Genomic DNA, 71577 nt, shown 5'->3' with positions numbered 1-71577 from the left:
GACCTCTTTTTGCCCTTCTAACTCCCCGTTTGAGTTCTTTCCTACTCTCTCTGTATTCCTCCAGAGCTCCATCTGTTTTCAGTTGCCTGGACCTAACGTACGCCTCTCGTTTCTTTTTGATCAGATCCTCAATTTCCCTGGTTATCCACGGCTCTCGAATCCCACCTTTCCTATCCTTCCTTTTTACAGGCACATGCCTGTCCTGCAGTCTTATCAACTGTTCCTTAAAAGACTCCCACATGTCAGACGTGGACTTACCCCCGAACAGCCTCTCCCAATCAACGGCCACCAATTCCTGCCTAATCTGGCTATAGTTAGCCTTCCCCCAATTTAGCACCCTACCCTTAGGACAACACTCGTCCTTGTCCATTACTATCCTAAAGTTAACAGAGTTGTGGTCACTATTTGCCACATGTTCCCCTACCAAAAATTTGATGACCTGACCGGGCTCATTTCCCAGAACTAGATCCAGTATAGCCCCCTTTCTAGTCAGGCTATCTACATACTGTTCCAAAGAACCTTCCAGTACGCATTTTACAAATTCCTCCCCGTCCGGACCCCCAGCTCTAAGCACTTTCCAGTCTATACCAGGGAAATTGAAGTCTCCCACTACAACAACCCTATTTTTTCTGCACATATCCAGAATCTCCTGACATATCCGTTCCTCCGCTTCCCGTGGGCTGTTGGGGGGCCTGTAGTATACTCCCAGCATAGTGATTGCAGCTTTCCTGTTTCTGAGCTCCACCCACAGCGACTCATTACATGACCCCTCTAAATTGTCCACCCTCTGCACCGCTGTAATATGCTCCCTAATACCGCTACTCCCCCACCTTTTTTAGCCCCTCCTCTGTCTTGCCTAAAACACTTATACCCCAGAATATTCAGCTGCTAGTCCTGTCCTTCTTTTAACCCTGTCTCCGTCACCGCAACCACATCTAAATTCCGCGTAAGCATTAAGGCCCTAAGTTCGTCTGTCTTACCCGTTATGCTTCTTGCATTGAAGCAGATGCACTCCAGACCTCCAGGCCTGCTCAGGTCATCCTGCTCCAGAATGCTCTTCTTCTTAGCTAGCCTTGCCCTGGCCCCCAGCTCGACCCCAGCCTCAGTACTTACTGACCTACTGTTTTGATCCCCACCCCCCTGCCACACTAGTTTAAACCCTGCTGAAACACTCTAGCAAAACTCCCAGCCAGGATATTTGTGCCCTTCCAGTTAAGGTGTAACCCATCCTTTCCGTACAGGTGCCATCCTCTCATGAAGACTTCCCAATGATCTATGAATTTGAAACCCTCCCTGTTGCACCAGTCCTTTGGCCACGTGTTCAATTGTAGAATCTCCCTGTTCCTGGCCTCACTAGCACTAGGCACTGGGAGCAGTCCAGAGATTGCGACCTTAGAGGCCTTATTTTTTAGCCTAGCACCCATCTCCCTGAATTGCTCTCGTATGACCCCCCTGCTCTTTCTACCTCCGTCATTTTCACCAATGTGTACAATTACATCTGTTTGATTACCTTCCCTTTTTAATATGCTTCCTACCCTCTCGGAGACATCCAGTACCCCGGCACCAGGGAGACAGACTACTATCCTGGAGTCTCAGTCGCGCCCACAGAACCCACAGGAAGGGAGTTACTGAGTGAGGAAGGAGTTACTGAGTGAGGGAGTGAGTTACTGAGTAAGGGAGGGAGTTACTGAGTGAGGAAGGGAGTTACTGAGTGAGGGAGTGAGCTACTGAGTGAGGTAGGGAGTTACTGAGTGAGGGAATGAGTTACTGAGTGAGGGAGGGAGTTACTGAGTGAGGGAGGGAGTTACTGAGTGATGGAGGGAGTCACCTAGGGAGGGAGGGAGTTACTGAGTGAGGGAGGGAGTTACTGAGTGAGGGAGTGATTTACTGAGTGAGAGAGTGATTTACTGAGTGAGGGATTGATTTACTGAGTGAGGGAGGGAGTTACTGAGTGAGGGTGGGAGTTACTGAGTGAGGAAGGGAGTTACTGAGTGAGGGAGTGAGCTACTGAGTGAGGTAGGGAGTTACTGAGTGAGGGAATGAGTTACTGAGTGAGGGAGGGAGTTACTGAGTGAGGGAGGGAGTTACTGAGTGATGGAGGGAGTTACCAAGGGAGGGAGGGAGTTACTGAGTGAGGGAGGGAGTTACTGAGTGAGGGAGTGATTTACTGAGTGAGGGAGTGATTTACTGAGTGAGGGATTGATTTACTGAGTGAGGGAGGAAGTTACTGAGTGAGGGAGGGAGGTACTGAGTGAGGGTGGGAGTTACTGAGTCAGGGAGGGAGCTACTGAATGAAGGAGGGAGTTACTGAGTGAAAGAGGGAGTTACTGAGTGAAGGAGGGAGCTACTGCGTGAGGGAGGGAGTTACTGAGTGATTGAATGACTCACTGAGTGATGGAGTGAGTTACTGAGTGAGGGTGCGAGTTACTGAGTGAGGGAGGGGGTTACTGAGTGAGGGAGGGAGTTACTGAGTGAGAGAGGGAGTTACTGTGTGAGTGAGGGAGTAACTGAGTGTGGGACGGAGTTATTGAGTGAGTGAGTGAGTTACTGGGTGAGGATGTGAGTTACTGAGTGAGGGTGTGAGTTACTGAGTGGGGGAGTGAGTTACTGAGTGAGGGAGGGAGTGACTGAATGAGAGAAGGAGTGAGTTACCGAGTGAGGGAGTGAGTGACTGAATAAAGGTGGGAGATACTGAGTGAGGGAGGGGGTTACTGAGTGAGCGAAGGAGTTACTGAGTGAGGGACGGAGGCACTGATTGGGGGAGGGTGTAACTGAGTGAGGGAATGAGTTACAGCGTGAGGGAGTGAGTTACTGAGTGAGGAAGGGAGTTGCTGAGTGAGGGAGGGGGTTGCTGAGTGAGGGGGAGGGACTTGCTGAGTTAGGAAGGGAGTTGCTGAGTGAGGGAGGGAGTTGCTGAGTGAGGGAGGGAGTTGCTGAGTGAGGGTGTGCATTACTGAGTAAGGGAGTGAGTTACTGAGTGACGAAGGGAGTTACTGAGTGAGGGAGTGAGCTAATGAGTGAGGGAGGGAGTTACTGAGTGAAGGAGGGAGCTATTGAGTGAGGGAGGGAGCTACTGAGTGAGGGAAGGAGCTACTGAGTGAGGGAGTGAGTTACTGAGTGAGGGAGTAATTTACTGAGTGAGGGAGTAAGTTACTGAGTGAGGGAGGGAGTTACTGAGTGAGGGAGTGACTTACTGAGTGAGGGAGTGAGTCACTGAGTGAGGGAGGGAGTTATTGGGTGAGGGACAGAGTTACTGGGTGTGGGAGTGAGTTACTGAGTGAGGGAGGGAGTTACTGAGGGAGGGAGTTATTGAGTGAGGGAGGGAGTTACTTAGGGAGGGAATGTGTTATTGAGTGGGGAGTTACTGAGTGAGGGAATGTGTTACTGAGTGAGGGAGTGAGTTACTGAATGAGGGAATGAGTTACTGAGTGAGGGAGGGAGTTACTGAGTGTGGGAGGGAGTTGCTGGGTGAGGGTGGGAGGCACTGAGTCATGGAGTGAGATACTGAGTAAGGGAGTGAGTTACTGAGTGAGGGAGTGAGTTCCTGGGTTCCTGAGTGAGTCCCTGAGTGAGGGAGTGAGTTACTGTCTGAGGGCGTGAGCTACTGAGTGAGCGAATGAGTTACTGAGTGAGTGAGTAGGTTACTGATTCGGGAGTGAGCTCCTGAATTTGGAGTGAGTTACTGAGTGAGGGAGGCAGTTACTGAGTGAGGGAGGGAGTTGCTGGGTGAGCGTGGGAGCTAGTGAGTCACAGAGTGAGATACTGAGTACGGGAGTGAGTTACTTAGTGAGGGAGGGAGTTACTGAGTAAGGGAGTGAGTTACTGAGTGTGGGAGTGCGTCTCTGAGTGATGGAGGGAGTTACTGAGTGAGGGAGGGAGTTACTCAGGGAGGGAGTTATTGAGTGAGGGAGGGAATTACTGAGTGAGGGAGTGAGTAATTGAGTGAGGGAGGGAGTTATTAAGTGAGGGAGGGTATGAGTTACTGAGTGAGGGAGTGACGTAGTGAGTGAGGATGTGAGTTGCTGAATGAGGGTGTGAGTTACTGATTGAGGGAGGGAGCTCCTGAGTGAGGGACGGAGTTACTGAGTGAGGGAGGGAGATACTGTGTGACGGAGGGAGTTACTGAGGTAGGGAGGGAGTTACTGAGTGATGGAGGGTGTTACTGTGTGAGGGAGTGAGTTACTGAGTGAGGGAGGTAGTTACTGAGTGAGGGAGGGAGTTACAGGGTGAGGGAGGGTGTTACTGTGTGAATGAGGGAGTTACTGAGTGCGGGAGGGAGGTACTGAGTGAGGGAAGGAGATACTTAGTGAAGGAATGAGTTAGAGTGAGGGACTGAATTACTGAGTGAGGGAGTGAGTTACTGAGTGAGGGAGGGAGATACTTAGTGAAGGAATGAGTTAGAGTGAGGGACTGAATTATTGAGTGAGGGAGTGAGTTACTGAGTGAGGGACAGAGTTACTGAGTGAGGGAGGGAGTTCCTGAGTGAGGGACAGAGTTACTGAGTGAGGGAGGGAGTTCCTGAGTGAGGGTGTGTGTTACTGAGTGAGGGACGGAGTTACTGAGTGTGGGAGGGAGTAGCTGGGTGAGGGAGTGAGTTCCTGAGTGAGGGACTGAGTTACTGTGTGAGGGCGTGAGCTACTGAGTGAGAGAATGAGTTACTGAGTGAGTGAGTAAGTTACTGATTCGGGAGAGAGCTCCTGAATGGGGGAGTGAGTTGCTGAGTGAGGGTGTGAGTAACTGAGTGAGGGAGTTATTGAGTGAGGAGGGAGTGAGTTACTGAGTGAGAGAATGAGTTACTGAGTGAGGGAGTAAGTTACTGAGTGAGGTGAGCGAGGGAGGTATTGAGTAGGGTGGGAGTTACTGAGTGAGGGTGGGAGTTACTGAGTGAGGGAGGGTGTTACTGAGTGAGCGTGTTAGTTACTGAGTGACGGAGAGAGTTACTGTGTGAGGGAGTGAGTTAATGAGTGAGGGAGTGAATTACTGAGGGAGGGTGTGAGCTACTGTGTGAGGGAGGGAATTACTGAGTGAGGGAGTGAGTAATTGAGTGAGGGAGGGAGTTATTAAGTGAGGGAGGGAATGAGTTACTGAGTGAGGGAGTGACGTAGTGAGTGAGGATGTGAGTTACTGAATGAGGGTGTGAGTTACTGATTGAGGGAGGGAGTTCCTGAGTGAGGGACGGAGTTACTGAGTGAGGGAGGGAGATACTGTGTGACGGAGGGAGTTTCTGAGTTAGGGAGGGAGTTACTGAGTGATGGACTGAGTTACTCTGTGAGAGAATGAGTTACTGAGTGAGGGAGCGAGTTGCTGAGTGAGGATGTGAGTTATGGAGCGAGGGGGTTCTTGAGTAAGGGAGGGAATTACTGAGTGAGGGAGGGAGCTAATGATTGAGGGTGTGAGATACTGAGTGAGGGAGTTATTGAGTGAGGAGGGAGTGAGTTACTGAGTAAGGGAGTGAGTTACTGAGTGAGGAGTGAGTTACTGAGTGAGGGAGTAAGTTACTGAGCGAGGGTGTGTGTTACTGAGTGAGGGACGGAGTTACTGAGTGTGGGAGGGAGTTGCTGGGTGAGGGAGTGAGGGAGGGAGCTAATGATTGAGGGTGTGAGATACTGAGTGAGGGAGCGAGTGAGTGAGGAGGAGTGAGTTACTGAGTGAGGGTGTGAGTTACTGAGTGAGGGAGTGAGTTACTGAGTGAGGGAGTAAGTTACTGAGTGAGGGTGTGTGTTACTGAGTGAGGGACGGAGTTACTGAGTGTGGGAGGAAGTTGCTGGGTGAGGGAGTGAGTTCCTGAGTGAGGGAGTGAGTTACTGTGTGAGGGCGTGAGCTACTGAGTGAGAGAATGAGTTACTGAGTGAGTGAGTAAGTTACTGATTCGGGAGAGAGCTCCTGAATGGGGGAGTGAGTTGCTGAGTGAGGGTGTGAGTTACTGAGTGAGGGGGTTATTGAGTGAGGAGGGAGTGAGTTACTGAGTGAGAGAATGAGTTACTGAGTGAGGGAGTGAGTTACTGAGTGAGGGAGTAAGTTACTGAGTGAGGTGAGCGAGGGAGTTATTGAGTAGGGTGGGAGTTACTGAGTGAGGGGAGGGAGTTACTGAGTGAGGGAGGGTGTTACTGAGTGAGCGTGTTAGTTACTGAGTGACGGAGAGAGTTATTGTGTGAGGGAGTGAGTTAATGAGTGAGGGAGTGAATTACTGAGGGAGGGTGTGAGCTACTGTGTGAGGGAGGGAATTACTGAGTGAGGGAGTGAGTAATTGAGTGAGGGAGGGAGTTATTAAGTGAGGGAGGGTATGAGTTACTGAGTGAAGGAGTGACGTAGTGAGTGAGGATGTGAGTTACTGAATGAGGGTGTGAGTTACTGATTGAGGGAGGGAGTTCCTGAGTGAGGGTCGGAGTTACTGAGTGAGGGAGGGAGATACTGTGTGACGGAGGGACTTACTGAGTTAGGGAGGGAGTTACTGAGTGATGGAGGGTGTTACTGTGTGAGGGAGTGAGTTACTGAGTGAGGGAGGTAGTTACTGAGTGAGGGAGGGAGTTACAGGGTGAGGGAGGGTGTTACATAGAACATAGAAAGCCACAGCACAAACAGGCCCTTCGGCCCACAAGTTGCGCCGATCACATCCCCACCTCTAGGCCTATCTATAGCCCTCAATCCCATTAAATCCCATGTACTCATCCAGAAGTCTCTTAAAAGACCCCAACGAGTTTGCCTCCACCACCACCGACGTCAGCCGATTCCACTCACCCACCACCCTCTGAGTGAAAAACTTACCCCTGACATCTCCTCTGTACCTACCCCCCAGCACCTTAAACCTGTGTCCTCTCGTAGCAACCATTTCAGCCCTTGGAAATAGCCTCTGAGAGTCTACCCTATCCAGACCTCTCAACATCTTGTAAACCTCTATCAGGTCACCTCTCATCCTTCGTCTCTCCAGGGAGAAGAGACCAAGCTCCCTCAACCTATCCTCATAAGGCATGCCCCCCAATCCAGGCAACATCCTTGTAAATCTCCTCTGCACCCTTTCAATGGCTTCAACATCTTTCCTGTAATGAGGTGACCAGAACTGCGCGCAGTACTCCAAGTGGGGTCTAACCAGGGTCCTATAAAGCTGCAGCATTATCTCCCGACTCCTAAACTCAATCCCTCGATTAATGAAGGCCAGTACGCCGTACGCCTTCTTGACCGCATCCTCCACCTGCGAGGCCGATTTAAGAGTCCTATGGACCCGGACCCCAAGGTCCTTCTGATCCTCTACACTGCTAAGAATGGTACCCTTCATATTATACTGCTGCTTCATCCCATTGGATCTGCCAAAATGGATCACCACACACTTATCCGGGTTGAAGTCCATCTGCCACTTCTCCGCCCAGTCTTGCATTCTATCTATGTCTCGCTGCAACTTCTGACATCCCTCCAAACTATCCACAACACCACCTACCTTGGTGTCGTCAGCAAACTTACCAACCCATCCCTCCACTTCCTCATCCAGGTCATTTATGAAAATGACAAACAGCAAGGGTCCCAGAACAGATCCCTGGGGCACTCCACTGGTCACTGACCTCCATGCAAAGAAAGACCCCTCCACAGCCACTCTCTGCCTTCTGCAGGCAAGCCAGTTCTGGATCCACAAGGCAACAGCCCCTTGGATCCCATGCCCTCTCACTTTCTCAAGAAGTCTTGCATGGGGGACCTTATCGAACGCCTTGCTGAAGTCCATATAGACCACATCCACCGCTCTTCCTTCGTCAATGTGTTTGGTCACATTTTCAAAGAACTCCACCAGGCTCGTAAGGCACGACCTGCCCTTGACAAAGCCGTGCTGACTACTTTTGATCATACTAAACTTCTCTAGATGATCATAAATCCTGTCTCTCAGGATCCTCTCCATCAACTTACCAACCACTGAGGTTAGACCCACCGGTCGGTAATTTCCCGGGCTGTCCCTGTTCCCTTTCTTGAATATAGGGACCACATCTGCAATCCTCCAATCCTCCGGAACCTCTCCCGTCTCCATCGACGATGCAAAGATCATCGCCAAAGGCTCCGCAATCTCCTCCCTCGCCTCCCACAGTAACCTGGGGTACATCCCATCCGGTCCCGGCGACTTACCAACCTTGATGCCATTCAATAGTTCCAACACATCCTCTTTCTTTATGTCCACATGCTCGATCCTTTCTGTCCACCGCAAACCAGCAGTACAACCACCCAGATCCCTTTCCACCGTGAACACCGTTACTGTGTGAATGAGGGAGTTACTGAGTGCGGGAGGGAGGTACTGAGTGAGGGAAGGAGATACTTAGTGAAGGAATGAGTTAGAGTGAGGGACTGAATTACTGAGTGAGGGAGTGAGTTACTGAGTGAGGGAGGGAGATACTTAGTGAAGGAATGAGTTAGAGTGAGGGACTGAATTACTGAGTGAGGGAGTGAGTTACTGAGTGAGGGACAGAGTTACTGAGTGAGGGAGGGAGTTCCTGAGTGAGGGACAGAGTTACTGAGTGAGGGAGGGAGTTCCTGAGTGCGGGAGGGAGTTACTGAGTGAGGGAGGGTGTTACAGATCCTCTGCACCTCGGCCTGGAGCAGCAACTGCTTTCTGTGTTTAGGCCTCAGTCAGCACATGGCACACTCCTCCCCCACTATCCGAAACACCAGCACTTGGTAGAGTCCCTGACCACACCCCGCAGCAAGGCAATGTCACTGCAAAGTGCTGTTGAGGGGGAGGGTGAGCAGGAGCCCTCGAAGCTGATGCCACAGTGCGCTTCAGCGCTGCCCAGGAGTGGAGGGAGCGGGACCCACTGCCGGAACCGTACCCCCCCTCAACCCCACTCCGAGACAACACTGGTCCATGGGCCAACACCTGAAGGCAGCAGGAGGAAGGTCACCTGGCATCTCCATGGCCTGCCTGCAACATTCCCCACGCTCCGCTGGCAGCACCTACTCCTCACGCCAGTTCAAGGCTGCCACCCCAGGTTGCGACTTTTAAATACCTATTCTGATTTGAGCCAAAGTTACATCATGCCAAAGAGGTGGGAGATGCAGACGTGAGCGGAGATTGCCGTGTGGATTTCGATAATGGCATGTAAAGGTATGTAAACTCATGCTAATCAGCGGCCCGCCGGTTTTCTGCAGGTTCCCGGCGGTGCCATTTTTCTCCGGCTGGGAGATGAGTGCGGGTCGTAAAAGCTGTCGGGGAACCCGTGAAATGGCCGACACATGCATCTCCCAGCCCAACCCGACAGAAATGTTACGGGTCGCAATGGGAGAATCGCGGCCAACATTTCCAATAATTAACAACAGTGCAAAAAGAGAGTCATATTTACAATACTTGAGAGTGCTCAGTTCCAAGACATTACATCTCCAGTTCTTCAACAAACTATATACATTCATTACATTTCACTGTGTGCTGTTTTTATAGATTAGCACACAGTTCTGCAGTCCGAGGGTCTTCGACAGTTACCGGCCCCTCGGTTGAAAGGCTTTAAACGGTGGCCTTTCCCCATTGTGCCTTTGCGGCGGTTGCCCCAAGCTTGAGAGAGCCCCTCAGCACGTAGTCCTGGACCTTGGAATGTGCCGGTTTGCAACACTCGGTCATATTCATAGAGTCATAGAGGTTTCCAGCATGGAAACAGGCCCTTCGGCCCAACTTGTCCATGCCATCCATTTTTTTCAACCCCGAAACTAGTCCCAATTGCCCGCATTTGGCCCATATCCCTCGATACCCATCTTGCCCATGCAACTGTCTAAATGCTTTTTAAAAGACAAAATTGTACCCACTTCTACGACTACCTCTGGCAGCTTGTTCCAGACACTCACCACACAGTGTGAAAAAATTGCCCCTCTGGGCACTTTTGTATCTCTCCCCAATCACCTTAAACCTATGCCCTCCAGTTTTAGACTCTCCTACCTTTGGGAAAAGATATTGACTATCTAGCTGATCTGTGCCACTCATTATTTTATAGACCTCTATAAGGTCACCCCTCTGCCTCCTACGCTCCAGAGAAAAAAGTCCCAGTCTATCCAGCCCCTCCTTATAACTCAAACGATCAAGTCCCGGTAGCATCCTAGTAAATCTTTTCTGCACTCTTTCTCGTTTAATAATATCCTTTCTATAATAGGGTGACCAGAACTGTACACAGTATTCCAAGTGTGACCTTGCCAATATCTTGTACAACTTCAACAAGACGTCCTAACTCCTGTATTCAATGTTCTGACCGATGAAACCAAGCATGCTGAATGCCTTCCTCACCACTCTGTCCAACTGTGACTCCACTTTCAAGGAGCTATGAACCTGTATCCCTAGATCGCTAACTCTCCCCAACACCCTACCATTAACTGAATAAATTCTGCCCTGGTTCAATCTACCCAAATGCATCACCTCGCATTTGTCTAAATTAAACTCCATCTGCCATTCGCAGCCCACTGGCCCAATTGATCAAGATCCCGTTGCAATCCAAGATACCCTTCTTCACTGTCCACTATGCCACTAATCTTGGTGTCATCTGCAAACTTACTAACCATGCCTGCCATATTTTCATCCAAATCATGAATATAATTGACAAATAACAGTGGACCCAGCACTGATCCCTGAGGCACACCGCTGGTCACAGGCTTCCAGTTTGAAAAACAACCCTTTACAACCACCCTCTGGCTTCTGTCTTCAATAAGGAGTCTAACAACACCAGGTTAAAGTCCAACAGGTTTATTTGGTAGCAAACGGCACTAGCTTTCGGAGCGCTGCTCCTTCGTCAGATGGAGTGGAAATCTGCTTTCAAACAGGGCACAGAGACACAAAATCAAGTTACAGAATACTGATTAGAATGCGAATCCCTACAGCCAACCAGGTCTTAAAGATAGACACTGTGAGTGGAGGGAGCATTAAGCACAGATTAAAGAGATGTGTATTGTCTCCAGACAGGACAGCCAGTGAGATTCTGCAAGTCCAGCAGGCAAGCTGTGGGGGTTACTGATAGTGTGACATAAACCCAACATCCCGGTTCAGGCCGTTTAGGCAGATACTGATAGCCAAGTTCCGCACACGTGAGGACGGCCTAAACCGGGATGTTGGCTTTATGTCACACTATCAGTAACCCCCACAGCTTGCCTGCTGGACTTGCAGAATCTCACTGGCTGTCCTGTCTGGAGACAATACACATCTCTTTAACCTGTGCTTAATGCTCCCTCCACTCACATTGTGTGTATCTTTAAGACCTGGTTGGCTGTAGGGATTCACATTCTAATCAGTATTCTGTAACTTGATTTTGTGTCTCTGTGCCCTGTTTGAGAGCAGATTTCCACTCCATCTGACGAAGGAGCAGCGCTCCGAAAGCGAGTGGCGTTTGCTACCAAATAAACCTGTTGGAGTTTAACCTGGTGTTGTTAGACTTCTTACTGTGTTTACCCCAGTCCAACGCCGGCATTTCCACATTCTGTCTTCAAGCCAATTTTGCATCCATTTGGCTAACTCACCCTGGATCCCATGAGATTTAACAGTCGAGGCCAAATCTTTGCACTGGAAGATCAGCAGGTTTCGGGTGGAGCAAAGTGCATCCTTCACCGAGTTGATGACCCTCCAGCAGCAGTTGATATTTGTCTCGGTGTGCGTCCCCGGAAACAGCCCGTAGAGCACAGAGTCCTGCGTCACCGAGCTGCTCGGGACGAACCGCGACAAATACCACTGCATCTCACTCCAGACCTTCTTTGCAAAGGCACATTCCACAAGGAGATGTACGACCGTCTCATCAGCCCTGCAGCCGCTTCAAGGGCAGCGTGCGGTGAGGTTGAGCCCTCGGGCGTGCATAAAGGATCTGACGGGGAGTGCCCTTCTCACCACCAGCCAAGCCAGGTCTTGGTGCTTGTTTGAAAGTTCTGGTGATGAGGCATTCTGCCAGATGACACTGACAGTCTGCTCAGGGAACGATCTCTCAGGGCCTCAAGGACATTACGTGCTGACCACTGCTTGATCGCCATGTGGTCAAAGGTGTGTTTCCGGAAGAATTTCTCCATGAAGGACAGGTGCTGCGGTACGGTCCAACAGCTTGGAGCGTTCCGCGCCAGAGTGGCCAGACCCATCCTCCGCAACACTTGGGACAGGTAGAACCTTAAAAGTAGTGGCACTTGTTGTTAGTGTACCGAGGATCTACACACAGCTTGATGCAGCCGCACACAAAGGTGGCCATCAGGATGAGGGCGGCGTTAGGAACGTTTTTCCCTCCGTTCTCTGGAGATTTGTGCATCGCCTCCCTCCGGATATGATTCATCTTTGATCTCCAGATAAATTTGAAGATGGCCCGGGTCACTGCTGTTGCGCAGGATTTGGGGATAGGCCAGACAGACTGTACCTCACACCGGATGACCAGGTTTTTTCCGGTGATAGAGAGGGAGCGTTGCTCCCACAAGCCCAATTTTTGTCTGGCTTTGGTGATGCGCTCCTCCCAGTTTTTGGCGCATGCCCCTGCCACTCCGAACCATATCCCCAGCACCTTGAGGTAGTCTACCCTAACGGTGAAGGGGACAAAGGATGTGTCAGGCCAGTTCCCAAAGAACATGGCCTCTCTCTTACCTTGGTTGACTTTGGCCCCCGAGGCCAGCTCGAACTGCTCACAGACTCGAAGAAGCCTGCGAACAGACGAGGGGTCCGAGCAGAAGACAGCCACGTCATCCATGTAGAGGGAGGCTTTGACTTGCGTCCCTCCGCTGCTGGGATTGTAACCCCTTTGATGCCTGGGTCGCTTCTATGGGCCTCGGCAAAGGGTTCAATGCAACACACAAAAAGGACGGAGGAGAGAGGGCAGCCCTGCCTGACTCCAAACCTGATCTGAAACATATCTGATTCCCACCCATTGATTGAAACAGCGCTGCTGATGTCTGTGTAGAGCAGTTGGATCCAATTGCAGATTCCCTCCCCAAACCCCATTTTGGAGAGCACATCCATCATGTAGCTGTGCGATATTCTGTCAAACGCCTTCTCCTGGTCTAGACTGATGAGAAGTTTAACAACACCAGGTTAAAGTCCAACAGGTTTATTTGGTAGCAAAAGCCACACAAGCTTTCGGAGCTCTAAGCCCCTTCTTCAGGTGAGTGGTAATTCTGTTCACAAACAGAGCTTATAAAGACACAGACTCAATTTACATGAATAATGGTTGGAATGCGAATACTTACAACTAATCAAGTCTTTAAGAAACAAAACAATGTGAGTGGAGAGAGCATCAAGACAGGCTAAAAAGATGTGTATTGTCTCCAGACAAGACAGCCAGTGAAACTCTGCAGGTCCACGCAACTGTGGGAGTTACAAATAGTGTGACATGAACCCAATATCCCGGTTGAGGCCGTCCTCGTGTGTGCGGAACTTGGCTATCAGTTTCTGCTCAGCGACTCTGCGCTGTCGTGTGTCGCGAAGGCCGCCTTGGAGAACGCTTACCCGAATATCAGAGGCCGAATGCCCGTGACCGCTGAAGTGCTCCCCAACAGGAAGAGAACAGTCTTGCCTGGTGATTGTCGAGCGGTGTTCATTCATCCGTTGTCGCAGCGTCTGCATAGTTTCCCCAGTGTACCATGGCGGGATGTACCGGGACATCCTTTCTTGCAGCGTATCAGGTAGACAACGTTGGCCGAATTGCAAGAGTATGTACCGTGTACCTGAGGCATGGTACATTGGGGAAACTATGCAGACGCTGCGACAACGGATGAATGAACACCGCTCGACAATCACCATGCAAGACTGTTCTCTTCCTGTTGGGGAGCACTTCAGCGGTCACGGGCATTCGGCCTCTGATATTCGGGTAAGCGTTCTCCAAGGCGGCCTTCGCGACACACGACAGCGCAGAGTCGCTGAGCAGAAACTGATAGCCAAGTTCCGCACACACGAGGACGGCCTCAACCGGGATATTGGGTTCATGTCACACTATTTGTAACTCCCACAGTTGCGTGGACCTGCAGAGTTTCACTGGCTGTCTTGTCTGGAGACAATACACATCCTTTTAGCCTGTCTTGATGCTCTCTCCACTCACATTGTTTTGTTTCTTAAAGACTTGATTAGTTGTAAGTATTCGCATTCCAACCATTATTCATGTAAATTGAGTCTGTGTCTTTATAAGCTCTGTTTGTGAACAGAATTACCACTCACCTGAAGAAGGGGCTTAGAGCTCCGAAAGCTTGTGTGGCTTTTGCTACCAAATAAACCTGTTGGACTTTAACCTGGTGTTGTTAAACTTCTTACTACATCCATGATAATCAGCATAGATGATGTTGAACTGGCTCTACAGATTAACGGATTAAAAAGCCAGCTCAGAAAGGTGTTGTGGAATGAAAACACTGGTGGGGTTGGGGTTACACGAAGAGGTAGTGATGACTCTACATCTAAAAGAAATCATAGCACAGTTGGAGACCCTTGCTAAATGATAAATGAACTGATTAGAGAGGATCGGAATGCGTTCAATTAAGTTGCCCAGAATGAGGTGTGTGGACTGTATGGGGCTTGGTTGCTGGGGAAGGGACAAAACAATCTGGAAGATTTGAGACTGGGGCAGATACCCTCATGGATCAGCAACCAGCATCTAACAGCATTACACCCTTACAACAGCACATTGAGTCCCTGCCAGTTTCGTGTGGCCTCAGAGACATAATGTGGAGATGCCGGCGTTGGACTGGGGTAAACACAGTAAGACGTTTAACAACACCAGGTTAAAGTCCAACAGGTTTATTTGGTAGCAAAAGCCACACAAGCTTTCGGAGCCCCAAGCCCCTTCTTCAGGTTCACTTTTATTGTTTGTATCTGAAAGACTTGATTAGAAACATAAAAACATAGAAACATAGAAAACTACAGCACAAAACAGGCCCTTCGTCCCCACAAGTTGTGCCGAACATATCCCTACCTTTTAGGCCTACCTATAACGCTCCATCCTATTAAGTCCCATGTACTCATCCAGGAATCTCTTAAAAGACCCTATTGAGTTTGCCTCCACCACCACTGACGGCAGCCAATTCCACTCGCCCACCACCCTCTGAGTGAAAAACTTCCCCCGAACATTTCCCCTGTACCTACCCCCCAGCACCTTAAACCTGTGTCCTCTCGTAGCAGCCATTTCCACCCTGGGAAAAAGCCTCTGAGAGTCCACCCGATCTATGCCCCTCAACATCTTATATACCTCTATTAGGTCTCCTCTCATCCTACGTCTCTCCAAGGAGAAAAGACCAAGCTCCCTCAGCCTATCTTCATAAGGCATACCACTGAATCCAGGCAACATCCTTGTAAATCTCCTCTGCACCCTTTCAATCTTTTCCACATCCTTCCTGTAATGAGGCGACCAGAACTGAGCACAGTACTCCAAGTGGGGACTGATGAGGGTCTTATATAGCTGCATCATTATCCCCGGACTCCTAAACTCAATCCCTCGATTGATAAAGGCCAGCACACCATACACCTTCTTAACCACCTCCTCCATCTGCGGGGCCGATTTTAGAGTCCTATGGACCCGGACCCCAAGGTCCTTCTGATCCTCCACAGTACTAAGAGTCGTTCCCTTTATATTGTACTCCTTCATCCCATTCGACCTGCCAAAATGGACCACGACGCATTTATCTGGGTTGAAGTCTATCAGCCACTTGTCCGCCCAGTCTTGCATCCTATCTGTGTCCCTCTGTAACTTCTGACATCCCTCCAGACTATCCACAACCCCACCAACCTTCGTGTCGTCGGCAAACTTACCAACCCATCCCTCCACTTCCTCATCCAGGTCATTTATGAAAATGACGAACAGCAAGGGTCCCAGAACAGATCCCTGGGGCACTCCACTGGTGACCGACCTCCAATTAGAAAAAGACCCATCTATACACACTCTCTGCCTCCTTTGGGCAAGCCAGTTCTGGATCTAGAGGGCAGCAGCCCCTTGGATCCCATTCCCTCTCACTTTTTCTAGAAGCCTTGCATGGGGGACATTATCGAACACCTTGCTAAAATCCATATAAACCACATCTACCGCTTTCCCTTCCTCAATGTGTTCAGTCACATTTTCGAAGAACTCCACCAGGCTTGTAAGGCACGATCTGCCTTTGACAAAGCCATGCTGAGTATTCGTGAGCATACTAAACCTCTCTAAATGCTCATAAATCTTGTCCCTCAGGATCTTCTCCATCAGCTTACCAACCACTGAGGTTAGACTCACCGGTGGGTAATTTCCTGGGCGATCCCTATTCCCCTTCTTGAAAATAGGAACCACATCCGCAATCCTCCAATCCTCTGGCACCTCTCCCGTCTCCATCGATGACGCAAAGATCATCGTCAGAGGCTCTGCAATCTCTTCCCTCGCCTCCCACAGTAACCTGGGGTACATCCCATCCGGACCCGGTGACTTATCTATCTTGATGCCATTCAAAGATTCCAGCACAACTTAGCTGTAAGTATTCGCATTCCAACCATTATTCATGTAAATTGAATTTGTGTCTTTATATGCCCTGTTTGTGAACAGAATTCCCACTCACCTGAAGAAGGGGCTTGGGGCTCCGAAAGCTTGTGTGGCTTTTGCTACCAAATAAACCTGTTGGACTTTAACCTGGTGTTGTTAAATTTCTTACTCAGAGACATACCCAGCGCCAGTTGATTGGAACATAGAACATAGAAAAAGTACAGCGCAAACAGGCCCTTCGGCCCACATGTTGCGCCAGTCATGTCCCTACCTACCTAGGCTTATATACAGGCTTACCTATAACTCTCAATCCTATTAAGTCCCATGTACTCATCCAGAAGTCTCTTAAACGACCCTATCGAGTTTGCCTCCACCACCACTGACGGCAGTGGATTCCACTCACCCACCACCCTCTGAGTGAAAAACTTACCCCTGACATCTCCTCTGTACCTACACCCCAGCACCTTAAACCTGTGTCTTCTTTAGCAGCCATTTCAGCCCTGGGAAAAAGCCTCCGAGAATCCACCCGATCTATACCTCTCAACATCTTGTACACCTCTATCAGGTCACCTCTCATCCTTCGTCTCTCCAAGGAGAAAAGACCGAGCTCCCTCAACCTATCCTCATAAGGCATGCCAACCAATCCAGGCAACATCCTTGTAAATCTTCTCTGCACCCTTTCAATCATTTCCACATCCCTCCTGTAATGAGGCGACCAGAACTGAGCACAGTACTCCAAGTGGGGTCTGACGAGGGTCTTATAAAGCTGCATCATTATCTCCCGACTCCTAAACTCAATCCCTCGATTGATGAAGGCCAGCACACCATACGCCTTCTTAACCACCTTCTCTACCTGCGAGGCCGATTTAACAGTCCTATGGACTCAGACCCCAAGGTCCTTCTGATCCTGTACACTGCTAAGAGTCTTACCCTTGATATTATACTCCTTCATCCCATTTGACCTGCCAAAATGGACCACTACACATTTATCCGGGTTGAAGTCCATCTGCCACTTCTCCGCCCAGTCTTGCATCCTATCTATGTCCCTCTGTAACTTCTGACATCCCTCCAGACTATCCACAACCCCACCAACCTTCGTGTCGTCGGCAAACTTACCAACCCATCCCTCCACTTCCTCATCCAGGTCATTTATGAAAATGACAAACAGCAAGGGTCCCAGAACAGATCCCTGGGGCACTCCACTGGTGACCGACCTCCATTCAGAAAAACCACTCTCTGCCTTCTGCAGGCAAGCCAGTTCTGGATCCACAAGGCAACAGCCCCTTGGATCCCATGCCCTCTCACTTTCTTGAGAAGTCTTGCATGGGGGACCTTATCGAACGCCTTGCTGAAGTCCATATAAACTGTTCATCTACTGTTTTTCCTTCATCAGTGTGTTTAGTCACATTTTCAAAGAACTCCACCAGGCTCGTAAGGCGCAATTTGCCTTTGACAAAACCGTGCTGACTACTTTTGAGCATACTAAACTTCTCTAAATGTTCATAAATCCTGTCCCTCAGGATCTTCTCCATCAACTTACCAACCACTGAGGTTAGACTCACCGGTTGGTAATTTCCTGGGCGATCCCTATTCCCTTTCTTCAATATAGGAACCACATCCACAATCCTCCATTCCTCTGGAACCTCTCCCGTCTCCATCAGTCTCGCTCTCTCTCATCGTCCATCTTGGTGAGTCACTAAAAAGCCAGAATATAATTCCGGGGTACAGAACCATAAATGGGCCGAGCACTTCAAAACTGCTCACTCAAGGGGATCTACTGGTCAGGAATAAACAGTGGTCCCTCTCTCTCTCTCTCTCTCTCTCGTGAAGCTGTCCCAGTGTGGCACTTCTGGGTTGTATTTTACTACCTACAAGAAAGAGACACACGGTCGTAAGTGGCAGCCAGGATAACTTGTGTGGCATAAGGTTGAGTTCACTGGACAGGAATAAACAGTGAGTCTTTCTCGCTCTCTCTTGTGAAGCTATCCCAGAGTGACACACCCGGGTTGTGTGTTGAACACCGGCGGGAGAGAGAAACCCACAGTTATCAGTGGCATCCGAGACCAGTCTGTGTGGAGAGTAAAAGGACCTTTACAGTGGTGGCAAAGTCCTGCAGGGCTGAGGTAGCAGTCCAACACTGCCTCAGATCCCTGACCACGACTGGGTGACATCGGTGGTGTTGTGTAGCCCTCGGTTGGTGTCAGGGTTGCAGGCTGGTCTCCGCCTTGGACGTTGCTGCTGCTGTTGGTGTCCTCGTTTCTGTTTTCTGGGGTCAGGGGAGCCTTGGCCGGGAGGCAAGGGATGTGATTGCAGAGCCTTTGGCTTTGATCTTTGTGTCCTCACTGTCCACGGGGATAGTGCCAGAGGACTGGAAAGTGGCGAATGTTGTTCCTCTGTTCAAGAAAGGAAATAGGAATGACCCTGGTAATTATGGGTAATTATGGTCAGTAAGTTAATGGAAAAGGTCCTGAGGGATAGGATTTACGACCATTTAGAAAGATGCAGATTAATCCGTCAACATGGATTCGTGAAGGGTAAGTCTTGCCTCACAAATTTGATTGAATTTTTTGAGGAGGTAAGTAAATGTGTCGATGAAGGTAGAGCAGTTGATGTCATATACATGGATTTTAGTAAGGCGTTTGATAAGGTCCCCCATGGTCGGCTCATGAAGAAAGTAAGGAGGTGTGGGATAGAGGGAAATTTGGCCAATTGGATAAGTAACTGGCTATCCCATGACTTCCTTTGGAGTCATGGTGAGCAATCACTGAAACAACTATATGATGACATCAACAAGTTCCATCCCACCATCAGACTCACCATGGACTACTCTCCGGAATCGGTTGCATTCTTGGACACACGCATCTCCATTAAGGACGGTCACCTCAGCACCTCACTGTACCGCAAACCCACGGATAACCTCATGATGCTCCACTTCTCCAGCTTCCACCCTAAACACGTAAAAGAAGGCATCCCCTACGGACAAGCCCTCCGAATACACAGGATCTGCTCGGATGAGGAGGATCGCAACAGACACCTCCAGACGCTGAAAGATGCCCTCATAAGAACAGGATATGGCGCTCGACTCATCGATCAACAGTTCCGACGCGCCACAGCGAAAAACCGCACCGACCTCCTCAGAAGACAAACACGGGACACGGTGGACAGAGTACCCTTCGTCGTCCAGTACTTCCCCGGAGCAGAGAAGCTACGGCATCTCCTCCAGAGCCTTCAATATGTCATTGATGAAGATGAACATCTCGCCAAGGCCATCCCCACACCCCCACTTCTTGCCTTCAAACAACCACGCAACCTCAAACAGACCATTGTCCGCAGCAAACTACCCAGCCTTCAGGAGAACAGTGACCACGACACCACACAACCCTGCCACAGCAACCTCTGCAAGACGTGCCGGATCATCGACACAGATGCCATCATCTCACGTGAGAACACCATCTACCAGGTGCACGGTACCTACTCTTGCAACTCGGCCAACATTGTCTACCTGATACGCTGCAGGAAAGGATGTCCCGAGGCATGGTACATTGGGGAAACCATGCAGATGCTACGACAACGGATGAATGAACACCGCTCGACAATCACCAGGCAAGACTGTTCTCTTCCTGTGGGGAAGCACTTCAGCAGTCACGGGCATTCAGCCTTGGATCTTCAGGTAAGAGTTCTCCAAGGCAGCCTTCACGACACACGACAGCGCAGAGTCGCTGAGCAGAAACTGATAGCCAAGTTCTGCACACATGAGGACGGCCTAAACCGGGATGTTGGATTTATGTCACATTATCAATAACCCCCACAGCTTTCCCCCTGATCTTGCAGAATGTTACTAGCTGTTCTGTCTGGAGACAATACACATCTCTTTAACCTGTGTTTAATGTTCCCTCCACCCACATTATCTGTACCTTTAAGACCTGGCTGGCTGTAGAGATTTGCATTCTAACTAGTATTCTGTAACTTGATTTCTGTGTCTCTGTGCACTGTTGGAGAACAGATTTTCACTCCATCTGACGAAGGGGCAGCGCTCCGAAAGCTTATGGTATTTGCTACCAAATAAACCTGTTGGACTTTAACCTGGTGTTGTGAGACTTCTTACTGTGCTTATCCCATAGAAGACAGAGGGTGGTGGTGGATGGAAAACTTTCAGACTGGAGACCAGTTACCAGCGGTGTACCACAAGGATCAGTGCTGGCTCCTCTGTGATTTGTGATGTTTATAAATGACTTGGAGGATGGGGCTGAAGGGTGGATCAGTAAATTTGCTGTTGACACCAAGATTGGTGGAATAGTGGATGAGGTGGAGGGCAGTTGTAGGCTGCAAAGAGACATTGATAGGATGCAGAGCTGGGCTGAAAAATTGGCAGATGGAGTTTAACACTGATAAGTGCGAGGTGATTCACTTTGGTGGGACAAATTTGAATGCAGATTACAGGGTCAAAGGTAGGGTTCTGAGGAATGTGGAGGAACAGAAAGATCTTGGGGTTCATATCCACAGATCTCTAAAGTTTGCCACTCAAGTGGATAGAGCTGTGAAGAAGGCCTATAGTGTGTTAGCGTTGAGTTTAAGAGCCGTGGGGTTATGCTGCAACTGTACAGGACCTTGGTGAGACCACATTTGGAATATTGTGTGCAGTTCTGGTCACCTCACTATAAGAAGGATGTGGAAGCACTGGAAAGAGTGCAAAGGAGATTTACCAGGATGCTGCCTGGTTTGGAGGGTAGGTCTTATGAGGAAAGGTTGAGGGAGCTAGGGCTTTTCTCTTTTGAGCGGAGGAGGTTGAGAGGTGACTTAATAGAGGTTTATAAGATGATGAGGGGGATAGATAGAGTGGACGTTCAGAGACTATTTCCTCAGGTGGATGTAGCTGTTACTAGGGGCATAACTATAAGGTTCATGGTGGGAGATATAGGAGGGATGTCCGAGGTAGGTTCTTTACTCAGAGAGTAGTTGGGGTGTGGAATGGACTGCCTGCTGTGATAGTGGAGTCGGACACCTTAGGAACTTCCAAGCGGTTATTGGATAGGCACATGGAACACACCAGAATGATAGGGAGTGGGATAGCTTGATCTTGGTTACGGACAAAGCTCGGCACAACATCAAGGGCCGAAGGGCCTGTACTGTGCTGTACTGTTCTATGTTCTATATTCTATATTCTCTTAAGGTCAACGTGCAGGTTCAGTCGGCAGTTAGGAAGGCAAATGCAATGTTTGCATTCACGTCGAGAGGGCGAGAATACAAGAGCAGGGATGTACTGCTGAGGTGTATAAGGCTCTGTTTAGACCCCATTTGGAGTATTGTGAGCAGTTTTGGGCCACATATCTAAGTATCTAAGGAACGATGTGCTGGCCTTGGAAAGGGTCCAGAGGAGGTTTACAAGAATGATCCCTGGAATGAAGAGCTTGTTGTATGAGGAACGGTTGAGGACTGTGGGTCTGTACACATTGGAGTTTAGAAGGATGAGGGGGGATCTTATTGAAACTTACAGGATACTGTGAGGCCTGGATAGAAACATAGAAACATAGAAAAACTACAGCACAATACAGGCCCTTCAGCCCACAAAGTTGTGCCGAACATGTCCCTACCTTAGCGATTACTAGGTTTACCTATAACCCTCTATCTTACTAAGTTCCATGTACTTATCTAAAAGTCTCTTAAAAGACCCTATCGAATCCGCCTCCACCACCATTGCTGGCAGCCCATTCCACGCACCCACCACCCTCTGAGTGAAAAACTTACCCCTGACATCTCCTCTGTACCTACTCCCCAGCACCTTAAACCTGTGTCCTCTTGTGGCAGCCATTTCAGCCCTAGGAAAAAGCCTCTGACTGTCCACTCGATCAATACCTCTCAACATCTTATACACCTCTATCAGGTCACCCCTCATCCTTCGTCTCTCCAAGGAGAAAAGGCCGAGCTCACTCAACCTATCCTCACAAGGCATGCTCCTCAACCCAGGCAACATCCTTGTAAATCTCCTCTGTACCCTTTCTATGGCTTCCACATCCTTCCTATAATGAGGCGACCAGAACTGAGCACAGTACTCCAAGTGGGGTCTGACCAGGGTCTTATATAGCTGCAACATTATCTCACGACTCCTAAACTCAATTCCTCGATTGATGAAGGCCAGTACACCATACGCCTTCGTAACCACAGCCTCAACCTGCACAGCTGCTTTGAGCGTCCTATGAACTCGGACCCCAAGATCCTTCTGACCTTCCACACTGCCAAGAGTCCTACCGTTAATATTATATTCTGCCATCCTATTTGACCTGCCAAAATGAACCACCTCACACTTATCTGGGTTAAACTCCATCTGCCACTTCTCCGCCCAGTCTTGCATCCTATCAATGTCTCGCTGCAACTTCTGACATCCCTCCACACTATCTACAACACCTCCAACCTTTGTGTCATCAGCAAACTTACCAACCCATCCCTCCACTTCCTCATCGAGGTCATTTATAAAAATCACAAAGAGTCAGGGTCCCTGAACAAATCCCTGGAGCACTCCACTGGTGACCGACCTGCATGCAGAATATGACCCATTCTTTGCCTTCTGTGGGCAAGCCAGTTCTGGATCCACAAAGCAATGTCCCCTCGGATCCCATGGCCCCTCACTTTCTCAATACGCCTTGCATGGGGCACCTTATCAAATGCCTTTCTGAAGTCCATATATACTACATCTTCCTTCATCAATGTGTTTAATCACATCCTCAAAAAATTCAATCAGGCTCGTAAGGCATGATCTGCCTTTGACAAAGCCATGCTGACTATTCTTAATCATATTATACCTCTCTAAATGATCATAAATCCTGCCTCTCAGGATCTTCTCCATCAACTTACCAACCACTGAGGTTAGACTCACCGGTCTATAATTTCCAGGGCTATCTCTACTCCCTTTCTTGAATAAAGGAACAACATCCGCAATCCTTCAATCCTCCGGAACCTCTCCCGTCGCCATTGATGATGCAAAGATCATTGCCAGAGGCTCAGCAATCTCCTCCCTCGCCTCCCACAGTAGCCTGGGGTACATCTCATCCGGTCCCGGCGACTTATCTAACTTGATGCTTTTCAAAAGCTCCAACACATCCTCTTTCTTAATATCTACATGCTCAAGCTTTTCAGTCGCTGCAAGTGTGCACTACAGCCACCAAGATCCTTTTCCATAGTGAATACTGAAGTAAAGTATTCATTAAGTACCTCTGCTATTTCTTCCGGTTCCATACAGACTTTCCCACCGTCACACTTGATAGGTCCTATTCTTTCATGTCTTATCCTCTTGCTCTTCACATACTTGTAGAATGCCTTGGGGTTTTCCTTAATCCTCCCTGCCAAGGCCTTCCCATGAGCCCTTCTGGCTCTCCTAATTTCCTTCTTAAGATCCTTCCTGTTAGCCGTATACTCTTCTAGATCTCGAACATTACCTAGCTCCCTGAACCTTTTGTAAGCTTATCTTTCCTTCTTGACTAGATTCATTGCAGCCATGGTTCCTGTAACCTACCATAACTTCCCTGTCTCATTGGAACGTTGCTATGCAGAACTCCAGACAAATATTCCCAGAAAATCTGCCACCTTTCTTCCGAACATTTCCCAGAGAAATTTCTTTCCAATTTAAGCCTCCAATTTCCTGCCTGATAGCCTCATAATTCTTTTCTAACTTTGTCTGATCCTATCTCTCTCCAACGCTACTGTAAAGGAGATAGACTTATGATCACTATCTCCAAAATGCTCTCCCACTGAGAGATCTGACACCTGCCCAGGTTCATTTCCCAATACCAAATCAAGTACAGCCTCTCCTCTTGTAGGTTTATCTACATACTGTGTCAAGAAACCCTCCTGAACAGACCTAACAAACTCCTCCCCATCTACACCCCTTACTCTAGGGAGATTCCAATCAATATTTGGGAAATTAAAATCTCCCATCACGACAATTCTGTTATTATTACACCTTTCCAGGATCTGTTTCCCTATCTGCTTCTCAACATCCCTGTTACTATTGGGCGGCCTATAGAAAACACCCAGTAAAGTTATTGACCCCTTCCTGTTCCTAACCTCCACCCACAGAGACTCCGTAGACAATCCCCCCATGGTGTCCATCTTTTCTGCAGCCGTGACACTATCTCTGATCAACAGTGCCACTCGCCCACCTCTTTTGCCTCCCTCCCTGTCCCTTCTGAAACATCTCAAACCCGGCAGTTGAAGTAACCAGTCCTGTTCCTGAATCATCCAAGTCTCTGTAATGGCCACCACATCATATTTCCACGTGATAAGCTCAACCACTTTGTTCACAACACTCCCTGTGTTAAAATAGGCACATCTCAAACCTTCGGTCTGAGCGCTCCCCTTCTCTATCACCTGCCTATCCTCCCTCTCACACTGTCGGCAGGCTTTCTCTATTTGTGAGCTAACCTCCTCTCTCCCAGTCACTTCAATTTGATTCCCACCCCCCAACCATACTAGTTTAAACTCTCCCCAGTTGCCTTAGCAAACCTCTCCGCCAGGATATTGGTCCCCCTGGGATTCAAGTGCAACTCGTCCTTATTGTACAGGTCACACCTGTCCCAAAAGAGGTCCCAGTGATCCAGAAACCTGAATTCCTGCCCCCTGCTGCAATCCCTCAGCTACGCATTTATCCTCCACCTCATTCCATTCCTACTCTCACTGTCATGTGGCACAGGCAGCAATCCCGAGATAGAACAAAGAACAAAGAACCAAGAAAATTACAGCACAGGAACAGGCTCTTCGACCCTCCAAGTCTGCGCCGAAGATGCTGCCCGACTGAACTAAAACCCCTTACCTACCCTTCCAGGGACCATATCCCTCTAAAGAACAAAGAAATATCCCTCTAAAGAACAAAGAAAGAGTGGACGTGGAGAAGGTGTTTCCATTAGTTGGAAAAACTAGAACCAGAGGGCACAACCTCAGCCTAAAAGGACGATCCTTTAAAACAGAGATGAGGAGGAATTTCTGCAGCGAGAGAGTGGTGAATCTGTGGAACTCTTTGCCGCAGAAGGCTGTGGAGGCCAGGTCATTGAGTGTCTTTAAAACAGGGATAGATAGGTTCTTGATGAATAAGAGGATCAGGGGTTATGGGAAAAAGGCAAGAGAATGGGGATGAGAAAAATATCAGTCATGGTTGAATGGTGGAGCAGACTCGATGGGCAGAGTGGCCTAAATCTGCTCCTATGTCTTCTGATCTTATGGTCTTATCTCTACCTTATGCAAAAAAGAGACCATGTTTAGGGCAGGCCCTGCATAAATGACCAGCTCCTCCACACAGATTGCAGCTCTTAGTCTGCATGAAGTGTCAACCTGGTGAAGCTACCAAACTGGACTACTTGCATGCCAAATGACAAAGACAGCAAGTGATAGACAAGAGCTAAGCGATTCCACAACCAACGGATCAGATCGAAGCTCTGCAGTCCTTCCACATCCAGTCGTGAATGGTGGTGGACAATTAAACACTCACTGGAGGGGGAGGCTCCACAAATATCCCATCCTCAATGATGGAGGAGCCCAGCACATCAGTGCAAAAGATAAGGCTGAAGTATTCGTACCAATCTTCAGCCGGAAGTGCCGAGTGAATGATCCATCTCGGCCTCCTGCAGTGGTCCCCAGCATCTCAGATGCTCGTCTCCAGCCAATTTGATTCACTCCACGTGACATCAAGGAACAGTTGGAGGCACTGGATACTGCCAAGGCAATGGGCCCGGATAACATTCTGGCAATAGTATTGAAGACTTGTGCTCCAGAACTTGCCGCTCCCCTAGCCAAGTTCTTCCAATACAGTAAGAGCACTGGCATTTGCCCAACAATGTGGAAAATTGCCCAGACATGTCCTGTACACAAAAAGCAGGACAAATACAAGCCGGTCAATTACCGCCCAATCAGTCTAATCTCGATCATCAGTAAAGTGATGGAAGGGGTCATCAACAGCGCTATCTGCAGTCCTTCCACATCCAGTCGTGATTGGTGGTGGACAATTAAACAACTCACTGGAGGAGGAAGCTGCACAAGTATCTCCATCCTCAATGATGGAGGAGCCCAGCACATCAGTGCAAAAGAGAAGGCTGAAGTACCTGCTCAGCAAGAACCTGCTCAGTGATGCCTAGTTTGGGTTTCAACACGGTCACTCGGCTCCTGACCTCATTACAGCCTTGGTTCAAGCATGGACAAAAGAGCTGGATTCCAAAGGTCACGTGAGCGTGACAGTCCTCGACATCAAGGCCGCATTTGACAGTGTGGCATCCAGGAGCCCAAGCGAAACTGAAATCAATGGATATCAGGGGACAAACTCTCTGCTGGTTGGAGTCACACCTGCTATATAGGAATGTAGGAAGTAGGCACGGCTCCCAATCCGAGGCCAGTCAGTTTGTATGGATTACACCCGAGCAACTGACCCAGTCCTGAAGGGGTGGAGGCTCAACCGGCTTAGTTGTCACCGTTAGGTTTCCACCGGCAGCAACCCCCCTCAGGAGACACCTCTGGGGACACGAGTCCACTTCTCTCCCCCTTAACCCCGTTCGAGATCAAAGACACGGATGAGTGTTCTTTTAAGTCAATTTATTCCTTCTTGCAAGAAAGGGTGCAGTCCCGTAGGAACACACACACTTACAATACATGATCATACTTTATATGCATCCGCGAGTTCATCATACTTTTCATTGTTCATTGGTTCCCGCGCTTCCTTATCGTGAACAGTTCTGCCCTCCAGCGCCTATTTTTCTTTTTTTTTAGTTGCAGTAACCGTTTCTTTCGTAATTCTTCTTGTAACTACTGGTGCTCTGACTGCAAGCAACTGATTACGTACTGGTGGCCAAGCACCTGCTCCTGCAAAGCGTCTATACAGCATATTTCACTTCCCATTTTCCCCGTTCTGAGTCTGCCGGCTCATCATCTTCAAAAATTACATCATCTTCCCCTTACAGGAAGATGGTCGTGGTTGTGGAGGGTCAGTCATCTCAGCTCCAGGACACCTCTCCAGGAGTCCCTCAGGTTAGTGTCTTAGGTCCAACAATCGTCAGCTGCTTCATCAAGGACCTTCCCTCCTTCATAAGGTCAAAAGTGGTGATGTTCACCAATAATTGCACAATGTTCAGCACCATTCGCAACTCCTCAGATAGTGAAGCAGTCCATGTTCAAATGCAACAAGATGTGGATAATATCCAGGCTTGGGCCGACAATGGCAAATAACATTCACGCCACACAAATGCCAGGCAATGACCATCCCCAACCAGAGACACTCTAACCACCGCCTCTTGACATTCAATGGTGTAATCATCACTGAACCCCCCCACTATCAATATCCTTGGTGTTACCATTGACCAGAAACTCAACTGAACTCATCACATAAACACAGTGGCTACAAGAGTAACTCACCTCCTGACTCCCTAGAGCCTATCCACCATCTACAAGCCTACAAGTCAGGAGTGTGATGGAATACTCACCACTTGCTTGAATGGGTGCAGCTCGAACAACACTCAAGAAGTTATACGCCATCCAGGACAAAGCAGCCCGTTTGATCGGCACCACATCAACAAACATCCACTCCCTTCACCATCGACACTCAGTAGCATCAATGTGTACTATGTACAAGATGCACTGCAGAAATTCACCAAAGATCCTGAGATAGCACCTCCCAATCTCATGACCATTTCCATCTGGAAGGACAAGGGCAGCAGATACATGGGAACACCACCACCTGCAAGTTCCCCTCCAAGCCCCTCACCATCTTGACTTGGAAATATATAGCCATTCCTTTGCAGTCACTGAGTCAAAATGCTGGCATTCCCTCCCGAACAGCATTGTGGGTCAACCCCCAGCACATGGACTGCAGCGAATCAAGAAGGCAGCTCACCACCACCTTCTCCAGGGCAACTAGGGATGGTCAATAAATGCTGCCCAGACAGCGACATTCTCATCCCACAAAGGAAAGAAGTTCTTTGTCTGGCGGTGCCATTTCTGCTTAGAGTTCTTGCAGATGAGGATTCTTCAGTTGGCTGTTACATGGCCAGATTTTCCACAGGAGTGACAAACTGGGCTGGCCAGCATAGGTGAGTCAGCCATGGCTTCACTCAGTAGCAAATTTGGAGGAAGGGTGGAGATTTACTCCATTGCCATTAGGCACAAGTGTCACCATGACTTGGCATGTGTTGGTCCAGTTATCCAAGGAGACCCAAGCATCTCTGAACAATTGGCAACCTTGCTGAAGTATCTAGCAAGGAAAGTGAACATATCTGTGACCAGAACAGAAGCGTCGGAGATGTGCACAAACAGAACACAGCCACATTGAGATTGCAGCATTATGAGAGGCTCTGCGTTGAATATTTTCAGGTGTGGCATGTTTCTCTTCTCCTCAAACACTTTGAGGAACTTGATGCAGAGAACCAAATCCTTAAAAGTCACCTGACAATAATCCTGTTTTTTCAACCAGTGCACACAGAAGAGGCTCACAGCCTCAACTCACAGATCCATAACAACCTTCTGAGCAAAGGAGAAACCTGTTGCCTGTTTCACCAATATCCTAATTGCCTAATGCAGCCTCCCTTGTGGTGCTTGACCAGTTGTAACAATCATCTCAACAAGCAACTACAAAAAGCCACTGATGCTGTAAATGGGACACAAGGCAACCACAGCAGTGAAGAGCAGGCTGCTGGTGAAGTTGTAGCAAACAAATTAAAAAAGAACAGAATCTGATGATACAATTCACAGGGCTTTTTTGTTTGGTCAGAGGAGGAAGGGAGGGCAGGAAACACTGAAGAAGAGTTTCGGGTTGAGGCTCCCAATGGAACCAGTTGGAATGCAATACACAACTTAGTCAGGATGGCTGAGAGAGTGAGGGGGGCCGAGTGGAAGTTTACAGGCTATCGCTTCTCGGCCTTTTGGCTAAGATCAAGTGTAGTATCTGTTCTTATCAGTTTAATATCTGATACGTCCCCTATCTGGGGGCCAAATATTAAGCGGATTTTTGGAACAGGGCGGTGGGAGAGGGGCTTGCTCCTTCCACTCCACGCATCGGCCTGGTCTTGCAGTGCCTCCAGGAACGGTGCAGGGCAGCCCAGCCCAGGCCAGCCCAGGCCATCCCTCTTGGGGGAACAAGAATGTCAAAAGCAGAACATGTGGCAGCACCTGGCCCGCCAGCTGGCCAGCTGGTGTCAGGGTGACTAGGGCAGGGCACGCACAGCATGCCCCCTGTTGACTTTCACTGCAACTGCACCACTTAGTCAGGGTGACAGTTTTGACATGGGTAGCCAGACACATGTGAAAGATGGTGTCGAAGAGAGTGAGGGGGGCCGAGTGGAAGTTTACAGGCTATCGCTTCTCGGCCTTTTGGCTAAGATCAAGTGTAGTATCTGTTCTTATCAGTGTAATATCTGATACGTCCCCTATCTGGGGGCCAAATATTAAGCGGATTTTTGGAACAGGGCGGTGGGAGAGGGGCTTGCTCCTTCCACTCCACGCATCGGCCTGGTCTTGCAGTGCCTCCAGGAACGGTGCAGGGCAGACCAGCCCAGGCCAGCCCAGGCCATCCCTCTTGGGGGAAGAAGAATGTCAAAAGCAGAACATGTGGCAGCACCTGGCCCGCCTGCTGGCCAGCTGGTGTCAGGGTGACTAGGGCAGAGCACGCACAGCATGCCCCCTGTTGACTTTCACTGCAACTGCACCACTTAGTCAGGTTGACAGTTTTGACATGGGCAGCCAGACACATGTGAAAGATGGTGTCGAAGAGAGTGAGGGGGGCCGAGTGGAAGTTTACAGGCTATCGCTTCTCGGCCTTTTGGCTAAGATCAAGTGCCAAGGGCTCGGATTTCGCAAGGTGCTATCGAGTTTCGATGGGGATTGTGGATTGAAGAAGCAGGCGTCAGACGACCGGCAGACGACCGTCAACAACACTTGAGCTCTGCTGCTACTGGTGGATCTTCATGCTGGTTTCAAGCCTCTGGCTTGGACCTAACGCCGGTACAGCAAGACTCAGTGTTATCGAGCTATGGCTGCAGCTGCTCTGAAAGCTACAGGCCAAAGGCAGCCCAACACCATCCGGGTGAAGGCTTCGGGAGGAGGCTCGCCTGTGGGCCGCGACTACCTCGTGAAGAAGGTATAATTCGAGTGCTGCGGATTCCAAGCAGCAGACATCTACGGTGTGGCTGAGTACAGCAAGCCGCCGCACGTGGATGTCAGCTTCAGGAGCCTGTCAGGATGCCTCAAGCTCCTGACAGCGGTGAAGGAGAAAGGCAAAGAGGGGCCCCTCTCTATCCTGATGGCGGAGCCCCTGTTCACCATGCCGTCCCAGCGGAACCGGGTTATCACATTTCATATGTATAACCACTTCGTCCCTGCGGCTGATGTGCTGACGTTCCTCTCCAGGTACGTGGAGGTGAAGGGAGAGAGCGTGGACGTCATGGACCAGTACGGAATATGGACCTGTAATAGGCAGGTGAGAGTCACCCTGAAGACTGACGCCAAGGGAGACCTTCTGCACCCGCCCTCCAATTTCACCATCGGAGGGAATCGAGGCTTTCTGTACTACAGGGGCCAGCCACGACTGTGCCGCAACTGTGGCAAAACCGGCCATTTTGCTGCGAGCTGCACCGTCACGGTATGCAGAAACTGGCTGAAGGAGGGGCACTCGAACGACGAGTGCAAAGAAAGCAAAAGTTGCAACCTGTGTGGGGAGACTGGCCATGTATACAGAGTCTGCCCCAAGCGGAAGGTCACGTACGCCCAGATCACCGGAGGCGGAGCGAGGAAGGCGAGTGCTCCTGCCGCCTCAGGGAACAAGAAGTCCACCCCAAAAGAAGCTGGCACGGAGAAAGCTTCTGAAGCAAAGGTGGACCCCCGAGTGCAGCAGGATGACGACACATCCTCACCACCACCAGCAGAGGGCGCAGAGGACACGGAGCACGAGATCGGAGATCCCGAGGGCCCCTGGCAGGAGGTAAAGATAAAGAAAAGAACCCAGAAAAGGAAATCCTGCGCAGCCAGGGTCTCCAGTGGCGACGTCTCCTCAGACGAGGAAAAGAAAGCCGGCAACCGACAAAGCCTCAAACGACGCATTAGAAAAGCGGCACGGGAACCAGAATGGACTCGGACCAACGACCACAAAGCAGCCGGGGACCATCCAGCCGACGGATGCAGCAGTGCGGCCGAGGCCCCCGAAACCCCGGACAGCAGGAACGAGGACACCGACAACGCCCAAGGCGGAGATCGGCCCGCAAGCCCAGCACCAACTGAGGGCTACACGACACCGACCATGTCACCCAGTCGTGGTCGGGTCCCTGACGCAGGGTCGGACTGCTACCTCAGCCCTGCAGCCCTGCAGAATTTCGTCAGCGCCACAGGAATGCAGCACCTGGAGGAGGCCGACTGAAGAACACGTAAGAGCTGACAAACCTTTTAAACATTAAAATGTCTTTAAAATTTGCTTCCTTAAATGTTCGCAGTGTTAAAGACAGCCTGAGATGTGCGGCCAGCTTGTCCTACCTGGCCAAGATCAAGGCCGACCTGCTGTTCCTGCAGGAGTGTGGAATACCACACCTCAGCAACTACAGGCGCTGGTCGAGTGTGTGGTCCCACGGACCGTCCATCTGGTCAGGTGGGAACGACTGCCGTTCATCCGGCCTAGGCATTCTGCTGCGGGGGGGCAACTTCACCGTCTCCGATGTTAAGGAGGTGGTGGGAGGACGCCTCCTCGTAGCAGATGTCACGTACAAAAACTGCCCTCTCAGGCTGATTAATGTGTATGCCCCTGCCGTCAAGACCGAGCGGCTGACACTCTTCGAACAGCTGCCACTGCTACTCACCACCTCCAGGCCAATCATACTGGGTGGGGACTTTAACTGCATCATTGACAAGGCCGGCCGATCCAACAGGGCCGAAAGCAAACTGGACGCTACGTCCAGAGCCCTGCTGGAAACAGTCAAAGATGCCAAGCTGCTCGACGTCTTCAGCAATCCAGCAGACGGAGGGCAGCGTAGATACACGTGGTCGCGGCCAGACGGGTCTGTCCGCTCCAGGATCGACTTCATGTTTGCATCCCGCGCGCTCACGGTCAGGTCCACCGACGTCAAGCCGGTGTTCTTCTCTGACCACTGCCTCCTGCTGGCAGACTGTCAGCTGGAGGAAAACCAGAAAGTGGGCAGGGGGTCCTGGAAGCTTAATGTAGAACTGTTGACCCCAGAGAACCTCGAGGAACGCAAGAGGGTTTACCACGGTTGGAGAACCGTGAAACCCTTCTTTGAGTCTCCATCGCTCTGGTGGGAAACCATCAAGGGCAACATCAAGAGGTTCTTCATCCGAAAAGGGGTTCAGAAGGCCAGGGAGAGACGGGGGGAAATGTCCCGACTCCAGAAAAGCATGCAGGAGCTACTCCAACTGCAGTCGATGGGGGTGGATGTCAAGGAGGACCTCCGGGAGGTGAAGAGCCAGCAAGCCTCGCTCTTTGCCTCGGAGGCCTCCAAGGTTATCTTCCGGTCCAGGGTCCGCTCCGTGGAGCAGGACGAAACGTGCTCGCGCTTCTTCTTCCAGATGGTGCACAGAGAAACCTCTGTGATCACAAGCCTGAAGGAAGATGATGGCTCTGTAGGGTAATCGCAGTCTGACATTCTGAGGATCTGCAAATCCTTCTATGCCGGACTGTATGACCTGAAGCCAACAGACAGCACGGCCTCCCAGTCTTTCCTGTCGTCTATCACGCAGGTCTTGGACGACGGCGAGCGGGAGAGCCTGGACAGACCGGTAGCTCTGGATGAGCTGACAAAGGCAGTCGAGTCCCTTCAGAAGGGTAAAACTCCCGGTAGCGACGGCTTACCGGCTGAGTTTTACTCGGCGTTGTGGGACTTGACGGGCCCGGAACTCCTGGAAGTATACGAGAGTATGCTTCTGGAAGGCAGCATGTCAGAATCCATGAGGAAAGGCATCATTACCCTCATCTACAAGCAGAAGGGGGAAAGGGAAGAAATTAGAAATTGGAGACCTATTTCACTATTGAATGTGGATTACAAGATTCTGGCCAAGGTCATCGCCAACCGGGTCAAGTCTGCTCTGGGGTCAGTAATCCATCCTGATCAAACCTGTGCTGTACCCGGCAGGAAGATCTCTGATAGCCTCGCGACTCAGGGATACGATCGCCTACGTGCAGGACAGGCAGGTGGACACCTGCCTCATCAGTCTAGACCAGGAGAAGGCGTTTGACAGAATATCGCACAGCTACATGATGGATGTGCTCTCCAAAATGGGATTTGGGGAGGGAATCTGCAATTGGATCCAACTGCTCTATACAGACATCAGTAGCGCAGTTTCAATCAATGGGTGGGAATCAGATACGTTTCAAATCAGGTCTGGAGTCAGGCAGGGCTGCCCTCTCTCCTCCGTCCTTTTTGTGTGTTGCATTGAACCCTTTGCCGAGGCCCTCAGAAGCGACCCAGGCATCAAAGGGGTTACAATCCCAGGCAGCGGAGGGACGCAAGTCAAAGCCTCCCTCTACATGGATGACGTGGCTGTTTTCTGCTCGGACCCCTCGTCTGTTCGCAGGCTTCTTCGAGTATGTGAGCAGTTCGAGCTGGCCTCGGGAGCCAAAGTCAACCAGGGTAAGAGTGAGGCCATGTTCTTTGGGAACTGGCCTGACACATCCTTTGTCCCCTTCACCGTTAGGGTAGACTACCTCAAGGTGCTGGGGATATGGTTCGGAGCGGCAGGGGCATGCGCCAAAAACTGGGAGGAGCGCATCACCAAAGCCAGACAAAAATTGGGCTTGTGGGAGCAACGCTCCCTCTCCATTACTGGGAAGAAACTTGTGATCCGATGCGATGTATCGGATATTAAACTGATAAGAACAGATTTTTTTTTTTAATTTCAAAAATATACTTTATTCACACAAAAAAAAACTCTCCAATAAAACATTGCAAAATTACAGATCCAAATGTCATAAACAGTGTAAAAAAGAATCATTTTTACAGTCCAATACCGTGCTCATTTACAAAAACATAAATTTCCGTTACATTTCAATTCTTAAAACTATATACATGTGTCAGAGTTTTCTGTGTGCCGTTATTTTTCAGGTTGGCACACAGTTACGCAGGCCGAGGGTATTCTGCAGTTACCCGGCCCTCGGTCTGCCTCGGTTGAGACGCTTCACACGGCGGCCTTTCCCCGTTGTGCCTTGGCGGCGGCTGCCCCAAGCTTGAGCGCGTCCCTGAACACGTAGTCCTGGACCTTTGAATGTGCCAGTCTGCAACACTCGGTCGAGGACAATTCTTTCAGCTGGAAGATCAGCAAGTTTCGGGCGGACCAAAAAGGGTCCTTCACCGAGTTGATGACCCTCCAGCGGCGGTTGATATTTGTCTCGGTGTGCGTTCCCGGAAACAGCCCGTAGAGCACAGAGTTCTGCGTCACCGAGCTGCCCGGGATGAACCGCGACAAATACCACTGCATCTCGTTCCAGACCTTCTTTGCAAAGGCACATTCCACAAGGAGGTGTGCAACCGTCTCATCAGCCCCGCAGCCGCTTCGAGGGCAGCGTGCGGTGAGGTTGAGACCCCGGGCGTGCATAAAGGATCTGACGGGGAGTGCCCTTCTCACCATCAGCCAAGCCAGGTCTTGGTGCTTGTTTGTGAGTTCTGGTGATGAGGCATTCTGCCAAATGACATTGACAGTCCGCTCAGGGAACCATCCGACAGGATCTGCCGTCTCCTTTTCTCTCAGGGACTCAAGGACATTACGTGCTGACCACTGCTTGATAGCCATGTGGTCAAAGGTGTGTTTCCGGAAGAATTTCTCCACGAAGGACAGGTGCTGCGGTACGGTCCAACTACTTGGAGCGTTCCGCGGCAATGTGGCCAGACCCATCCTCCGCAACACTTGGGACAGGTAGAACCTCAAAAAATAGTGGCACTTGCTGTTACTGTACCGAGGATCGACACACAGCTTGATGCAGCCGCACACAAAGGTGGCCATCAGGATGAGGGCGGCGTTGGGAACGCTTTTCCCTCCGTTCTCTGGAGATTTGTGCATCGCCTCCCTGCGGACACGATCCATCTTTGATCTCGAGATGAACTTGAAGATGGCCCGGGTCACTGCTGCTGCGCAGGACTTGGGGACAGGCCACACCTGCACCACGTACAACAACACGGACAGAACATCGCATCGGATCACAAGGTTCTTCCCAGTAATGGAGAGGGAGCGTTGCTCCCACAATCCCAATTTTTGTTTGGCTTTGGCGATGCGCTCCTCCCAGTTTTTGGCGCATGCCCCTGCCGCTCCGAACCATATCCCCAGCACCTTGAGGTAGTCTACCCTAATGGTGAAAGGGACAAAGGATGTGTCAGGCCAGTTCCCAAAGAACATAGCCTCACTCTTACCCTGGTTGACTTTGGCTCCCGAGGCCAGCTCGAACTGCTCACATACTCGAAGAAGCCTGCGAACAGACGAGGGGTCCGAGCAGAAAACAGCCACGTCATCCATGGAGAGGGAGGCTTTGACTTGCGTCCCTCCGCTGCCTGGGATTGTAACCCCTTTGATGCCTGGGTCGCTTCTGAGGGCCTCGGCGAAGGGTTCAATGCAACACACAAAAAGGACGGAGGAGAGAGGGCAGCCCTGCCTGACTCCAGACCTGATTTGAAACATATCTGATTCCCACCCATTGATTGAAACTGCGCTACTGATGTCTGTGTAGAGCAGTTGGATCCAATTGCAGATTCCCTCCCCAAATCCCATTTTGGAGAGCACATCCATCATGTAGCTGTGCGATATTCTGTCAAACGCCTTCTCCTGGTCTAGACTGATGAGGCAGGTGTCCACCTGCCTGTCCTGCACGTAGGCGATCGTATCCCTGAGTAGCGCGAGGCTATCAGAGATCTTCCTGCCGGGTACAGCACAGGTTTGATCAGGATGGATTACTGACCCCAGAGCAGACTTGACCCGGTTGGCGATGACCTTGGCCAGAATCTTGTAATCCACATTCAATAGTGAAATAGGTCTCCATTTTCTAATTTCTTCCCTTTCCCCCTTCTGCTTGTAGATGAGGGTAATGATGCCTTTCCTCATGGATTCTGACATGCTGCCTTCCAGAAGCATACTCTCGTATACTTCCAGGAGGTCCGCGCCCGTCAAGTCCCACAACGCGGAGTAAAACTCAGCTGGTAAGCCGTCGCTACCGGGGGTTTTACCCTTCTGAAGGGACTCGACTGCCTGTGTCAGCTCATCCAGAGCAACCGATCTGTCCAGGCTCTCCTGCTCGCCGTCGTCCAAGACTTGCGTGATAGACGACAGGAAAGACTGGGAGGCCGTGCTGTCTGTTGGCTTCAGGTCATACAGTCCGGCATAGAAGGATTTGCAGATCCTCAGAATGTCGGACTGCGATGACCCTACAGAGCCATCTTCTTCCTTCAGGCTTGTGATCACAGAGGATTCTCTGTGCACCTTCGGGAATAAGAAGCGCGAGCACGTTTCGTCCTGCTCCACGGAGCGGACCCTGGACCGGAAGATAACCTTGGAGGCCTCCGAGGCAAAGAGCGAGGCTTGCTGGCTCTTCACCTCCCGGAGGTCCTCCTTGACATCCACCCCCATCGACTGCAGTTGCAGTTGCAGTAGCCCCTGCATGCTTTTCTGGAGTCGGGACATTTCCCCCCGTCTCTCCCTGGCCTTCTGAACCCCTTTTCGGATGAAGAACCTCTTGATGTTGCCCTTGATGGTTTCCCACCAGAGCGATGGAGACTCAAAGAAGGGTTTCACGGTTCTCCAACGGTGGTAAACCCTCTTGAGTTCCTCGAGGTTCTCTGGGGTCAACAGTTCTACATTAAGCTTCCAGGACCCCCTGCCCACTTTCTGGTTTTCCTCCAGCTGCCAGTCTGCCAGCAGGAGGCAGTGGTCAGAGAAGAACACCGGCTTGACGTCGGTGGACCTGACCGTGAGCGCGCGGGATGCAAACATGAAGTCGATCCTGGAGCGGACAGACCCGTCTGGCCGCGACCACGTGTATCTACGCTGCCCTCCGTCTGCTGGATTGCTGAAGACGTCGAGCAGCTTGGCATCTTTGACTGTTTCCAGCAGGGCTCTGGACGTAGCGTCCAGTTTGCTTTCGGCCCTGTTGGATCGGCCGGCCTTGTCAATGATGCAGTTAATGTCCCCACCCAGTATGATTGGCCTGGAGGTGGTGAGTAGCTGTGGCAGCTGTTCAAAAAGTGCCAGCCGCTCAGTCTTGACGGCAGGGGCATACACATTAATCAGCCTGAGAGGGCAGTTTTTGTACGTGACATCTGCTACGAGGAGGCGTCCTCCCACCACCTCCTTGACTTCGGAGACGGTGAAGTCGCATCCAATCGAATCCAGTCCAAACCAATCCAATCGAATCGAATCGAATCCAATCCAATCCAAGTAACGGCATCCAATCCAATTCAATCAACTCCAATTAACTGCATCCGATCCAGTCCAACCCAATCCAAGTAACCGCATCCAATCCAATCCAAGTAACGGCATCCAATCCAATCCGATCCAAGTAACCCCATCTAATCCAATCCAAGTAACGGCATCCTTTCCAATCCATCCCAATCTAATCCAATCCAATCCAATCCAATCCAATCCAAGTAACGGCAACCAATCCAATCCAATCGAATCCAATAGAATCCAATACAATCCAATCCAATCCAAGGAACGGCATCCATTCCAATCCTATCCGAATCCAATCCAGTCCAATCCAAGTAACGGCATCCAATCCAATCCAATCCAATCCTATCCTATCCAATCCAATCCAAGTAACGGCATCCAATCCAATCGAATCCTATCCAATCCAATCCAACCCAATCCAATCCAATCCTAGTAACGGCATCCAATCCAATCAATTCCAATCCAAGTAACGGCATCCAATCCAAACCAATCCAATCCAATCCAATCCGATCCGATCCAATCCAATACAATCCAATCCAATCCAATACAATCCAATCCAAGAAACGGCATCCAATCAAATCCAGTCCAAACCAATCCAATCGAATCCAATCCAATCCAATCCAATCCAAGTAACGGCATCCAATCCAATTCAATCAAATCCAATTAACTGCATCCGATCCAATCCAATCCAATCCAAGTAACCGCATCCAATCCAATCCAAGTCCCGGCATCCAATCCAATCCTATCCAAGTAACCCCATCTAATCCAATCCAAGTAACGGCATCCAATCCAATCCAATCCAATCCAATCCAAGTAACGGCATCCAATCCAATCCATCCCAATCCAATCCAGTCCAATCCAAGTAACGACAACCAATCCAATCCAATCGAATATAATCGAATCCAATCGAATCCAATCCAATCCAATCCAATCCAATTCAAGTAACGGCATCCAATTTAATCCAATCCAATCCAATCCAATCCAAGTAACGGCATCCAATCCAATCCAATCCAATCCAATCCAAGGAACGTCATCCAATCCAATCCTATCCAATCCCAACCAATCCAAGTAACGGCATCCAATCCAATCCAATCCTATCCAATCCAATACAATCCAAGTAACGGCATCCAATCCAATCAAATCCAATCCAATCCAATCCAATCCAAGTAACGGCAACCAATCCAATCCAATCGAATCCAATAGAATCCAATCCAATCCAATCCAATCCAATCCAAGGAACGGCATCCATTCCAATCCTATCCGAATCCAATCCAGTCCAATCCAAGTAACGGCATCCAATCCAATCCAATCCAATCCTATCCTATCCAATCCAATCCAAGTAACGGCATCCAATCCAATCGAATCCAATCCAATCCAATCCAATCCAATCCAATCCAACCCAATCCAATCCAATCCTAGTAACGGCATCCAATCCAAACCAATCCAATCCAATCCAATCCGATCCGATCCAATCCAATACAATCCAATCCAATCCAATACAATCCAATCCAAGGAACGGCATCCAATCGAATCCAGTCCAAACCAATCCAATCGAATCGAATCCAATCCAATCCAATCCAATCCAAGTAACGGCATCCAATCCAATTCAATCAAATCCAATTAACTGCATCCGATCCAATCCAATCCAATCCAAGTAACCGCATCCAATCCAATCCAAGTCCCGGCATCCAATCCAATCCTATCCAAGTAACCCCATCTAATCCAATCCAAGTAACGGCATCCAATCCAATCCAATCCAATCCAATCCAAGTAACGGCATCCAATCCAATCCATCCCAATGCAATCCAATCCAATCCAATCCAAGTAACGGCAACCAATCCAATCCAATCGAATATAAGCGAATCCAATCGAATCCAATCCAATCCAATCCAATTCAAGTAACGGCATCCAATTTAATCCAATCCAATCCAATCCAATCCAAGTAACGGCATCCAATCCAATCCAATCCAATCCAATCCAAGGAACGTCATCCAATCCAATCCTATCCAATCCCAACCAATCCAAGTAACGGCATCCAATCCAATCCAATCCAATCCTATCCAATCCAATACAATCCAAGTAACGGCATCCAATCCAATCAAATCCAATCCAATCCAATCCAATCCAATCCTAGTAACGGCATCCAATCCAATCCAAACCAATCCAAGTAACGGCATCCAATCCAAACCAATCCAATCCGATCCAATCCAATCCAATCCAATCCAATACAATCCAATCCAAGGGACGGCATCCAATCGAATCCAGTCCAATCCAATCCAATCCAATCCAATCCAATGCACGGAACGGCATCCAATCCAATCCAATCCAATCCAATCCAATTCAATCCAATCCAATCCAATCCATTCCAATCCAATCCAATCCAATCCAATCCAAGTAATGGCATCCAATCCAATCCAATCCAATTCAATCCAATCCAAGTAACGGCATCCAATCCAATTCAATCCAATACAATCCAATCTAATCCAAGTAACGGCATCCAATCCAATCCAATCCAATCCAAACCAAGTCACGGCATCCAATCCAATCCAATCCATGTAACGGCATTCAAACCAGTCCAATCCAGTCCAATTCAATCCAATTCAATCCAATCCATGTAACGGCATCGAATCGAATCGAATCCAATCCAATCCAAGTAACGGCATCCAATCCAATTCAATCAAATCCAATTAACTGCATCTGATCCAATCCAATCCAATCCAAGAAAACGCATCCAATCCAATCCAAACAACGGCATCCAATCTAATCCAATCCAATCCAATCCAATCCAATCCAATACAATCCAAGTAAATACATCCAATCCAATCCAATCCAATCCAACCCATGTAACGGCATCCAATCCAATCCTATCCAAGTAACCCCATCCAATCCAATCCAAGTAACGGCATCCAATCCAGTCCAATCCAATCCAATCCAAGTAATGACATCCAATCCAATCCAACCCAATCAAATCCAATCCAATCCAATCCACTCCAATCCAATCCAATCCAATCCAATCCAAGTAACGGCGAACAATCCAATCCAATCGAATCCAATCGAATCCAATCCAATCCAATCCAATCCAATTCAAGTAACGGCATCCAATCCAATCCAATCAAATCCAATCAATTCCAATCCAAGTAACGGCATCCAATCCAATCCAATCCAATCCAATCCAATCCAGTCCATCCGGGTGAAGCCTTCGGGAGGAGGCTCGCCTGTGGGCCGCGACTACCTTGTGAAGAAGGTATTGTTCGAGTGCTGCGGATTGCAAGCAGCAGACATCTACGGTGTGGCTGAGTACAGCAAGCCGCCGCACGTGGACATCAGATTCAGGGGCCAGCCACGACTGTGCCGCAACTGTGGCAAAACCGACCATATTGCCGCGAGCTGCACCGTCACGGGATGCAGAAACTGCCTGAAGGAGGGGCACTCGACCGACGAGTGCAAAGAAAGCAAAAGTTGCAACCTGTGTGGGGAGACTGGCCATGTATACAGAGTCTGCCCCAAGCGGAAGGTCACGTACGCCCAGATCACCGGAGGCGGAGCGAGGAAGGCGAGTGCTCCTGCCTCCTCAGGGAACAAGAAGCCTACCGCAAAAGAAGCTGGCACGGAGAAAGCTTCTGGAGCAAAGGTGGACCCCCGAGTGCAGCAGGATGACGACACATCCTCACCACCACCAGCAGAGGGCGCAGAGGACACGGAGCACGAGATCGGAGATCCCGAGGGCCCCTGGCAGGTGGTAAAGAAAAAGAAAAGAACCCAGAAAAGGAAATCCTGCGCAGCCAGGGTCTCCAGTGGCGACGTCTCCTCAGACGAGGAAAAGAAAGCGACCAACCGACAAAGCATCAAACGGCGCATTAGAAAAGCGGCAAGGGATCCACAATGGACTCGGACCAACAACCACAAAGCAGCCGGGGACCATCCAGCCGATGGATGCAGCAGTGCGGCCGAGGCCCCCGAAACCCCGGACAGCAGGAATGAGGACACCGACAACGCCCAAGGCCTGAGATCGGGCCGCAAGCCCAGCACCAACTGAGGGCTACACGACACCGACCATGTCACCCAGTCGTGGTCGGGGCCCTGACGCAGGGTCGGACTGCTACCTCAGCCCTGCAGCCCTGCAGAATTTCGTCAGCGCCACAGGAATGCAGCACCTGGAGGAGGCTGACTGAAGGACACGTAAGAACTGACAAACCTTTTAAACATTAAAATGTCTTTAAAGTTTGCATCCTTAACTGTTCGCAGTGTTAAAAACAGCCTGAGATGTGCGGCCAGCTTGTCCTACCTGGCCAAGATCAAGGCCGACCTGCTGTTCCTGCAGGAGTGTGGAATACCACACCTCAGCAACTACAGGCACTGGTCGAGTGTGTGGTCCCACGGACCGTCCATCTGGTCAGGTGGGAATGACTGCCGTTCATCCGGCCTAGGCATTCTCCTGCGGGGGGGCAACTTCACCGTCTCCGAAGTTAAGGAGGTGGTGGGAGGACGCCTCCTCGTAGCAGATGTCACGTACAAAAACTGCCCTCTCAGGCTGATTAATGTGTATGCACCTGCCGTCAAGACTGAGCGGCTGGCACTCTTCGAACAGCTGCCACTGCTACTCACCACCTCCAGGCCAATCATACTGGGTGGGGACATTAACTGCATCATTGACAAGGCCGGCCGATCCAACAGGGCCGAAAGTAAACTGGACGCTACGTCCAGAGCCCTGCTGGAAACAGTCAAAGATGCCAAGCTGCTCGACGTCTTCAGCAATCCAGCAGACGGAGGGCAGCGTAGATACACGTGGTCGCGGCCAGACGGGTCTGTCCGCTCCAGGATCGACTTCATGTTTGCATCCCGCGCGCTCACGGTCAGGTCCACTGACGTCAAGCCGGTGTTCTTCTCTGACCACTGCCTCCTGCTGGCAGACTGGCAGCTGGAGGAAAACCAGAAAGTGGGCAGGGGGTCCTGGAAGCTTAATGTAGAACTGTTGACCCCAGAGAACCTCGAGGAACTCAAGAGGGTTTACCACATTTGGAGAACCGTGAAACCCTTCTTCGAGTCTCCATCGCTCTGGTGGGAAACCATCAAGGGCAACATCAAGAGGTTCTTCATCCGAAAAGGGGTTCAGAAGGCCAGGGAGAGACGGGGGGAAATGTCCCGACTCCAGAAAAGCATGCAGGAGCTACTCCAACTGCAGTCGATGGGGGTGGATGTCAAGGAGGACCTCCGGGAGGTGAAGAGCCAGCAAGCCTCGCTCTTTGCCTCGGAGGCCTCCAAGGTTATCTTCCGGTCCAGGGACCGCTCCGTGGAGCAGGACGAAACGTGCTCGCGCTTCTTCTTCCAGAAGGTGCACAGACAATCCTCTGTGATCACAAGCCTGAAGGAAGAAGATGGCTCTGTAGGGTCATCGCAGTCTGACATTCTGAGGATCTGCAAATCCCTCTATGCCGGACTGTATGACCTGAAGCCAACAGACAGCACGGCCTCCCAGTCTTTCCTGTCGTCTATCACGCAAGTCTTGGACGACGGCGAGCGGGAGAGCCTGGACAGACCGGTAGCTCTGGATGAGCTGACAAAGGCAGTCGAGTCCCTTCAGAAGGGTAAAACTCCCGGTAGCGACGGCTTACCGGCTGGGTTTTACTCGGCGTTGTGGAACTTGACGGGCCCGGACCTCCTGGAAGTATACGAGAGTATGCTTCTGGAAGGCAGCATGTCAGAATCCATGAGGAAAGGCATCATTACCCTCATCTACAAGCAGAAGGGGGAAAGGGAAGAAATTAGAAATTGGAGACCTATTTCACTATTGAATGCGGATTACAAGATTCTGGCCAAGGTCATCGCCAACCGGGTCAAGTCTGCTCTGGGGTCAGTAATCCATCCTGATCAAACCTGTGCTGTACCCGGCAGGAAGATCTCTGATAGCCTCGCGCTACTCAGGGATACGATCGCCTACGTGCAGGACAGGCAGGTGGACACCTGCCTCATCAGTCTAGACCAGGAGAAGGCGTTTGACAGAATATCGCACAGCGACATGATGGATGTGCTCTCCAAAATGGGATTTGGGGAGGGAATCTGCAATTGGATCCAACTGCTCTACACAGACATCAGTAGCGCAGTTTCAATCAATGGGTGGGAATCAGATATGTTTCAAATCAGGTCTGGAGTCAGGCAGGGCTGCCCTCTCTCCTCCGTCCTTTTTGTGTGTTGCATTGAACCCTTTGCCGAGGCCCTCAGTAGCGACCCAGGCATCAAAGGGGTTACAATCCCAGGCAGCGGAGGGACGCAAGTCAAAGCCTCCCTCTCCATGGATGACGTGGCTGTTTTCTGCTCGGACCCCTCGTCTGTTCGCAGGCTTCTTCGAGTATGTGAGCAGTTCGAGCTGGCCTCGGGAGCCAAAGTCAACCAGGGTAAGAGTGAGGCCATGTTCTTTGGGAACTGGCCTGACACATCCTTTGTCCCTTTCACCATTAGGGTAGACTACCTCAAGGTGCTGGGGATATGGTTCGGAGCGGCAGGGGCATGCGCCAAAAACTGGGAGGAGCGCATCGCCAAATCCAAACAAAATTTGGGATTGTGGGAGCAACGCTCCCTCTCCATTACTGGGAAGAACCTTGTGAGCCGATGCGAGGTTCTTTCCGTGTTGTTGTACGTGGCGCAGGTGTGGCCTCTCCCCAAGTCCTGCGCAGCAGCAGTGACCCGGGCCATCTTCAAGTTCATCTGGAGATCAAAGATGGATCGTGTCCACAGGGAGGCGATGCACAAATCTCCAGAGAACGGAGGGAAAAGCGTTCCCAACGCCGCTCTCATCCTGATGGCCATCTTTGTGTGCGGCTGCATCAAGCTGTGTGTAGATCCTCGGTACAGTAACAGCAAGTGCCACTATTTTTTGAGGTTCTACCTGTCCCAAGTGTTGCGGAGGATGGGTCTGGCCACATTGCCGCGGAATGCTCCAAGTAGTTGGACCGTACCGCAGCACCTGTTCTTTGTGGAGAAATTCTTCCGGAAACACACCTTTGACCACATGGCTATCAAGCAGTGGTCAGCACGTAATGTCCTTGAGGCCCTGAGAGAAAAGGAGACGGCAGATCCTGTCGGATGGTTCCCTGAGCGGACTGTCAATGTCATTTGGCAGAATGCCTCATCACCAGAACTGACAAACAAGCACCAAGACCTGGCTTGGCTAGTGGTGAGAAGGGCACTCCCCGTCAGATCCTTTATGCACGCCCGGGGTCTCAACCTCACCGCACGCTGCCCTCGAAGCGGCTGCGGGGCTGATGAGACGGTGGCACACCTCCTTGTGGAATGTGCCTTTGCAAAGAAGGTCTGGAACGAGATGCAGTGGTATTTGTCGCGGTTCGTCCCGGGCAGCTCGGTGGCACAGGACTCTTTGCTCTACGGGCTGTTTCCGGGAACGCACACCGAGACAAATATCAACCGCTGCTGGAGGGTCATCAACTCGGTGAAGGACGCGCTTTGGTCCGCCCGAAACTTGCTGATCTTCCAGCTGAAAGAATTGTCCTCGACCGAGTGTTGCAGACTGGCACATTCCAAGGTCCAGGACTACGTGCTCAGGGACGCGCTCAAGCTTGGGGCAGCCGCCGCCAAGGCACAATGGGGAAAGGCCACTGTGTAAAGCGTCTCAACCGAGGCAGACCGGGGGCCGGGTAACTGCAGAACACCCTCGGCCTGCGTAACTGTGTGCCAACCTGAAAAATAACGGCACACAGAAAACTCTGACACATGTATATATTTTTACGAAATGAAATGTAACGGAATGTAATGTTTTTGTAACTGAGCACGGTATTGGACTGTAAAAATGATACTTTTTTACACTGTTTATGACATTTGGATCTGTAATTTTGCAATGTTTTATTGGAGAGTTTTTTTTTGTGTGAATAAAGTATATTTTTGAAATAAAATTAAAAAAATCTGTTCTTATCAGTTTAATATCTGATACGTCCCCTATCTGGGGGCCAAATATTGAGCGGATTTTTGGAACAGAACGGTGGGAGAGGGGCTTGCTCCTTCCACTCCACGCATCGGCCTGGTCTTGCAGTGCCTCCAGGAACGGTGCAGGGCAGCCCAGCCCAGGCCAGCCCAGGCCATCCCTCTTGGGGGAACAAGAATGTCAAAAGCAGAACATGTGGCAGCACCTGGCCCGCCTGCTGGCCAGCTGGTGTCAGGGTGACTAGGGCAGGGCACGCACAGCATGCCCCCTGTTGACTTTCACTGCAACTGCACCACTTAGTCAGGGTGACAGTTTTGACATGGGCAGCCAGACACATGTGAAAGATGGTGTCGAAGAGAGTGAGGGGGGCCGAGTGGAAGTTTACAGGCTATCGCTTCTCGGCCTTTTGGCTAAGATCAAGTGTAGTATCTGTTCTTATCAGTTTAATATCTGATACGTCCCCTATCTGGGGGCCAAATATTAAGCGGATTTTTGGAACAGGGCGGTGGGAGAGGGGCTTGCTCCTTCCACTCCACGCATCGGCCTGGTCTTGCAGTGCCTCCAGGAACGGTGCAGGGCAGCCCAGCCCAGGCCAGCCCAGGCCATCCCTCTTGGGGGAACAAGAATGTCAAAAGCAGAACATGTGGCAGCAGCTGGCCCGCCTGCTGGCCAGCTGGTGTCAGGGTGACTAGGGCAGGGCACGCACAGCATGCCCCCTGTTGACTTTCACTGCAACTGCACCACTTAGCCAGGGTGACAGTTTTGACATGGGCAGCCAGATACATGTGAAAGATGGTGTCGAAGAGAGTGAGGGGGGCCGAGTGGAAGTTTACAGGCTTTCGCTTCTCGGCCTTTTGGCTAAGATCAAGTGTAGTATCGGATCTGCACTTTGTTGAGGTCATGAGGTTACGCTGAGGCTTCATATGTTTCATATGAAACAATTTTTAAAAGCGGCATCTCGGCCTTTTGGCTAAGATGCAAATGAGCTCAAGTCTTGTAGGAGGATCCTCCCCCTTCTCCAATCAGCTTGACTCATGTAGATCAGGCCCACGACAGGGTGGCTTAGTCACCCGCCCTGTCTTGTCAGCCTGGATCGGAAATGACTCAACTTGTTGAGACTCTGATTTGGATTTGATTTGATTGAATTGGAAAAGTATAAAAAAAAATCTGTTCTTATCAGTTTAATATCTGATACGTCCCCTATCTGGCGGCCAAAAGTTAAGCGGATTTTTGGAACAGGGCGGTGGGAGAGGGGCTTGCTCCTTTCACTCCACGCATCGGCCTGGTCTTGCAGTGCCTCCAGGAACGGTGCAGGGCAGCCCAGCCCACGCCAGCCCAGGCCATCCCTCTTGGGGGAACAAGAATGTCAAAAGCAGAACATGTGGCGGCACCTGGCCCGCCTGCTGGCCAGCTGGTGTCAGGGTGACTAGGGCAGGGCACGGACAGCATGCCCCCTGTTGACTTTCACTGCAACTGCACCACTTAGACAGGGTGACAGTTTTGCCATGGGCAGCCAGACACATGTGAAAGATGGTGTCGAAGAGAGTGAGGGGGGCCGAGTGGAAGTTCCTGGAGGCACTGCAAGACCAGGCCGATGCGTGGAGTGGAAGAAGCAAGCCCCTCTCCCACCGCCCTGTTCCACAAATCCGCTTAATATTTGGCCCCCAGATAGGGGACGTATCAGATATTAAACTGATAAGAACAGATTTTTTTTTTTAATTTCAAAAATATACTTTATTCACACAAAACAAAACTCTCCAATAAAACATTGCAAAATTACAGATCCAAAAGTCATAAACAGTGGAAAAAAGAATCAGTTTTACAGTCCAATACCGTGCTCATTTACAAAAACATTACATTCCGTTACATTTCATTTCTTAAAACTATACACATGTGTCAGAGTTTTCTGTGTGCCGTTATTTTTCAGGTTGGCACACAGTTACGCAGGCCGAGGGTGTTCTGCAGTTACCCGGCCCTCGGTCTGCCTCGATTGAGACGCTTTACACAGTGGCCTTTCCCCATTGTGCCTTGGCGGCGGCTGCCCCAAGCTTGAGCGCGTCCCTGAGCACGTAGTCCTGGACCTTGGAATGTGCCAGTCTGCAACACTCGGTCGAGGACAATTCTTTCAGCTGGAAGATCAGCAAGTTTCGGGCGGACCAAAGCGCGTCCTTCACCGAGTTGATGACCCTCCAGCAGCGGTTGATATTTGTTTCGGTGTGCGTTCCCGGAAACAGCCCGTAGAGCACAGAGTCCTGCGTCACCGAGCTGCCCGGGACGAACCGTGACAAATACCACTGCATCTCGTTCCAGACCTTCTTTGCAAAGGCACATTCCACAAGGAGGTGTGCCACCGTCTCATCAGCCCCGCAGCCGCTTCGAGGGCAGCGTGCGGTGAGGTTGAGACAGCGGGCGTGCATAAAGGATCTGATGGGGAGTGCCCTTCTCACCACCAGCCAAGCTAGGTCTTGGTGCTTGTTTGTGAGTTCTGGTGATGAGGTATTCTGCCAAATGACATTGACAGTCCGCTCAGGTAACCGTCCGACAGGATCTGCCGTCTCCTTTTCTCTCAGGGCCTCAAGGACATTACGTGCTGACCACTGCTTGATAGCCATATGGTCAAAGGTGTGTTTCCGGAAGAATTTCTCCACGAAGGACAGGTGCTGCGGTACGGTCCAACTACTTGGAGCGTTCCGCGGCAATGTGGCCAGACCCATCCTCCGCAACACTTGGGACAGGTAGAACCTCAAAAAATAGTGGCACTTGCTGTTACTGTAACGAGGATCTACACACAGCTTGATGCAGCCGCACACAAAGGTGGCCATCAGGATGAGGGCGGCTTTGGGAACGCTTTATCCTCCGTTCTCTGGAGATTTGTGCATCGCCTCCCTGCGGACACGATCCATCTTTGATCTCCAGATGAACTTGAAGATGGCCCGGGTCACTGCTGCTGCGCAGGACTTGGGGAGAGGCCACATCTGCGCCACGTACAACAACACGGAAAGAACCTCGCATCGGATCACAAGGTTCTTCCCAGTAATGGAGAGGGAGCGTTGCTCCCACAATCCCAATTTTTGTTTGGCTTTGGCGATGCGCTCCTCCCAGTTTTTGGCGCATGCCCCTGCCGCTCCGAACCATATCCCCAGCACCTTGAGGTAGTCTACCCTAATGGTGAAAGGGACAAAGGATGTGTCAGGCCAGTTCCCAAAGAACATGGCCTCACTCTTACCCTGGTTGACTTTGGCTCCCGAGGCCAGCTCGAACTGCTCACATACTCGAAGAAGCCTGCGAACAGACGAGGGGTCCGAGCAGAAAACAGCCACGTCATCCATGTAGAGGGAGGCTTTGACTTGCGTCCCTCCGCTGCCTGGGATTGTAACCCCTTTGATGCCTGGGTCGCTTCTGAGGGCCTCGGCAAAGGGTTCAATGCAACACACAAAAAGGACGGAGGAGAGAGGGCAGCCCTGCCTGACTCCAGACCTGATTTGAAACGTATCTGATTCCCACCCATTGATTGAAACTGCGCTACTGATGTCTGTGTAGAGCAGTTGGATGCATTTGCAGGTTCCCTCCCCAAATCCCATTTTGGAGAGCACATCCATCATGTAGCTGTGCGATATTCTGTCAAACGCCTTCTCCTGGTCTAGACTGATGAGGCAGGTGTCCACCTGCCTGTCCTGCACGTAGGCGATCGTATCCCTGAGTAGCGCGAGGCTATCAGAGATCTTCCTGCCGGGTACAGCACAGGTTTGATCAGGATGGATTACTGACCCCAGAGCAGACTTGACCCGGTTGGCGATGACCTTGGCCAGAATCTTGTAATCCGCACTCAATAGTGAAATAGGTCTCCAATTTCTAATTTCTTCCCGTTCCCCCTTCTGCTTGTAGATGAGGGTAATGATGCCTTTCCTCATGGATTCTGACATGCTGCCTTCCAGAAGCATACTCTCGTATACTTCCAGGAGGTCCGGGCCCGTCAAGTCCCACAACGCGGAGTAAAACTCAGCCGGTAAGCCGTCGCTACCGGGAGTTTTACCCTTCTGAAGGGACTCGACTGCCTTTGTCAGCTCATCCAGAGCTACCGGTCTGTCCAGGCTCTCCCGCTCGCCGTCGTCCAAGACTTGCGTGATAGACGACAGGAAAGACTGGGAGGCCGTGCTGTCTGTTGGCTTCAGGTCATACAGTCCGGCATAGAAGGATTTGCAGATCCTCTGGATGTCAGACTGCGATGACCTTACAGAGCCATCTTCTTCCTTCAGGCTTGTGATCACAGAGGATTCTCTGGGCACCTTCTGGAAGAAGAAGCGCGAGCACGTTTCGTTCTGCTCCACGGAGCGGACCCTGGACCGGACGATAACCTTGGAGGCCTCCGAGGCAAAGAGCGAGGCTTGCTGGCTCTTCACCTCCCGGAGGTCCTCCTTGACATCCACCCCCATCGACTGCAGTTGGAGTAGCTCCTGCATGCTTTTCTGGAGTCCGGACATTTCCCCCCGTCTCTCCCTGGCCTTCTGAACCCCTTTTCGGATGAAGAACCTCTTGATGTTGCCCTTGATGGTTTCCCACCAGAGCGATGGAGACTCAAAGAAGGGTTTCACGGTTCTCCAACCGTGGTACACCCTCTTGAGTTCCTCGAGCCTCTCTGGGGTCAACAGTTCTACATTAAGCTTCCAGGACCCCCTGCCCACTTTCTGGTTATCCTCCAGCTGACAGTCTGCCAGCAGGAGGCAGTGGTCAGAGAAGAACACCGGCTTGACGTCGGTGGACCTGACCGTGAGCGCGCGGGATGCAAACATGAAGTCGATCCTGGAGCGGACAGACCCGTCTGGCCGCGACCACGTGTATCTACGCTGCCCTCCATCTGCTGGATTGCTGAAGACGTCGAGCAGCTTGGCATCTTTGACTGTTTCCAGCAGGGCTCTGGACATAGCGTCCAGTTTACTTTCAGCCCTGTTGGATCGGCCAGCCTTGTGAACGATGCAGTTAAAGTCCCCACCCAGTATGATTGGCCTGGAGGTGGTGAGTAGCAGTGGCAGCTGTTCGAAGAGTGCCAGCCGCTCGGTCTTGATGGCAGGGGCATACACATTAATCAGCCTGAGAGGGCAGTTTTTGTACGTGACATCTGCTACGAGGAGGCGTCCTCCCACCACCTCCTTAACTTCGGAGACAGTCAAGTTGCCCCCCCCGCAGCAGAATGCCTAGGCCGGATGAACGGCAGTCGTTCCCCCCTGACCAGATGGACGGTCCGTGGGGCCACACACTCGACCAGCGCCTGTAGTTGCTGAGGTGTGGTATTCCGCACTCCTGCAGGAACAGCAGGTCGGCCTTGATCTTGGCCAGGTAGGACAAGCTGGCGGCACATCTCAGGCTGTCTTTGACACTGCGAACATTTTAAGATGCAAATTTTAAAGACATTTTAATGTTTAAAAGATTTGTCAGTTCTTACGTGTCCTTCAGTCAGCCTCCTCCAGGTGCTGCATTCCTGTGGCGCTGACGAAATTCTGCAGGGCTGCAGGGCTGAGGTAGCAATCCGACCCTGCGTCAGGGCCCCTACCACGACTGGGTGACATGGTCGGTGTCGTGTAGCCCTCGGTTGGTGCTGGGCTTGCGGGCCGATCTCCGCCTTGGGCGTTGTCGGTGTCCTCGTTCCTGCTGTCCGGGGTTTCGGGGGCCTCGGCCGCACTGCTGCATCCGTCGGCTGGATGGTCCCCGGCTGCTTTGTGGTCGTTGGTCCGAGTCCATTGTGGTTCCCGTGCCTCATTTCCAATGCGCCGTTTGATGTTTTGTCGATTGCCCGCTTTCTTTTCCTCGTCTGAGGAGACGTCGCCACTGCAGACCCTGGCTGCGCAGGATTTCCTTTCCTGGGTTCTTTTCTTTTTCTTTACCACCTGCCAGGGGCCCTCGGGATCTCCGGTCTCGTGCTCCGTGTTCTCTGCGCCCTCTGCTGGTGGTGGTGAGGATGTGTCGTCATCCTGCTGCACTCGGGGGTCCACCTTTGCTTCAGAAGCTTTCTCCGTGCCAGCTTGTTTTGGGGTGGGCGTCTTGTTCCCTGAGGCGGCAGGAGCACTCGCCTTCCTCGCTCCACCTCCGGTGATCTGGGCGTACGTGACCTTCCGCTTGGGGCAGACTCTGTATACATGGCCAGTCTCCCCACACAGGTTGCAACGTTGTTTTCTTTGCACTCGTCGGTCGAGTGCCCCTCCTTCAGGCAGTTTCTGCATACCGTGACGGTGCAGCTCGCGGCAAAATGGCCGGTTTTGCCACAGTTGCGGCACAGTCGTGGCTGGCCCCTGTAGTACAGGAAGCCTCGATTCCCTCCGATGGTAAAATTGGAGGGCGGGTGCAGAAGGTCTCCCTTGGGGTCAGTCTTCAGGGTGACTTCACCTGCCTATTACAGGTCCATATTCGGTACTGGTCCATGACGTCCACGCTCTCTCCCTTCACCTCCACGTACCTGAAGAGGAACGTCAGCACATCAGCCGCAGGGACGAAGTGGTTATACATGCGGAATGTGATAACCCTGTTCCGCTGGGACGGCATGGTGAACAGGGGCTCTGCCGTCAGGATAGAGAGGGGCCCCTCGTTGCCTTTCTCCTTCACCGCTGTCAGGAGCTTGAGGCATCCTGACAGGCATCTGAAGCTGATATCCACGTGCGGCGGCTTGCTGTACTCAGCCACACCGTAGATGTCTGCTGCTTGGAATCCGCAGCACTCGAACAATACCTTCTTCCCGAGGTAGTCGCGGCCCACAGGCGAGCCTCCTCCCGAAGGATTCACCCGGATGGTGTTGGGCTGCCTTTGGCCTGTAGCTTTCAGACCAGCTGCAGCCATAGCTCGATAACACTGAGTCTTGCTGTACTGGCGTTTGGTCCAAGCCAGAGGCTTGAAACCAGCATAAAGATCCACCAGTAGCAGCAGAGCTCAAGTGTTGTAGACGGTCGTCTGCCGGTCGTCTGACGCCTGCTTCTTCAATCCACAATCCCCATCGAAACTCGATAGCTCCTTGCGAAATCCGAGCCCTTGGCACTTGATCTTAGCCAAAAGGCCGAGAAGCAATAGCCTGTAAACTTCCACTCGGCCCCCCTCACTCTCTTCGACACCATCTTTCACATGTGTCTGGCTGCCCATGTCAAAACTGTCACCCTGACTAAGTGGTGCAGTTGCAGTGAAAGTCAACAGGGGGCATGCTGTGCGTGCCCTGCCCTAGTCACCCTGACACCAGCTGGCCAGCAGGCGGGCCAGGTGCTGCCACATGTTCAGCTTTTGACATTCTTGTTCCCCCAAGAGGGATGGCCGGGGCTGGCCTGGGCTGGGCTGCCCTGCACCGTTCCTGGAGGCACTGCAAGACCAGGCCGATGCGTGGAGTGGAAGGAGCAAGCCCCTCTCCCACCGCCCTGTTCCAAAAATCCGCTGAATATTTCGCCCCCAGATAGGGAACGTATCAGATATTAAACTGATAAGAACAGATGTTGTTTTTTTTTATTTCAAAAATATACTTTATTCACACAAAAAAAAATCTCCAATAAAACATTGCAAAATTACAGATCCAAATGTCATAAACATTGTAGAAAAGAATCATTTTTACATTCCAATACCGTGCTCATTTACAAAAACATTACATTCCGCTACATTTCATTTCGTAAAACTATATACATGTGTCAGAGTTTTCTGTGTGCCGTTATTTTTCAGGTTGGCACACAGTTACGCAGGCCAAGGGTATTCTGCAGTTACCCGGCCCTCGGTCTGCCTCGGTTGAGCCGCTTTATACAGTGGCCTTTCCCCATTGTGCCATGGCGGCGGCTGCCCCAAGCTTGAGCACGTCCCTGAACACGTAGTCCTGGACCTTTGAATGTGCCAGTCTGCAACACTCGGTCGAGGACAATTCTTTCAGCTGGAAGATCAGCAAGTTTCGGGCGGAGCAAAGCGCGTCCTTCACCGAGTTGATGACCCTCCAGCAGCGGTTGATATTTGTCTCGGTGTGCGTTCCCGGAAACAGCCCGTAGAGCACAGAGTTCTCAGTCACCGAGCTGCCCGGGACGAACCGCGACAAATACCACTGCATCTCGTTCCAGAGCTTCTTTGCAAAGGCACATTCCACAAGGAGGTGTGCCACCGTCTCACCAGCCCCGCAGCCGCTTCGAGGGCAGCGTGCGGTGAGGTTGAGACCCCGGGCGTGCATAAATGATCTGACGGGGAGTGCCCTTCTCACCACCAGCCAAGCCAGGTCTTGGTGCTTGTTTGTAAGTTCTGGTGATGAGGCATTCTGCCAAATGACATTGACAGTCCGCTCAGGGAACCATCCGACAGGATCTGCCGTCTCCTTTTCTCTCAGGGCCTCAAGGACATTACGTGCTGACCACTGCTTGATAGCCATGTGGTCAAAGGTGTGTTTCTGGAAGAATTTCTCCACGAAGGACAGGTGCTGTGGTACGGTCCAACTACTTGGAGCGTTCCGCGGCAAAGTGGCCAGAACCATCCTCCGCAACACTTGGGACAGGTAGAACCTCAAAAAATAGTGGCACTTGCTGTTACTGTACCGAGGATCTACACACAGCTTGATGCAGCCGCACACAAAGGTGGCCATCAGGATGAGGGCGGCGTTGGGAACGTTTTTCCCTCCGTTCTGTGGAGATTTGTGCATCGCCTCCCTGCGGACACGATCCATCTTTGATCTCCAGATGAACTTGAAGATGGCCCGGGTCACTGCTGCTGCGCAGGACTTGGGGAGAGGCCACACCTGCGCCACGTACAACAACACGGACAGAACCTCGCATCAGATCACAAGGTTCTTCCCAGTAATGGAGAGGGAGCGTTGCTCCCACAATCCCAATTTTTGTCTGGCTTTGGCGATGCGCTCCTCCCAGTTTTTGGCGCATGCCCCTGCCGCTCCGTACCATATCCCCAGCACCTTGGGGTAGTCTACCCAAATGGTGGAAGGGACAAAGGATGTGTCAGGCCAGTTCCCAAAGAACATGGCCTCACTCTTACCCTGGTTGACTTTGGCTCCCGAGGCCAGCTCGAACTGCTCACATACTCGAAGAAGCCTGCGAACAGACGAGGGGTCCGAGCAGAAAACAGCCACGTCATCCATGTAGAGGGAGGCTTTGACTTGCGTCCCTCCGCTGCCTGGGATTGTAACCCCTTTGATGCCTGGGTGGCTTCTGAGGGCCTCGGCAAAGGGTTCAATGCAACACACAAAAAGGACAGAGGAGAAAGGGCAGCCCTGCCTGACTCCAGACCTGATTTGGAACATATCTGATTCCCACCCATTGATTGAAACTGCGCTGCTGATGTCTGTGTAGAGCAGTTGGATCCAATTGCAGATTCCCTCCCCAAATCCCATTTTGGAGAGCACATCCATCATGTCGCTGTGCGATATTCTGTCAAACGCCTTCTCCTGGTCTAGACTGATGAGGCAGGTGTCCACCTGCCTGTCCTGCACGTAGGCGATCGTATCCCTGAGTAGCGCGAGGCTATCAGAGATCTTCCTGCCGGGTACAGCACAGGTTTGATCAGGATGGATTACTGACCCCAGAGCAGACTTGACCCGGTTGGCGATGACCTTGGCCAGAATCTTGTAATCCACATTCAATAGTGAAATAGGTCTCCATTTTCTAATTTCTTCCCTTTCCCCCTTCTGCTTGTAGATGAGGGTAATGATGCCTTTCCTCATGGATTCTGACATGCTGCCTTCCAGAAGCATACTCTCGTATACTTCCAGGAGGTCCGCGCCCGTCAAGTCCCACAACGCGGAGTAAAACTCAGCTGGTAAGCCGTCGCTACCGGGAGTTTTACCCTTCTGAAGGGACTCGACTGCCTGTGTCAGCTCATCCAGAGCAACCGATCTGTCCAGGCTCTCCTGCTCGCCGTCGTCCAAGACTTGCGTGATAGACGACAGGAAAGACTGGGAGGCCGTGCTGTCTGTTGGCTTCAGGTCATACAGTCCGGCATAGAAGGATTTGCAGATCCTCAGAATGTCAGACTGCGATGACCCTACAGAGCCATCTTCTTCCTTCAGGCTTGTGATCACATAGGATTCTCTGTGCACCTTCTGGAAGAAGAAGCGCGACACGTTTCGTCCTGCTCCACGGAGCGGACCCTGGACCGGAAGATAACCTTGGAGGCCTCCGAGGCAAAGAGCGAGGCTTGCTGGCTCTTCACCTCCCGGAGGTCCTCCTTGACATCCACCCCCATCGACTGCAGTTGGAGCAGCTCCTGCATGCTTTTCTGGAGTCGGGACATTTCCCCCCGTCTCTCCCTGGCCTTCTGAACCCCTTTTCGGATGAAGAACCTCTTGATGTTGCCCTTGATGGTTTGCCACCAGAGCGATGGAGACTCAAAGAAGGGTTTCACGGTTCTCCAACCGTGGTAAACCCTCTTGAGCTCCTCGAGGTTCTCTGGGGTCAACAGTTCTACATTAAGCTTCCAGGACCCCCTGCCCACTTTCTGGTTTTCCTCCAGCTGACAGTCTGCCAGCAGGAGGCAGTGGTCAGAGAAGAACACCGGCTTGACGTCGGTGAACCTGACCGTGAGCGCGCGGGATGCAAACATGAAGTCGATCCTGGAGCGGACGGACCCGTCTGGCCGTGACCACGTGTATCTACGCTGCCCTCCGTCTGCTGGATTGCTGAAGACGTCGAGCAGCTTGGCATCTTTGACTGTTTCCAGCAGGGCTCTGGACGTTGCCTCCAGTTTACTTTCGGCCCTTTTGGATCGGCCGGCCTTGTCAATGATGCAGTTAATGTCCCCACCCAGTTTGATTGGCCTCGAGGTGGTGAGTAGCAGTGGCAGCTGTTCGAAGAGTGCCAGCCGCTCGGTCTTGACGGCAGGGGCATACACATTAATCAGCCTGAGAGGGCAGTTTTTGTACGTGACGTCTGCTACGAGGAGGCGTCCTCCCACCACCTCCTTAACTTCGGAGACGGTGAAGTTGCCCCCCCGCAGCAGAATGCCTAGGCCGGATGAACGGCAGTCGTTCCCACCTGACCAGATGGACGGTCCGTGGGACCACACACTCGACCAGCGCCTGTAGTTGCTGAGGTGTGGTATTCCACACTCCTGCAGGAACAGCAGGTCGGCCTTGATCTTGGCCAGGTAGGACAAGCTGGCCGCACATCTCAGGCTGTCCTTAACACTGCGAACATTTAAAGATGCAAACTTTAAAGACATTTTAATGTTTAAAAGGTTTGTCAGTTCTTACGTGTCCTTCAGTCAGCCTCCTCCAGGTGCTGCATTCCTGTGGCGCTGACGAAATTCTGCAGGGCTGCAGGGCTGAGGTAGCAGTCCGACCCTGCGTCAGGGCCCCGACCACGACTGGGTGACATGGTCGGTGTCGTGTAGCCCTCGGTTGGTGCTGGGCTTGCGGCCCGATCTCCACCTTGGGCATTGTCGGTGTCCTCGTTCCTGCTGTCCGGGGTTTCGGGGGCCTCGGCTGCACTGCTGCATCCGTCGGCTGGATGGTCCCCGGCTGCTTTGTGGTCGTTGGTCCGAGTCCATTGTGGTTCCCGTGCCGCTTTTCTAATGCGCCGTTTGATGCTTTGTCGGTGGCCTGCTTTCTTTTCCTCGTCTGAGGAGACGTCGCCACTGGAGACCCTGGCTGCGCAGGATTTCCTTTTCTGGGTTGTTTTCTTTTTCTTTACCACCTGCCAGGGGCCCTCGGGATCTCCGATCTCGTGCTCTGTGTCCTCTGCGCCCTCTGCTGGTGGTGGTGAGGATGTAGAACATAGAACATAGAACATTACAGCGCAGAACAGGCCCTTCGGCCCACGATGTTGCACCGACCAGTTAAAAAAAAAACTGTGACCCTCCAACCTAAACCAATTTCTTTTCGTCCATGAACCTATCTACGGATCTCTTAAACGCCCCCAAACTAGGCGCATTTACTACTGATGCTGGCAGGGCATTCCAATCCCTCACCACCCTCTGGGTAAAGAACCTACCCCTGACATCGGTTCTATAACTACCCCCCCTCAATTTAAAGCCATGCCCCCTCGTGCTGGATTTCTCCATCAGAGGAAAAAGGCTATCACTATCCACCCTATCTAAACCTCTAATCATCTTATATGTTTCAATAAGATCCCCTCTTAGCCGCCGCCTTTCCAGCGAAAACAATCCCAAATCCCTCAGCCTCTCCTCATAGGATCTCCCCTCCATACCAGGCAACATCCTGGTAAACCTCCTCTGCACCCTCTCCAAAGCCTCCACATCCTTCCTGTAATGTGGGGACCAGAACTGCACACAGTACTCCAAGTGCGGCCGCACCAGAGTTGTGTACAGTTGCAACATAACGCTACGACTCCTAAATTCAATCCCCCTACCAATAAACGCCAAGACACCATATGCCTTCTTAACAACCTTATCTACTTGATTCCCAACTTTCAGGGATCTATGCACACATACACCTAGATCCCTCTGCTCCTCCACACTATTCAAAGTCCTCCCGTTAGCCCTATACTCAACACATCTGTTATTCCTACCAAAGTGAATTCCTACCAAAATTCCTACCATGTGTCGTCATCCTGCTGCACTCGGGGGTCCACCTTTGCTTCAGAAGCTTTCTCCGTGCCAGCTTCTTTTGCGGTGGGCTTCTTGTTCCCTGAGGCGGCAGGAGCACTCGCCTTCCTCGCTCCGCCTCCGGTGATCTGGGCGTACGTGACCTTCCGCTTGGGGCAGACTCTGTATACATGGCCAGTCTCCCCGCACAGGTTGCAACATTTGCTTTCTTTGCACTCGTCGGTCGAGTGCCCCTCCTTCAGGCAGTTTCTGCATACCGTGACGGTGCAGCTCACGGCAAAATGGTCGGTTTTGCCACAGTTGCGGCACAGTCGTGGCTGGCCCCTGTAGTACAGGAAGCCTCGATTCCCTCCGATGGTAAAATTGGAGGGCGGGTGCAGAAGGTCTCCCTTGGCGTCAGTCTTCAGGGTGACTCTCACCTGCCTATTACAGGTCCATATTCCGTACTGGTCCATGACGTCCACGCTCTCTCCCTTCACCTCCACGTATCTGGGGAGGAACGTCAGCACATCAGCCGCAGGGACGAAGTGGTTATACATACGGAATGTGATAACCCGGTTCTGCTGGGACGGCATGGTGAACAGGGTCTCCACCATCAGGATAGAGAGGGGCCCCTCTTTGCCTTCCTCCTTCACCGCTGTTAGGAGCTTGACGCATCCTGACAGGCTTCTGAAGCTGATAACCACGTGCGGCGGCTTGCTGTACTCAGCCACACCGTAGATGTCTGCTGCTTGGAATCCGCAGCACTCGAACAATACCTTCTTCACGAGGTAATCGCGGCCCAGAGGCGAGCCTCCTCCCGAAGGCTTCACCCGGATGGTGTTGGGCTGCCTTTGGCCTGTAGCTTTCAGAGCAGCTGCAGCCATAGCTCGAAAACACTGTGTCTTACTGTACCGGCGTTAGGTCCAAGCCAGAGGCTTGAAACCAGCATAAAGATCCACCAGTAGCAGCAGAGCTCAAGTGTTGTAGACGGTCGTCTGCCGGTCGTCTGACGCCTGCTTCTTCAATCCACAATCCCCATCGAAACTCGATAGCACCTTGCGAAATCCGAGCCCTTGGCACTTGATCTTAGCCAAAAGGCCGATAAGCGATAGCTGATAAGAACAGATACTACACTTGATCTTAGCCAAAAGGCCGAGAAGCGACAGCCTGTAAACTTCCACTCGGCCCCCATCACTCTCTTCGACACCATCTTTCACATGTGTCTGGCTGCCCATGTCAAAACTGTCACCCTGACTAAGTGGTGCAGTTGCAGTGAAAGTCAACAGGGGGCATGCTGTGCGTGCCCTGCCCTAGTCACCCTGACACCAGCTGGCCAGCAGGCGGGCCAGGTGCTGCCACATGTTCTGCTTTTGACATTCTTGTTCCCCCAAGAGGGATGGCCTGGGCTGGCCTGGGCTGGGCTGCCCTGCACCGTTCCTGGAGGCACTGCAAGACCAGGCCGATGCGTGGAGTGGAAGGAGCAAGCCCCTCTCCCACCGCCCTGTTCCAAAAATCCGCTTAATATTTGGCCCCCAGATAGGGGACGTATCAGATATTAAACTGATAAGAACAGAAACTACACTTGATCTTAGCCAAAAGGCCGAGAAGCGATAGCCTGTAAACTTCCACTCGGCCCCCCTCACTCTCTTCGACACCATCTTTCACATGTGTCTGGCTGCCCATGTCATACTGTCACCCTGACTAAGTGGTGCAGTTGCAGTGAAAGTCAACAGGGGGCATGCTGTGCGTGCCCTGCCCTAGTCACCCTGACACCAGCTGGCCAGCAGGCGGGCCAGGTGCTGCCACATGTTCTGCTTTTGACATTCTTGTTCCCCCAAGAGGGATGGCCGGGGCTGGCCTGCCCTGCTCCGTTCCTGGAGGCACTGCAAGACCAGGCCGATGCGTGGAGTGGAAGGAGCAAGCCCCTCTCCCACCGCCCTGTTCCAAAAATCCGCTTAATATTTGGCCCCAGATAGGGGACGTATCAGATATTAAACTGATAAGAACAGATTTTTTTATTTTATTTCAAAAATATACTTTATTCACACAAAAAAAACTCTCCAATAAAACATTGCAAAATTACAGATCCAAATGTCATAAACAGTGTAAAAAAGAATCATTTTTACAGTCCAATACCGTGCTCATTTACAAAAACATTACATTCCGTTACATTTCATTTCGTAAAACTATATACATGTGTCAGAGTTTTCTGTGTGCCGTTATTTTTCAGGTTGGCACACAGTTACGCAGGCCGAGGGTATTCTGCAGTTACCCGGCCCTCGGTCTGCCTCGGTTGAGACGCTTTACACAGTGGCCTTTCCCCATTGTGCCTTGGCGGCGGCTGCCCCAAGCTTGAGCGCGTCCCTGAGCACGTAGTCCTGGACCTTGGAATGTGCCAGTCTGCAACACTCGGTCGAGGACAATTCTTTCAGCTGGAAGATCAGCAAGTTTCGGGCGGACCAAAGCGCGTCCTTCACCGAGTTGATGACCCTCCAGCAGCGGTTGATATTTGTCTCGGTGTGCGTTCCCGGAAACAGCCCGTAGAGCACAGAGTCCTGCGTCACCGAGCTGCCCGGGACGAACCGCGACAAATACCGCTGCATCTCGTTCCAGACCTTCTTTGCAAAGGCACATTCCACAAGGAGGTGTGCCACCGTCTCATCAGCCCCGCAGCCGCTTCGAGGGCAGCGTGCGGTGAGGTTGAGACCCCGGGCGTGCATAAAGGATCTGACGGGGAGTGCCCTTCTCACCACCAGCCAAGCCAGATCTTGGTGCTTGTTTGTGATTTCTGGTGATGAGGCATTCTGCCAAATGACATTGACAGTCCGCTCAGGGAACCATCCGACAGGATCTGCCGTCTTCTTTTCTCTCAGGACCTCAAGGACATTACGTGCTGACCACTGCTTGATAGCCATGTGCTCAAAGGTGTGTTTCCGGAAGAATTTCTCCACGAAGGACAGGTGCTGCGGTACGGTCCAATTACTTGGAGCGTTCCGCGGCAATGTGGCCAGACCCATCCTCTGCAACACTTGGGACAGGTAGAACCTCAAAAAATAGTGGCACTTGCTGTTACTGTACCGAGGATCTACACACAGCTTGATGCAGCCGCACACAAAGATGGCCATCAGGATGAGGGCGGCGTTGGGAACGCTTTTCCCTCCGTTCTCTGGAGATTTGTGCATCGCCTCCCTGCAGACACGATCCATCTTTGATCTCCAGATGAACTTGAAGATGGCCCAGGTCACTGCTGCTGCGCAGGACTTGGGGAGAGGCCACACCTGCGCCACGTACAACAACACGGACAGAACCTCGCATCGGATCACAAGGTTCTTCCCAGTAATGGAGAGGGAGCGTTGCTCCCACAATCCCAATTTTTGTCTGGCTTTGGCGATGCGCTCCTCCCAGTTTTTGGCCCATGCCCCTGCCGCTCCGAACCATATCCCCAGAACCTTGAGGTAGTCTACCCTAATGGTGAAAGGGACAAAGGATGTGTCAGGCCAGTTCCCAAAGAACATGCCCTCACTCTTACCCTGGTTGACTTTGGCTCCCGAGGCCAGCTCGAACTGCTCACATACTCGAAGAAGCCTGCGAACAGACGAGGGGTCCGAGCAGAAAACAGCCACGTCATCCATGTAGAGGGAGGCTTTGACTTGCGTCCCTCCGCTGCCTGGGATTGTAACCCTTTTGATGCCTGGGTCGCTTCTGAGGGCCTCGGCAAAGGGTTCAATGCAACACACAAAAAGGACGGAGGAGAGAGGGCAGCCCTGCCTGACTCCAGACCTGATTTGGAACATATCTGATTCCCACCCATTGATTGAAACTGCGCTACTGATGTCTGTGTAGAGCAGTTGGATCCAATTGCAGATTCCCTCCCCAAATCCCATTTTGGAGAGCACATCCATCATGTCGCTGTGCGATATTCTGTCAAACGCCTTCTCCTGGTCTAGACTGATGAGGCAGGTGTCCACCTGCCTGTCCTGCACGGAGGCGATCGTATCCCTGAGTAGCGCGAGGCTATCAGAGATCTTCCTGCCGGGTACAGCACAGGTTTGATCAGGATGGATTACTGACCCCAGAGCAGACTTGACCCGGTTGGCGATGACCTTGGCCAGAATCTTGTAATCCACATTCAATAGTGCAATAGGTCTCCAATTTCTAATTTCTTCCCTTTCCCCCTTCTGCTTGTAGATGAGGGTAATGATGCCTTTCCTCATGGATTCTGACATGCTGCCTTCCAGAAGCATACTCTCGTATACTTCCAGGAGGTCCGCGCCCGTCAAGTCCCACAACGCGGAGTAAAACTCAGCCGGTAAGCCGTCGCTACCGGGAGTTTTACCCTTCTGAAGGGACTCGACTGCCTGTGTCAGCTCATCCAGAGCTAACGGTCTGTCCAGGCTCTCCCGCTCGCCGTCGTCCAAGAACAAAGAACAACAAAGAACAAAGAACAATACAGCACAGGAACAGGCCCTTCGGCCCTCCAAGCCCGCGCCGCTCCCCGGTCCAGGATTGAATCCTGAATCCAGGATCCCCGCCCAATTTTCCAGCCTATCTACATACCAATATCCTATCCACCGAGCTGTCCCTCACAGCTACGATGCTTTGTTCATTACAACCTATTAACTTACCCCCACCCGCCCATTCCAGACCATGTGATCTCCAGGGAGAGGCGAAAACCCAGAGTGAAAAACCCCAGGGCCAATATGGGGAAAAAAAATCTGGGAAATTCCTCTCCGACCCCCTGAGGCGATCGAAACGAGTCCAGGAGATCACAATGGCCCCGATCGGAAAATGCTTCCCAACCCTAGTCATTTCCACTTCCACGAACACCATATGAATTCCCTGCCCCCGAGACAGGTTCCCAACTATCCGCAGTCTCACTCTGTACTGGCACCAGCAAGATGATCATAGAATGAAGCCTTGAAACGAGAAACCAGGAACAATTAGCCCGCGCCGCTCCCTGGTCCAAACTAGACCACTCTTTTGTATCCCTCCATTCCCACTCCGTTCATATAGCTGTCTAGATAAGTCTTAAACGTTCCCAGTGTGTCCGCCTCCACCACCTTGCCCGGCAACACATTCCAGGCCCCCACGACCCTCTGTGTGAAATATGTCCTTCTGATATCTGTGTTAAACCTCCCCCCCCTTCACCTTGAACCTATGACCCCTCGTGAACGTCACCACCGACCCGGGGAAAAGCTTCCCACCGTTCACCCTATCTATGCCTTTCATAATTTTATACACCTCTATTAAGTCTCCCCTCATCCTCCGTCTTTCCAAGGAGAACAACCCCAGTTTCCCCAATCTCTCCTCATAACCAAGCCCCTCCATACCAGGCAACATCCTGGTAAACCTCCTCTGTACTCTCTCCAAAGCCTCCACGTCCTTCTGGTAGTGTGGCGACCAGAACTGGACGCAGTATTCCAAATGCGGCCGAACCAACGTTCTATACATCTGCAACATCAGACCCCAACTTTTATACTCTATGCCCCGTCCTATAAAGGCAAGCATGCCATATGCCTTCTTCACCACCTTCTCCACCTGTGACATAGAACATAGAACATAGAACATTACAGCGCAGAACAGGCCCTTCGGCCCACGATGTTGCACCGACCAGTTAAAAAAAAAAAACTGTGACCCTCCAACCTAAACCAATTTCTTTTCGTCCATGAACCTATCTACGGATCTCTTAAACGCCCCCAAACTAGGCGCATTTACTACTGATGCTGGCAGGGCATTCCAATCCCTCACCACCCTCTGGGTAAAGAACCTACCCCTGACATCGGTTCTATAACTACCCCCCCTCAATTTAAAGCCATGCCCCCTCGTGACGTCACCTTCAAAGATCTGTGGACTTGCACACCCAGGTCTCTCTGCGTCTCTACACCCTTTATGGTTCTTCCATTTATCGTGTAGCTCCTCCCTACATTATTCCCACCAAAATGCATCACTTCGCATTGATCAGGATTGAACTCCATCTGCCATTTCCTTGCCCAAATTTCCAGCCTATCTATATCCTTCTGTAGCCTCTGACAATGTTCCTCACTATCTGCAAGTCCTGCCAGTTTTGTGTCGTCCGCAAACTTACTGATCACCCCAGTTACTCCTTCTTCCAGATCATTTATATAAATCACAAACAGCAGAGGTCCCAATACAGAGCCCTGCGGTACACCACTAGTCACAGGCCTCCAGCCGGAAAAAGACCCTTCCACTACCACCCTCTGTCTTCTATGACCAAGCCAGTTCTCCACCCATCTAGCCACCTCCCCCTTTATCCCATGGGATCCAACCTTTTTCACTAGCCTACCATGAGGGACTTTGTCAAATGCTTTACTAAAGTCCATATAGACTTGCGTGATAGACGACAGGAAAGACTGGGAGGCCGTGCTGTCTGTTGGCTTCAGGTTATACAGTCCGGCATTGAAGGATTTGCAGATCCTCAGAATGTCAGACTGCGATGACCCTACAGAGCCATCTTCTTCCTTCAGGCTTGTGATCACAGAGGATTCTCTGTGCAACTTCTGGAAGAAGAAGCGCGAGCACGTTTCGTCCTGCTCCACGGAGCGGACCCTGGACCGGAAGATAACCTTGGAGGCCTCCGAGGCAAAGAGCGAGGCTTGCTGGCTCTTCACCTCCCGGAGGTCCTCCTTGACATCCACCCCCATCGACTGCAGTTGGAGTAGCTCCTGCATGCTTTTCTGGAGTCGGGACATTTCCCCCCGTCTCTCCCTGGCCTTCTGAACCCCTTTTCGGATGAAGAACCTCTTGATGTTGCCCTTGATGGTTTCCCACCAGAGCGATGGAGACTCAAAGAAGGGTTTCACGGTTCTCCAACCGTGGTAAACCCTCTTGAGTTCCTCGAGGTTCTCTGGGGTCAACAGTTCTACATTAAGCTTCCAGGACCCCCTGCCCACTTTCTGTTATTCCTCCAGCTGACAGTCTGCCAGCAGGAGGCAGTGGTCAGAGAAGAACACCGGCTTGACGTCGGTGGACCTGACCGTGAGCGCGTGGGATGCAAACATGAAGTAGATCCTGGAGCGGACAGACCCGTCTGGCCGCGACCACGTGTATCTACGCTGCCCTCCGTCTGCTGGATTGCTGAAGACGTCGAGCAGCTTGGCATCTTTGACTGTTTCCGGCAGGGCTCATGGACGTAGCGTCCAGTTTACTTTCAGCACTGTTGGATCGGCCGGCCTTGTCAATGATGCAGTTAAAGTCCCCACCCAGTATGATTGGCCTGGAGGTGGTGAGTAGCTGTGGCAGCTGTTCAAAAAGTGCCAGCCGCTCGGTCTTGATGGCAGGGGCATACACATTAATCAGCCTGAGAGGGCAGTTTTTGTACGTGACATCTGCTACAAGGAGGGGTCCTCCCACCACCTCCTTAACATCGGAGACGGTGAAGTCGCCCCCCCGCAGCAGAATGCCTAGGCCGGATGAACGGCAGTCGTTCCCACCTGACCAGATGGACGGTCCGTGGGACCACGCACTCGACCAGCGCCTGTAGTTGCTGAGGTGTGGTATTCCACACTCCTGCAGGAACAGCAGGTCGGCCTTGATCTTGGCCAGGTAGGACAATCTGGCCGCACATCTCAGGCTGTCTTTCACACTGCGAAAATTTAAAGATGCAAACTTTAAAGACATTTTAATGTTTAAAAGGTTTGTCAGTTCTTACGTGTCCTTCAGTCAGCCTCCTCCAGGTGCTGCATTCCTGTGGCGCTGACGAAAATCTGCAGGGCTGCAGGGCTGAGGTAGCAGTCCGACCCTGCGTCAGGGCCCCGACCACGACTGGGTGACATGGTCGGTGTCGTGTAGCCCTCCAGGCCAATCCAATCCAATCCAATCCAATCCAATCCAATCCAAAGAACGGCATCCAATCCAATCCAATCCAATCCATTCCAATCCAATCCAATCCAATCCAATCCAATCCAATCCAATCCAAGTAACGGCATCCAATCCAATCCAATCCAATTCAATCCAATCCAAGTAACGGCTTCCACTCCAATCCAATTCAATCCAATCCAATCCAAGTAACGGCATCCAATGCAATCCAATCCAAGTAACGGCATCCAATCCAATCCAATCCAATCCAATCCAATCCAATCCTAGTAACGGCATCCAAGCCAATCCAATTCAATCCAAGTAACGGCATCCAATCCAAACCAATCCAATCCAATCCAATCCGATCCGATCCAATCCAATCCAGTCCAATCCAATCCAATACACTCCAATCCAATCCAAAGAAAGGCATCCAATCGAATCCAGTCCAATCCAATCCAATCGAATCCAATCCAATCCAAGTAACGGCATCCAATTCAATTCAATCACATCCAATTAAGTGCATCCGATCCAATCCAATCCAATCCAAGTAACCGCATCCATTCCAATCCAAGTAACGGCATCCAATCTAATCCAATCCAATCTAATCCAGTACAATCCAATACAATCCAGTAAATACATCCAATCCAATCCAATCCAATCCAATCCGGGTAACAGCATCCAATCCAATCCTATCCAAGTAACCCCATTCAATCCAATCCAAGTAACGGCATCCAATCCAATCCAATCCAATCCAAGTCACGGCATCCAATCCAATCCAAACCAATCCAATCCAATCCAATCCAATCCAATCCAGTGCAATCCAATCCAATCCAATCCATTCCAAGTAACGGCAACCAATCCAATCCAATCGAATCCAATAGAATCCAATCCAATCCAATCCAATCCAATCCAATCCAATCCAAGGAACGGCATCCAATCCAATCCTATCCGAATCCAATCCAGTCCAATCCAAGAAACGGCATCCAATCCAATCCAATCCAATCCTATCCAATCCAATCCAATCCAAGTAACGGCATCCAATCAAATCGAATCCAATCGAATCCAATCCAATCCAACTCAATCCAATCCAATCCTAGTAACGGAATGCAATCCAATCCAATCCAATCCAAGTAACGGCATCCAATCCAAACCAATCCAATCCAATCCAATCCGATCCGATCCAATCCAATCCAATCCAATCCAATCCAATCCAATCCAATCCAAGTAACGGCATCCAATCCAATTCAATCAAATCCAATTAACTGCATCCGATCCAATCCAATCCAATCCAAGTAACCGCATCCAATCCAATCCTAGTACCGGCATCCAATCCAATCCTAACCAAGTAACCCCATCTAATCCAATCCAAGTCACGGCATCCAATCCAATCCAATCCAATCCAATCCAATCCAAGTAACGGCATCCAATCCAATCCATCCCAATCCAATCCAATCCAATCCAAGTAACGGCAACCAATCCAATCGAATATAATAGAATCCAATCGAATCCAATCAAATCCAATCCAATCCAATCCAATTCAAGTAACAGCATCCAATCCAATCCAATTCAATCCAATCCAAGTAACGGCATCCAATCCAATCCAATCCAATCCAATCCAAGGAACGTCATTCAATCCAATCCTATCCAATCCAAACCAATCCAAGTAACGGCATCCAATCCAATCCAATCCAATCCTATCCAATCCAATACAATCCAAGTAACGGCATCCAATCCAATCAAATCCAATCCAATCCAATCCAATCCAATCCTAGGAACGGCATCCAATCCAACCCAAACCAATCCAAGTAACGGCACCCAATCTAAACCAATCCAATCCAATCCAATCCGATCCGATCCAATCCAATCCAATCCAATCCAATCCAAAACAATCCAATCCAAGGGACGGCATCCAATCGAATCCAGTCCAATCCAATCCAATGCAAGGAACGGCATCCAATCCAATCCAATCCAATCCAATTCAATCCAATCCAATCCAATCCAATCCATTCCAATCCAATCCAATCCAATCCAATCCAATCCAAGTAATGGCATCCAATCCAATCCAATCCAATTCAATCCAATCCAAGTAACGGCATCCAACCCAATTCAATCCAATCCAATCCAATCCAATCCAAGTAACGGCATCCAATCCAATCCAATCCAATCCAAACCAAGTCACGGCATCCAATCCAATCCAATCCAATCCAATCCAACCCATGTAACGGCATCCAAACCAGTCAAATCCAGTCCAATTCAATCCAATTCAACCCAATCCATGTAACGGCATCGAATCCAATCCAATCCAATCCAAGTAACGGCATCCAATGCAATTCAATCAAATCCAATTAACTGCATCTGATCCAATCCAATCCAAGAAACCGCATCCAATCCAATCCAAATAACGGCATCCAATCTAATCCAATCCAATCCAATCCAATACAATGCAATCCAATACAATCCAAGTAAATACATCCAATCCAATCCAATCCAATCCAATCCAACCCATGTAACGGCATCCAATCCAATCCTATCCAAGTAACCCCATCCAATCCAATCCAAGTAACGGCATCCAATCCAGTCCAATCCAATCCAATCCAAGTAACGGCATCCAATCCAATCCAACCCAATCCAATCCAATCCACTCCAATCCAATCCAATCCAATCCAATCCAAGTAACGGCGACCAATCCGATCCAATCTAATCCAATCCAATCCAATCCAATCCAATTCAAGTAACGGCATCCAATACAATCCAATCAAATCCAATCAATTGCAATCCAAGGAACGGCATCCAATCCAATCCTATCCGAATCCAATCCAGTCCAATCCAAGTAACGGAATCCAATCCAATCCAATCGAATCCTATCCAATCAATTCCAATCCAAGTAACGGCATCCAATCCAATCGAATCCAATCCAATCCAATCCAACCCAATACAATCCAATCCTAGTAACGGCATCCAATCCAATCCAATCCAATCCAATCCGATCCGATCCAATCCAATACAATCCAATCCAATCCCATACAATCCAATCCAAGGAACGGCATCCAATCGGATCGAGTCCAAACCAATCCAATCGAATCGAATCCAATCCAATCCAAGTAACGGCATCCAATCCAAATCAATCAAATCCTATTTACTGCATCGGATCCAATCCAATCCAATGCAAGTAACCGCATCCAATCCAATCCAAGTAACGGCATCCAATCCAATCCTATCCAAGTAACCCCATCTAATCCAATCCAAGTAACGGCATCCAATCCAATCCAATCCAATCCAATCCAAGTAACGGCATCCAATCCAATCCATCCCAATCCAATCCAATCCAATCCAATCTAATCCAATCCAAGTAACGGCAACAAATCCAATCCAATCGAATCTAATCGAATCCAATCGAATCCAATCCAATCCAATCAAATCCAATCCAATCCAATCCAATCCAAGTAACGGCATCCAATTCAATCCAATCCAATCCAATGCAATCCAATCCAATCCAAGGAACGGCATCCAATCCAATCCTATCCAATCCAATCCAATCCAAGTGAAGGCATCCAATCCAATCCAATCCAATCCTATCCAATCCACTCCAATCCAAGTAACGGCATCCAATCCAATCCAATCCAATCCAATCCAATCCAATCCTAGTAACGGCATCCAATCCAAACGAATCCAATCCAATCCAATCCGATCCGATCCTATCCAATCCAATCCAATCAAATACAATACAATACATCCAAGGGACGGCATCCAATCGAATCCAGTCCAATCCAATCCAATCCAATCCAAGGAACGGCATCCAATCCAATCCAATCCAATCCAATACAATCCAATCCAATCCAATCCAATCCAATCCAATCCATTCCAATCCAATCCAATCCAATCCAATCCAATCCAATCCAATCCAAGTAACGGCATCCAATCCAATCCAATCCAATTCAATCCAATCCAAGTAACGGCATCCACTCCAATCCAATTCAATCCAATCCAAGTAACGGCATCCAATCCAAAACAATCCAATCCATGTAACGGCATCCAATCCAGTCCAATCCAATCCAATCCAATCCGTTCCAATCCAATCCTAGTAACGGCATCCAATCCAATCCAATCCAGTCCAAGTTCCGGTATCCAATCCAAACCAATCCAATCCAATCCAATCCGATCCGATCCGATCCGATCCGATCCAATCCAATCCAATCCAATCCAATACAATACAATCCAAAGAACGGCATCCAATCGAATCTAGTCCAATCCAATCGAATCCAATCCAATCCAATCCAATCCAAGTAACGGCAACCAATCCAATTCAATCAAATCCAATTAACTGCATCCGATCCAATCCAATCCAATCCAAGTAACCGCATCCAGTCCAATCCAATCCAATCCAATCCAATCCAAGGAACGGCATCCAATCCAATCCTATCCAATCCAATCCAATCCAAGTAACGGCATCCAATCCAATCCAATCCAATCCTATCCAATCCAGTCCAATCCAAGTAACGGCATCCAATCCAATCCAACCCAATCCAATCCAATCCTAGTAACGGCATCCAATGCAATCCAATCCAATCCAAGTAACGGCATCCAATCCAAACGAATCCAATACAATCCAATCCAATCCGATCCGATCCGATCCGATCCAATCCAATCCAATCCAATCCAATCCAATCCAATCCATCCAATACAATACAATCCAAGGGACGGCATCCAATCGAATCCAGTCCAATCCAATCCAATCCAATCCAATCCAAGGAACGGCATCCAATCCAATCCAGTCCAATACAATCCAATTCAATCCAATCCAATCCAATCCAATCCAATCCAATCCATTCCAATCCAATCCAATCCAATCCAATCCAATCCAAGTAACGGCATCCAATCCAATCCAATCCAATTCAATCCAATTCAAGTAACGGCATCCACTCCAATCCAATTCAATCCAATCCAAGTAACGGCATCCAAACCAATCCAATCCAATCCAAGGAACGGCATCCAATCCAATCCAACCCATTCCAATCCAATCCAATCCAATCCAAACCGTTCCAATCCAATCCTAGTAACGGCATCCAATCCAAACCAATCCAATCCAATCCAATCCAATCCGATCCGATCCGATCCAATCCAATCCAATCCAATCCAATCCAATCCAATACAATACAATCCAAAGAACGGCATCCAATCGAATCCAGTCCAATGCAATCCAATCGAATCCAATCCAATCCAATCCAATCCAAGTAACGGCATCCAATCCAGTTCAATCAAATCCAATTAACCGCATCCAATCCAATCCAAGTAAGGGCATCCAATCTAATCCAATCCAATCTAATCCAATACAATCCAATACAATACAGTAAATACATCCAATCCAATCCAATCCAATCCAAGTAACAGCATCCAATCCAATCCTATCCAAGTAACCCCATTCAATCCAATCCAAGTAACGGCATCCAATCCAATCCATTCCAATCCTAGTAACGGCATCCAATCCAATCCTATCCAAGTAACCCCATCCAATCCAATCCATGTAACGGCATCCAATCCAATCCAAGTAACGGCAACCAATCCAAT

General features: G+C 50.6%; 5 non-coding genes and 6 pseudogenes across 5 annotated transcripts; 6 read left to right on the top strand and 5 right to left on the bottom strand.

The window, feature by feature from the left end:
* Window positions 1–29262: 29262 nt before the first annotated feature.
* On the top strand, window positions 29263–29453 carry LOC144509564 (U2 spliceosomal RNA). Its single transcript, XR_013500489.1, has one exon. It is a non-coding gene; the product is annotated as a U2 spliceosomal RNA (small nuclear RNA).
* Window positions 29454–29710: 257 nt separating this feature from the next.
* Window positions 29711–29901, top strand: LOC144509575 (U2 spliceosomal RNA). Its single transcript, XR_013500500.1, has one exon. It is a non-coding gene; the product is annotated as a U2 spliceosomal RNA (small nuclear RNA).
* Window positions 29902–45662: 15761 nt separating this feature from the next.
* LOC144509584 (U2 spliceosomal RNA) lies at window positions 45663–45841 on the top strand (annotated as a pseudogene).
* Window positions 45842–46098: 257 nt separating this feature from the next.
* LOC144509552 (U2 spliceosomal RNA) lies at window positions 46099–46289 on the top strand. The gene has a single exon (XR_013500478.1). It is a non-coding gene; the product is annotated as a U2 spliceosomal RNA (small nuclear RNA).
* A 257-nt stretch (window positions 46290–46546) lies between these two features.
* Window positions 46547–46676, top strand: LOC144509597 (U2 spliceosomal RNA; annotated as a pseudogene).
* A 162-nt stretch (window positions 46677–46838) lies between these two features.
* LOC144509585 (U2 spliceosomal RNA) lies at window positions 46839–47027 on the top strand. Its single transcript, XR_013500506.1, has one exon. It is a non-coding gene; the product is annotated as a U2 spliceosomal RNA (small nuclear RNA).
* Window positions 47028–47262: 235 nt separating this feature from the next.
* LOC144509586 (U2 spliceosomal RNA) lies at window positions 47263–47439 on the bottom strand (annotated as a pseudogene).
* Window positions 47440–53016: 5577 nt separating this feature from the next.
* On the bottom strand, window positions 53017–53196 carry LOC144509582 (U2 spliceosomal RNA; annotated as a pseudogene).
* Window positions 53197–59255: 6059 nt separating this feature from the next.
* On the bottom strand, window positions 59256–59361 carry LOC144509599 (U2 spliceosomal RNA; annotated as a pseudogene).
* A 257-nt stretch (window positions 59362–59618) lies between these two features.
* On the bottom strand, window positions 59619–59809 carry LOC144509581 (U2 spliceosomal RNA). Its single transcript, XR_013500505.1, has one exon. It is a non-coding gene; the product is annotated as a U2 spliceosomal RNA (small nuclear RNA).
* Window positions 59810–60055: 246 nt separating this feature from the next.
* Window positions 60056–60232, bottom strand: LOC144509583 (U2 spliceosomal RNA; annotated as a pseudogene).
* Between the last annotated feature and the right edge of the window lie 11345 nt (window positions 60233–71577).

The sequence above is a fragment of the Mustelus asterias genome, chromosome 21 (assembly GCF_964213995.1).
Source record: "Mustelus asterias chromosome 21, sMusAst1.hap1.1, whole genome shotgun sequence".
Classification (NCBI taxonomy): Eukaryota; Metazoa; Chordata; class Chondrichthyes; order Carcharhiniformes; family Triakidae; genus Mustelus; species Mustelus asterias.
The sequence above is the reverse complement of the archived record's forward strand: the minus strand, read 5'-3'. Positions and strand labels throughout refer to the sequence as shown.